Here is a 71940-nt window from a genome sequence, read left to right as displayed (position 1 = left end):
TCGGAGGGCGCAAGGAAAGATGGTGGCGAAGCAGCTGTGAAAACGAAGGGGCTAGTGGCGAAGAGCATGGAGAATCCGCTAACCTTACAATAATAAAGTGTTCTGAAGTCAGCCTTATTAATATGGGTGCCAAATTTTGTTTTCAATTAATTAGTTCGTTAGGTTGTGGAGAACCTTAGTTATGTAGAGGGTGTTAACGTGATGTTTTTTAGGGTCTTGAGGTGATTTTAAAGGAGGATTCTGGAGGGTTCTTGAGGATTTCGTTAGTGCTATTATCCTTGGGTGCTTTCTCTCTCTGTCTCTTTGTCTCCGTCAATGCTTTGTGTCTTGCTCTCATTGAAGACTCACAATGTCTAGACCCATGGTTTGTGGAGGTAGCTCCATACTTTGAAGGAGATCATTGAAACAACAAGGACTAACCACATAGCTAGCTATGGTTGATAAAAATCATGGATATGTTTTATGGGCAATCAACGGTTCACTGTCTATGGCCTCAAAAGATGGGATTCCTCGTTAGCATTATAGCAACTATGACACAAGAGGATATGGCCAAAACCTGCTAGTGCTTCACAATTTTTTCTAACATTTCCTTGGTGATGTTACAAATTGTATATGCCTTTTTTCTTACATCTCCTAGGTGATGTTACGAATTGTACATGTATTGTATTTTTGTAGTTGCATGTTCCATTGTGGCCTTTTAAGACATAGATACTCTCTCTCTCTCTCTCTCTCTCTCTCTCTCTCTCTCTCTCTCTCATACACACACACACACACACACACACATTTTTGGATTACCTTTCATCACATGAGTCTAATGGTAGAAGTAAAACTTTGATAATGAGTCCGACAATGCATTCAAGATAGTAGGCACCAATTAATTGTCATATAGTTCAACAACATTGGCCAACTACTCCTTAAAATCCTTGATTTTGGTAAGAAAACTCTGTATGGAGTCTCCCTCATTCATATGCTCTAACTCTAATTGCTTGCGTAGATAAGCAACATATGCTTCATTATATACGTGGTACATGATGCAAGTGCATTCCAAGCATGTTTAGCAGTCCTGCATGACCGAATGTGAGGAATGATACTCCTCTTGAATGACAAAGAAAGTAACGCATATGTCTTCCTGTCTCTTCCATCCCACTTTGTTTGTTCCTGCATAGGAGGTATGCTATCCTATGGTAACATGTAAAATTGGGTCCATGTGTGCAGATGTGTCTTCTGCATCATGTTCATCATAGAAAGCGAGATGTTTCTTCTCAATACAAACCATAATATTCCATAGCCCCTTGGCTACCAATACTACATGTCACATCAATTAGGACCATAACAATTAGTTAGTCCCATCAAGCATATCCTCAGAAGATAACATCCGAAATACATTACAGTTTACCATTTCTAATAATACCCAAGCAAGTAATTACGGAACCTCTAAAAGTGCTCAGTGATCGTTTGATGCAACCAAGGTGGTTGCTAGTAAGGCCACTGACAGTGGGAGACTTGCAAGGTGTATAAAAGAGTTCATAGTAAAGTGAGTACAAATTTTACTCATAAGATGTAGAGATTGATATCGCTGAAGTGTTAATAAGATCCGATGTGGTGAGAGTATCTGATGATGCTTTCAAGTGTATCTACACACTCGTTTGTAGTAGATATGATAATACTACTCAAGAATCTACTAAACAGTAGTGCAAATCTGGTCACCAAAGTTGTCTACACAAAAAAAAACAAAAACTGCACAAAGGGCCCCCAAAACGCGCTTGGAATGAAAATTTGACCGCAATACTATAGTACAAATTACTGCACACTTCAAGGTCCTCTTTCTTCTCCTAGAAGGGCATGTTAATCCAATTCAAGAAGATAGGTGACTCGGAGTGAAGGATAGGCAACAATAGGGTGGAGGAGCGTATGCTTTGATACCAAATGTTAGAAATGAATGCATGTGCACGCACACACATAACAGTGGAGAAGCTCAAGGGAGCACATAATGAGATGGTAGATAGATAATGAATGTATGATGTATAAAGGTGATAAGTATACCCCAAGATGGGTGTATACTAACTAACACGAGAGAAAAAACCTCCTAAAGAGGAAAAAAGTGCCCTGGCTGGTGCTAGTGGTTCACACACATCACTACCAAATATGACTACAATAAAGAACCATGAGATCAACTCAAAAATTTGAGAGTTTTAACTTTTCAAATTGAAAGTTATCGATAAATCATCATGGGAATCTTCAAAGTATGTTGGATAAGGGACAATAATTTTTAGATACACTATAATTATCAAGTGTCCGCCGATGCAAGGCTGGTGCAAGATCCATAAATATATGTATGAGTGAAGTAATGGCCACACAGAAAAGATGGCCAGAAGAATTGTTAGAATCACACGGCTGTGTGATATGAACCAACAAGAAAACGCCACTTGTGCCCACAACATAGATAGAAATACAAAGGCACTTTCATTGTTATTTCTATCTATGAGTAATTTTAATTATGTATGTTTTCTCCCCATATATGTAAGCTCGGTGTTACAAGCTCTTGTATGCTCTTTGACATCGTTATTTTTGTCAAGCTATCAAGTCTTTTTTTGACTACTATTGTGCAATCATGGTGTTAGTTAATCATCTACATGCACTTGCAAGCCAATGGTAGTAGGAAGATAATGGTGGCCAGATTCTACTCGATTTGGTTCATCTCAACTTCTACAATGGTTTCCACCTTAACTATACATTATTATGAGGAGGCATGGATAACTATGACTGTGAAAAGCACTACACGCTTATAGTAAGACACAAGGTGGAACTATTGTCACATAATAGTTTGGAACTATATTGTTATATAATATTTTGGAACTATCATGATAGAATATTTAAGACTCTCTCTATATATAGGATGAGAAATCAAGATAGGACACATATTATAGTCTACTAGGGACGAGGTGTTGTGTAAGAGTAGTAAAAAAGCCTTGCTCCAAGGAATCAACGTTAACAATATGGAAAATCAAGGAGAGGCATCTTTTTATAGATTCACGTCCAAGATACTTCCCAAAAAAGGAATTACTACTATGTCGGCCAAAGTTTCGAAGAAAGTGATGAGATTAAAGCTCTAATACAGAGTGAATTTCGTAGGGATGTTATTTGAGAATTTGTATGCATGGCTATTACAGACGTACATGTCTAGTATTTTGATAGTGGTGCTAGTAAACACATTATTTCTCATTGTAGTTTGTTCGTACATGTGTAGTATTTTGACAGTGGTACTAGTAAGCACATTACTTCTCATCGTAGTTTGTTCTCATCACTTGAAACTGCTCCATAGGGAAACACTATTACATGTGCAAACAACTCGTCATACCATGTAAAAGGAGTTGGTAAAATTGCTCTCATCACTGCCCCAAATGGTGGAACAATCACGCTTTCAGATGTATTATATATTTCAGGGATCAACAAGAACTTATTATCTATCTCTGCCATGGCAAGCTTGCAGACAACGAAGGCGACAAGCGAAAGAAAAAGGGAAAATGCAACTATTGCAGGGAACCTGGTCACTACATTAATGAGTGTGTAGGAGGCGGCTGGAGAAGGAGAAAAAGAAAGACTCAGGTATGGCGCTAATGCATCAACATCTAATGCAAAAAGCAACAAATTTAAAAACTATGCACATGATCATTGGGCTTTCATTGTGCAATACAGTTTTGACCCTTGACATAAGGATGTATGCATGGCTATTACAAATCTACATGTCTAGTATTTTGATAGTGGTGCTAGTAAGCACATTACTTCTCATCACAGTTTATTCTCATCACTTGAATCTGCTCCACAGAGGGAAACACTAGAACATGTGCAAAAACAACTCCGTATATCATGTAAAAGTAGTTGGTAAAATTATTCTCACTACTGCAAATGGTGGAACAATCATGCTTTCATATGTATTATATGTACTAGGGATCAAGAAGAACTTGTTATCTATATCTGCCATTACTAAGTCTAGCTTAGTGGTTCAATTTATGGATGACAGATATATTGTTCATGATCATAGTGATGTCAATACAATTGTTGCTTTTGGTACTTTGCCTCATGGCCTTTATAGGCTAGATGCAAATGAAAGACAAGGGCATGTTGTGTGTATAGTTTCTCCCACAAAGGCAATGGGTGACACTAAGCTGTGGCATGCACACTTTGCTTACTTAAACTTTGGCAATTTGCTACGCTTACATATGCATGACATGGTGTCTGAGCTGCCACATCTTGAAGCTCCTATCAAACATGTTTGTGAGGGTTGTATTCTCGAAAAAATGCAGCAGGCATCATTTCCCAAAGATGGTTTAGTTAGAGCTGTATGAAAATTGTGGTCCTATGAGGACACCATCTATTGGGGGCTACCTCTATTTTTTCACATTCATTGATGACATACCTAGGTATATCTATTCAGAAATAAGAGGTTTTTATGTGCTTTAAGCACTTTGTTTCTACGATTAAAAATGTTTCTACATGTAAGGTTGGTACCATGTAGATAAAACACTAATGTGTTGTGCCCTATACACCTCAGCAAAATGGTGTAGTTGAATGTGAAAATAGGTCTCTCATGGAGATAGCATGTTGTATGATCAAAAGCTAAGAGTTACCTCATGGTTTCTAGCTAGAAGCAATCATCTGTGCAACATATGTTTTGAAAAGGTGTCCTACAAAGGCTTTGCATATAATTATGTCTTTTGAAGCTTGGAATGGTAGAAAGCCCTTTATGGCTCACTTACACATTTTTTATTGTCTTGCTTATGTACTTGTGTGCTTGAGAAAATTTGCAGCAAGCTTAATGATAAGGCTGTTAAATGTATTTTTGTGGAGTATAGCTCGAAAAGTAAAGGTTATCGTCTCTATCATCATGCTACCAAGCTTATTCTTGCTGGAGTAGAGATGTTATATTTGTGGAAGATACAATCCAACCCTTGCTTTCATGTAAAAAACAACAAAATATATGTTCATAGGACATATTTGACACTCTTTTCATTGTTCAATATACAGGACACATTGATGTAGAGCATTTGGGTACTCATAGGAATGCTAAAAATCAGCCCACACATGTTAAAAATCAACATGTTTTTTAGCCCATAGATCAGCCTATCAATGAGGCAAATGTGGATGATGCAATTAATGAGGAAAGAAGGGAGCTTGAGGAGTCAAAAAGTATGCCAAAATGGCTGGTGAAAACACTACTACGTGATAGCAAATTGGCCACTCCTTTGCCTAGCAAAACACATGCAGATTCTCATCACACATCTCATGTTGACATAGGTCTTGCTTTTATTATTGCTAGTTTATGTAATGAAGAGGAACCTATCTCCTTTTATGAAGCAAAGAAATCAAAACAATGGATAAGTGCTATGCAATCTGAATATGATGCTTTACACAAAAATGATACTTGGGAGTTGTTCGATTTACCTTATGGTGGCAAGAAGGCCATTGGCATGAAATGGGTTTATAAGCTTAAACATAAAGTGATGGTAGTGTCAGAGCTATACAAAGAAAGCCTTGTTACAAAGGGTTATGCACAAGAAAAAGGCATTGACTATGGTAAGGCATTTGCACCCATATGTCGTATGACTACCATGCAGAGTATCATTGCATAAGCAGCACAACATCTCAAACTCAGGATCAAAAATTCCAAAGGAGCTATAGCTTCAAGATCATAAACACACCTAAAGGGATTTAGTATACACATGATGTACGGTATATGGTTCTGACTAGGCTATCTTAAGGTTTGGCTTCTTGGGTCCCAACCTAGATTGGTATAATACTACTAAATCTCCCTTTTTAAATTCTCGGTCCTTAATGTTCTTATCATGCCATTCTTTTCTCCAATTTTGTGTCACCTGTGCTGAGACCATCTGATGGATTCTTGTTTCATTGAGCTTGGTGAGCTGGTCTAGTGCACGGAGATTGGCTAGATTGTCTAATTGTGCTCGACACATCTAATCTTAAACTTGAGATAAAAAATTCCAAAGTAACTATAGCTTCACTAACCTAAAGGGTGTGTGGCATGTTATAACTTTGTAGGTTGTTCTATAGGCCAAAGTGAAGTTTACTAACCTTCTATCCCAACTATGTAGTTGTTTCTACACTATTTTAGTTAGAATCCCTTTAAGTGTAATGTCTTATTTGTGCTTTCTACTTGCCCATTACACCTTAGGTAATATATGATCGACTTTCTATGCACTATCATAAATTCCTCTACCAACTCTTCAATGGCTTTGTTTAAGAAGTGAGTACCTTGATTAGTGAGAATCTCGATAGGGCAACCAAATCTTGTTGTTAGTGACTCGTAGATGAACTAGGTTGTATTTTGAGTTGACTTATCAAGAAGAGCTTTTGCTTCTTTTGTCTCTCGGAGTCACTTTCTTGAAAGGTCCCATGAAGTCTAGCCCCCACTCATGAATGGTTCTAATGTTCTATATAGGTTGTAGAGACATCATGTCACTCAACATGGGCCTCCTCGTTCTTTGGCATTAGTCACACTGATGACTATAGTATTTGTGTATGTTAATGTAGATATTACCCCACCCATAGCCAATTTGTAGAATTCTCCGAGTTGTTATCTCGGAACCCATGTTCCCTCCAGATGGTCTCAAGTGTGCCTCTACAACCAAGTGGTTTTGCGAGCTTCTCCAGCACATCTCTGAAGCATAATGTCAACTTCGAGTCAATAAAGTTATCCTTCAATGATGGTAAACTTTGTTGATTTTAATACTATTACCTTGCTTTGATTTAAAGTTAGTTCCTCTGGCATTTCTCCTATGGACAAGTAGTCCATGACCTCTTTACATTCTAGTTTTATTATGGAGATCCGAGAACAATTCTTTATCTGGAAATCGATCCCTTACTTGTCCTTCCTGCTCGAAATAATCTTGAGAGGTAATCATCTACACAATGTGTTTTCCCAAGCTTATGAATGATCTTGAAGCCAAATTCTTGTAAGAGTAACGTCCATCTTAATAGCCTTCCTTAGATCATTGTATACACTTCTTCCTTATTAGACTAGAACGCCTAAACCTCAATGGGGTTATCTTTTTTTAAGGTCTTATCTTTATGCTCTTTTTGACACAACCTTCTCCTTTTCTTAGCCCTTTGGCTCTTGGTCTTCAAAGTTGCCTTTGAAATGGGGTTCTCAAAGATTGTGGTCATCTCAAATATCACCATCACCTTTATTGTAGTATACAATACCATAGGAGCTACTTAAACAAGAATATAAATGCTAATCAAACCTTTTAAAAATACTAATGAAGCTTTCAATGCAAAAGAGCCCAATGAGTAAGCCAAAATGAAGGTTTGTGTCCACTTTTCATTCCATAAGTAGCTTTTATGTTGGTTTCGAGGCTCCTCTCCACACCTAGCCCTTCTAAACCTAACCTTAATTATCACAAACTTCATACTTGGTCACATTCCAATTAGATCCAATTGACCACACCACCTAATTGGTGTAGTCATAGATTAAGCAAAAAACCAAAGGATCCTATATCCTAGAAAGATTTATCTCTATCCAAAACCCAATTGACACTACCCAATTGGGGTAGTAAAAGATTAATAAAAAAATTGAAGGACCCTATGTCCTAGAAAGATCTATCTCTACCCTAAATATCCTTAGAAGATCTCCCTCTACTCTTAGTGTCTCAGGAAGATCTCCCTCTACCCTTAGTGTCCTACGAAGACCTCCCTCTACCCTTAGTGTACCCTTCGAGTGGTTTGATATGGGTATCAACAACTTGCACTGATGCTAAAAATATCTAATCCATCTCACAACCTTTTGGCCACATAAAGCTCATTCCTATCGATATGGATTAGAGTTATCGACTCTGTACCACAATGTGGTCTACCTGTTCCTTGATCTAGTCAACTCGGTCTTTCAACCAGCTCTAGCTTAATCAACTTTCTCCTTATGCACTTAATGTATTTATGATCTTTAGGATTTATTATGTGGCCCCTTGCTATTAGTGTATTACCTTGTCATATGCCTCATAATCTATGTGGCACTCTAGTAGCAATAATCCCTTCTCTCTCTCATAGATGTTCATAGGTTTTGATGTAGAGGGTTGAGCACAATCATGCTTATTGTTGCAATTACCTGATCCTTTTGTGTTGATTATCTTGCTTAAAAATAGATGTTTATGCATGTAGAAATAGAATTAACCAAACCGGTGTTGGTATTACCTTTACTCAATGCACTCCTCCTTAGTCAAGTTGGTGTAGGTGTTCTTGTTAATGCTCTTGCACCCTCTTGTTGTGTGTAATTCCTCTTTAAAATGTTACGTCAAGGAAAACTATTGGGACTTCTCTTTGTTCAAGGAAGTTTGTTCTAAGCTTTTAGCTTTTATTGTTAGGTTGGATCCTACATTGGAGGGTCCTAATAGTAGTTTGGTAGCTCAGTAGGACATAAATATATCCTTTTAGGGGTTTGCTATAAATTCATATCTTGGCATTTCTCTTCTAAGGCATGTCTTCATGAATGTGACAAACCTTAGAAAATTATTAAAATGATAAAAATAACCTTAAATATAATTGATAAATCACCATAAGTAGAGGTTATGTACATGCAAGAAAAAAATGATCTCGACTCATTATAGATTTCTTCTAAACCTTACATAGTATTTAAGGGATGAGAGATAGATTTTCCATGATAAAAAATTATTGCATTAATATTTAATTTAATTAAATTTACTTCTTAAAATCTCTTGACACCCAAAATACGATAATAGTGCGAGCTTATATGGTGATTTACTTTAGTTATACGAATAAATCAATGCCTCCACTAAAGTAATCGATCAAGAATACATATCTAAATATTTCAATTTAGTTAGAAGAGAAGGTGATGGTCTCAAATTTTAAAACTGCATTGATAATAAAACAACGTACATGAACCATTGCTTATATTTGGATCATCTAGTGAGAAACTTATGAAAATAGTGTTTATTATTATATAAAATGACTAGATATTCCACTTAAAGCCTTATGAGATGTTTAAAAATGCATGAAGTAGTCTCTTATTCTATAGTAATAAATATGGTTCAAAATTTGTAAACTTTTATCTAAAACAAAGTGCCTAAAAGGCTCCTAAAAGGATAGGTATACATGTGATTGGCTCTCACAAAATGCACCAGCAAAGCATAACATTATACAGAATACATGTGCAAGATTTGGTCCTAGTCTATGATTGTTTGATTAGCTATAAAAATCCTCAAAGTTAAATTTTTGAGATAGTTAGCTAAATGCCTTAGAATTTTCATTAAAACCTAAATTTTGGAGTTCTAATTTATTTTTAAGCCTAAGATGGATTGTATTACACCATATATATGTTTGGAGTTCTAATTGATTTTTGAGCCTAAGATGAATTGTATTACACCACTGTATATATGTTTGTGAAGCAATGCACATCCAAAAACTTTGGAAAGTAATGAGAAATTGGTTAACTAAAGCCTTTGATCCAAATATAGTCCAAACAGCTCTACATTACGATTGTAATTTGGCCTATGAGCTCTTATGAAATTGAAAAGCCTTGAGGTAACCCATGTGATTCCAAAGAATCCCAATTTTCCTTCACTATGTACCTGATGATATGAAAAAGGAAACCTTTGATTTTCACTATCCATATATTCTAAATAATTCCATAAAGTTGGTCAGTAAAGAGGACATAAATATGGATACTTTTCTATCTCATTACCAAACTAGTGCTACCAAATGATCTGGGTTTTTTGTCCTAAATAGGCTTTTACTCTTTCCTATTTAGATACACCATGAACTCACACACTACACAAACTAAGTTGTTAACTCAACTATGTGTTCTCATTATTGAGACCTATGATTTTTAACACCATAATTGTTGACCTATAATTTTTGCCACCATAATTATTGACCTATGATTTTTACCACCATAATTGTTGACCTATCATTTTTGCCACCATAATTGTTTATGAGATTAAACAATAATATGGATTGTTGCCCTTGCCTTATCAAAGTGCTAAGTTTAATTAGCTATAATGAAAAGGAAGCCATCATGTATAAATGATGTTGAGTACCCTGAACTCGCTCTATTAAGGAAACTTGACATGTACCTTATCATAATCATCAGTGCACGTGCCTCCAACTAATCTGGGGCTTTAAGAATGCATAAAATCTCATGATTTATGTGTCTCTAAAGTACTCTTGAATTAGCCACCCAAATTTGAAAGGTGAACCATGATTTCCAAGCCCTATGTAAAGAGAGAAGCAAGATGGATGATCTTCACAATTATCAATTGATCATAAAACTAGGTATAAGGTAATCTTTTATTCCTTAAAAATGGTATATATTTATTACATCCAACTCGTTTATATAACCACCACTACTCAAAATCAATGCTTCTCAGACATGCCTTAAAGCAAGATGAATGATCTTCACAATTATCAGTCGATCATAAAACTAGGTATAAGGAAATCTTTTAATTCCTTAAAAATGATATATATTTAGTACATCCAACTCATGGTTATATAACCACAACTCAAAATCAATGCTTCTCATAATCAGTGCCTCCCAATCGTGCCTTAAATGTCAAACAAGAAGTGTTCATTTCCAAACATATAAATTTTAAAGAAAGCATGCCAACTCCCTCCCTTTGGAAGTGCAGCGTTGCCTTGATACACAAACCATGCATATCCTCTCTATATTATTATACACTTTATTTTTTATTAATAGATTTGCATTCATGTTGATGTCTCATACTAGATATGTTTCCTTACTAGTATGTGTATGCATTTGGTGACATGGATAACTATGATGGAAAAGAAAAAAGAAGAAGAATGATATTCACAAAATGATGTGCTTTTTGAGTAGCACATATTGCACTAGTAAATATTAAACTTTTATGTTGTAAAATATTATTGTTTACCCATTATTAAATAACTAAATCTGAAATTCTCTTATTAAGAAGATTAGGGGAAATGGTCACATTGACCCTTAAAAGTGTACTCATCAAACAATAAGTGGGTGGTTTCTTTGTTGATCCCTAAAGTAAGAAAATCTCTTGCCAAGCATGAAATAAAATCTAGGTCAATCATGCATGAACTAGAAAAAGCATGGAATCCTAGGCACAAAGAGTTTCCCTTTGCATGTATGCTGACAAAGATTAGAGATTTAAATTGTCTAAAAATAACACACTAGCATGCTATAAGTTAAATGATCGACCTCTCCAATATACTTGTCCACACACACATACTCTTGCTCGTATATCCCTTTGGTTCTACATTCATGCACACTACAATGCCCCTAGTCTCACTGATGATGAGGACTTGCATGCATCCGTGGTGTTATATATGATGATACTTGAGGTGTTGCCACCATGTAAGATCAAGGCATGTTGTACCATCATCTTTCCTTCTGTCCTCACCATCTTGGCATTTAAGTCAAACTAGTTATCCAGATTTCATCCAAAACTCAACACGAGAGATTTTGCTGGATAAAATCATCATGGAACATTTGATCCAAATAGACAATCATCAAGAATGGATTAAAAGATATATGATTATAAAGGTATCATGTAAAGTCTAAAATCCTAAATAGCTGTTACCTCATCATTCTTTTACTATATGTGTGTGTGTGTGTGTGTGTGTATGTGTGTTGTTTTTTCCAATTTTATATCTTTTCTTTGAAGTATTGTATTTCTCTTTGGTCTCATAGACATGGGCCTATAATGGAGCAATGCACTACAAGCCTTTAAGTTGTTGATTTTGCACAAGGTGAGGGGGACTAGACATATCTCACGACCTAGCCTTCCTTTAATACCTTGCCTTAGAGTAGCATCCATAGTTACGACTTGCAAGTGGGTGGCATATAATCTCACATCACCCTATGTGTTGCTATCCTTTGGGGTGCTCGTTCTCAAGTGCTATTGTTTGGGGCGCTCAGCACAAAGGATAGTAACACATCGCCTTATGTGTTGCTATCTTTTGGGCTGCTCATCCTTAAGTGCTATTGTTTTCTCTCTTGGCCTTGATCCACTGATCTTACCCAAAAGATTAATCTATTAACCTCCATTTGCACGGTCCTTGCTCATCTATCAATTTAGGGTCACCCCTTATTTACAATCAGGATTAAGTGCAAGTTTGACCTTTGTCAAAGAAACATTCTTCTAACTAAATATTAGAAAGTTCATTCTTCTAGCTAAATATTCTTGCTTTGATTGGTGCCGCTAAGCAAATATTTAATTCGCTTTCATGCTTCTCACAATAGTGTACCTTAACTTGCACATAGCCTCACACCTCTTGCCTATTATACCAAGGTCTAACCTTTACCCTTTCTAGGTCTTTACCTTTATATAACTACTCCTAGAGACAAATTGCTTAGAGCAAAGGTTAACAATACATTCAAACTAGAATCGTTTCACGTATCAACACAAATACCAAGTCCTAGAGACAAATTGTTTAGAGCAAAGGTTAACAATAAATTCAAACTAGAATTGTTTCACATATCAACACAAACACCTAGTCAACACAAATACCTAGGATCATCTCACGTATCAACACAAATACCTAGTCATGCTTACTTGATTGGTGCTGCTAAGATAACATTTAATTTGCTTTCATGCTTCTCACAACAATGTACCTTAAATTGCACATGGCCTCACATCTCTTGCCTATTTTACCAAGGTCTAACCTTTACCCTCTCTAGGTCTTTACCTTTATATAACTACTCCTAGAGACAAATTGTTTAGAGCAAAGGTTAACAATAAATTTAAACTAGAATTGTTTCACGTATAACCACAAATACCTAGCCAACATAAATCCCTAGCTAACACTATACCTAATCAACACAAATACCTATAATCATCTCATGTATCAACACGAAACCTAGTCATGCTTACTTGATTGATGCCGCTATAAGCAAACATTTAATTCGCTTTCATGCTTCTCACAATAGTGTACCTTAACTTGCACATAACCTCACATCTCTTGCCTATTATACCAAGGTCTAACCTTTACTCTCTCTAGGTTTTTACCTTCATATAACTACTCCTAGTGACAAATTGTTTAGAGCAAAAAACAATAAATTCAAACTAGAATCATTTTTCACGTATCAACACAAATACCTAGTTAACATAAATATCTAGAATCATCTCACGTGTCAACACCAATATCTAGTCATGCTCACTTGACCTTCCAAGGATTTCTCAAGCTTTCGTGCTCTCAAAAACTTCGCGACTTACAAATGCTCGCCTTCTAGGTTACATAAGGATAGTTTGGACATAATCTTCAAAAGTAGCTCACTTGAGCTCTAGGAATATGCCCCTAGCGATCTTTAGTGGTATGGATGACAAGTCAAGATAGAATTGATGCCTCACTCCCTTTATCAATATGAGTTGTGCTAGCACTGGCCAATACATTTTGTACATACAAATATCCAACCTAAAAAGTCACTTAAACGCAAGCTATAATAACCACAAAACACGTCTAACTAATCTGAGAGAGAGAGAGAGAGAGAGAGAGAGAGAGAGTAAGAAAAGAATGTCACACAAGCGTGTTATTGGTTATATTTGTGAACACCATTAACACACACACTAAGAAAACAATGCCCACAAGCTGGGCGCCCTCGTGTGAAACTCCTGGCCGTCCAACTTCCTGTTATAAGGATAAGTAAGCCCTCGTGTGAAATCTGATTATGCTTCGAACACAAAAAGACTCTTCTCTCCATGCAAGTCTCCACGCAAGCTGTATTTATCAAGCGCTCGAGGTGAAAGGTATTTAATCATCTCTTTATTTCGAAATGCGTAAACATATTTAGTTGTTTTTGTCCGAGCTCTTGAACCTTATCCAGCCTTACAATCAATCGGTTGAAAAATGATTACCGATTTAATTTAATTCGATGTGATACTCTATATACTCGAGAGAGATTGTTTTCGAGAAAAAAATTTCCCCTAACAAAATATGAATTGCTGTTTTGTAATTGATTGTGTTATCATGGGTAGTGGTCATGATTCAATTTATTTTATTGAGGCTCAGTTGGAAATGGAGGGGGTGGCTCTTGCCTTGATGGGTTACAAACCATGGTTGTGATGGGGCGTGACGCCCCTTGTCTCCCCCAGATGTTTTTGGTGCTTGCAGCGAAGCTATGGCAAAGTTTTCCAAAAAAAAGATAAATCTTCTTTTTATGCATAAATTCAATAAAGCAAAAAAAAAAAAGAATTCCCATCATATTCTAGGCATACTAGATATTTTTATGCTAAAAGAATAATTTTTTTCATATTTATGGAAAATACTTTTATAGAGTTTATGCATAATTGTTTAAATAGAGAAATGATAAATTTTTGTTATGTTATTTTTACATGCATAAAAATTTAGATGCAAAAAGAGGAATTCCCACAATATTCTAGGCACAAACATTTTTAATATTAAAATAGGAATTTATGGCATATTTTAAAATATGGGTATTTTTATTTATTTAAAAGTTGAATTTTGAGTATTATCATTTCTTAGAAAATATAGGAAAGCTATGGAAAATTTTATATCATTAGAGAATGAATTTATACATAATAAATTTTGAGCTAAGAAGCAAATGTACTTTATTTATCATGTACTTTCTAGAATAGCATAGAGGTCCTATACCACCTTTCTGTTTGGTAGTGCATGCAACATGGATCACCCGGTCTACGCACTGCCTAGGCGGGACGGCTCGATACGGATGAGGCAGTACGGTGGAGGTGCGGTCGTATCCAGTCGACCGTTTTTAAAAAACCCTTTTTTCAAAAGTTTTTTTGACTGTTTTTTTCTGGCTGTTTCTTGGGTGTTTTGGGGACTGTTTTAGGCTTTAGCCTTTGCTTGCATCCTATATAATAGCACCTCCCCCAACCCCATCCTCACAACTTCAAGTGCTCAACCCTCCCCTCTTTAGTGCTCATTGCTCAAGAGTCAATCGATTCAATCCTCTCCCTTGAGCTCTCCTTCAAGCCTCTCTCCCCTCTACGCTCTCTCAGCATCTCCCTCTTCCTCAAGCCGCCCCCTCAAGCCTCTCCCTCCCTCTCCCTTTTCTTATCCCGGGACCCCTCCCACCTCTTTCACCATGAGAGAAAAGCATGAAGCCTTTACTTTGCATGCCATTACCCATGAGAAGAACGAGGGGAAGTCAAGGGCATGGAAGTGGACTTGCAAGTATTGCGGCAAGGTCTACACTAGTAGTGCCACTAGGCTTCTTGCACATCTCCCTAAGATGGGGGGAAAAATTGCACCTTGCAAGATGATCCCTCAAGACATTGCTGATGGCATTGTGAAGAAGTACTCCTTGCTTTGCAAAGCAAGTGATAGTGGAAGAGTCTCCCCCGTTGTTGCCGCGCCCAAGACGAAGTCATCACGCTGGCAAAGGATACATCCTCCTCATCCTTCTCTCCCTTGACCAACTCCAACCCCTCATCAAAGCGACTAAGTGAGGTTGAGGTTCCACACAAGAGACAAGCCACTCTTGGAGGCACCATTGGATTTTATGGTAGGCACTAGGCCGGTTGGAATAGCAGTGGATCATGCTATCTTGTCCTTCACTCTCACATTTCAGTTCAGCACCGCTCCATTGGGACAGGTCTCCACACACACTCGTTATACCTTTACGAGGGAGACGGACACCGTGTACACGGATGAGATATACAGACGCTTATGTGCCGAGGAGCCGGGACGGCCATTAGATGAGCTCACTCAGATATTGATAGAGACGCTTCATGCTGCAGCATCAGAGGCATATCCCCATAGTCAGCCTACACAGAGACGATCTGGGAACATGCCCCAGAACAGTTGGTATGATGAGGAGTGCAGAGAGATGAGGATCAGATTACAGAGAGAGGTGCTCATGGGTGTTACCACTCACAGACAGTCACGGATTACCTTCCGGCACCTAGTGCGACGGAAGAAGAGAGCTTATCTTGCTCAGTTAGAGAGGGATTTGTACCAGTTATTTATGAGTCAGGACTCAGGCGAGGCATGGAGACTATTCCATGAGCATTCACCATCACCAGCCATTACCTCCACAGAGATTTGGGGTGAGTATGCAGCATCCCTGTACACAGCACCAGGACAGCCGCCCCTGCCAGACCCATCGGAGCCATGCCCAGAGACGTGCTTTCTTTACTGCTGAGATGGTAAGGAAAGCTATTGACAGGATGAGGACTGGGAGAGCATATGATCATGATGGTTTGGTAGCAGAGCACTTTATTCATGCCAGAGATATGCTTGCAGAGCTTATTGCTATGATGTTTAACCGAGCCATGTGTGAGGGTTTTCCTGAGACTTGGAATATGTCCACGATTGTGCCTATCTTCAAGTCAGGGGATCCCATGCTTCCTGGGAATTATCGTACCATCATGATTGGTCACACATTGGCTAGATTATATGCATCTGTTCTTGAGCAGGAGTTGAGTAGATGGGCAGAGAGAGAGGGCATACGTGCATCAGGGCAGGTAGGGTTCAGGAGAGGTTTCTCCACAGTTGACCATATCTTGACACTCAGAGCTATTATTGAGGAGGGCAGATTATATGGCAGGAGGATTTATTGTTGCTTTGTGGATTTCCGCAAAGCTTTTGACACAGTACCGAGAGCCAGGCTGATGCGCAGACTACAGGAGATGGGAGTGCCCACAGAGCTGATTTGGGGAATCATGGCTTTATACAGGACAGTTGTGGGGCAGGTACGTACTACCCAGGGTATATCTGAGATGGTTCACTCCACTATTGGGGTGAAACAGGGCTGCCCCCTTTCCCCCACCTTATTTGGGATGTATGTGGATGAGGTTTCGGACTATGTAGAGCGGGAGGGTGACAGAGGAGCACAGCTAGCAGGGACATGGATTCCGCTGTTATTGTATGCTGATGATATTGTGCTGATCTCAGATTCTCCAGAGGGGATGCAGCGTCATTTGGATGCATTGCACATGTTTGCAGAGGACAGTGGATTGTCTGTTAACCTTGGTAAAACCAAGGTGATGGTGTTTAACACCACAGCACAGTGGGTTAGGAGGTCAATGCCCACCTTTACATATGGTCAGGAGACAGTGGAGTATACAGATGCATATACTTACCTTGGTGTGGTTTTTAGTGGCCCACTATTTTCCTTGAGGAGAGCAGCGGAGACCAGATTGACCAGAGCTTATGCAGCATTGGGGAGACTAGAGAGGATGTGTTCGCAGGTTCAGTTTCAGGAACCTCGAACAAAGCTCTGGCTCTTTGACACTTTGGTCACTTCAGCCATGCTGTATGGAGTGGAGATATGGGGACCCTTAGTGGATCACCACAGCCGAGCTGGTAGCACTGATGGATGGAGACGTATGGAGAGGCCCTTGGTTTCTATGATTTCCCGGATGATTAGGGCCAAGGCCTCCGTACCACATGATATTATCCGTGCAGAGATGGCTGCCCCCCCATTGGTAGTAGAGGCACTCACTCGATCAGTCTCCTTTATACATAGCACTTGGGCTCTCCGTAGAGACAGATATGCTCACTTAGCCCTGGAGTCTTCACGACAGTTGGCATCACAGGGAGACGGATCATGTTGGTATGCACAGATGACAGATTGGTTCCAACTGCATGGCTTTAGTATGGACAGGCTACCTCCATTTCAGTACTCCCTGGATGCACCCTCCCTCTCTCTCACACTGACAGAGATTACCAGGCTTATCAGGCAGGACTTGACTCAGCTGGACACTAGGAGGACATGGATACAACCGACACACGAGCTTGGTACGAAGATGGCTTTCTATAGAGATCATCTTCTCCAGCTCACGGAGGATGGGTTTGTGATTAGACCCAGCTACATGGATACTCATCTTTCTCATGGGGTACGGTGTGCTATTGGTCAGATGCGCACATCCTCACACCAGCTAGAGATTGAGACTGGCAGATTCAGAGGAGTACCAGCTGAGGCCAGGATTTGTCAGCTGTGCCAGATGGAGCCGGAAGAGTTACATTACATATGTCACTGTCCAGTATATTATGAGATACGAGGCCGTTTCCACTGCCTGTTCAGAGAGGGCTTTGGACCACTTTCTAGAGTCATGAGATACCAGGATCAGAGATGCCTTGGATTGTACTTGCTGGAGCTGCGTAGACATAGAGAGGGTCTCCTGAGAGGGAGGGGATCAGAGAGGGAGAGACACCTACAGAGGCAGATTACAGACTTCTTTCGACCAGAGATTGAGCAGTCAGGTCAGCAGGCATTGCAGCTAGCCCCAGAGTACAGCCGCACCAGAGGTACACTGATTGATCGGGCTATAGAGCTGGGGCAGTCCAGGCGCCCCAAGATGAGAGGCCCATCTCGACACCGGCGGAGACTACAACAGAGGATCAGGACCATACTAGCACGGCATGGGAGACGTCCAGTCAGAGTACTCACCATGGAGGATATTGAGGAGATCCGCCAGCGTCCGATGCGGCACATATTATGAGATGGAGGCACCTCCATAGTGTACCCCTCCGTCCCACATGATATTGTATCCCCTCACTATATTCCACTCACCTCCATAGCGTACCCCCCCCCTCACTATATTCACACCCTATAAGGGTTTCTGTTTACCTTCCATTTCCAGTTTCATTTTCTAGGTGCCTATAATATCATCTTTATTTTTCATTTTTTGGGTTTTTTTTATCCAGACATTGTATCAGATCCACCATGATGTAACTTTTGGTCTCATAGGTCATTATGGCCTTTTGAAGACGTTAATATAACATTTCATTTCTTGGGTCCGAGCAAAGCAGCAAGAGGCAAATGTGGAGATTGCATGCACGGTCATTGAGTGCAATCTCGCATTTTGTGTCCTTAAAAGTTGTCAATATCAAAGGATGGTGAGGGCCATTGCCGAAGTAGGACCATGCCATATGGCCCTTGGCATGGTATCACCTACAACGACATACGCACGAAGGCACTTGATGAAGAAAAGGAGAGAATCAACTAGACCCTTGATCTCGTCCGAGCAGGATGGGTGAAGTATGGGTGTTTCATCCTCTCTGGCGGATGGACCGATAGAAAGAAGAGGGTCATCCTCAACATTCTAGTGTCTTGTGCTCTTGGCACTTACTTCTTGCGAGCTGAGGATGTCGGAAAGGCATGGAAGAAAACCTCGGATGATTTCATCTATCGCCACATTCAACAAGTCATAATCGAGGTGAGATACAATTTTGAGTTTGAAGCTTTAGCCTTTGCCTTTTATTCAAGTTTTAACTTTCAAGTCTCATTTATTTTCCATATTCTCATTCAAATTTCATGCATCCATTATCCTTGTAGGTTGGCCCCGAAAATGTGATTCAAGTGGTTATGGACAATGCGTCCAATTGCCGCAAGATGGGCCGTTTGCTCGAGGGAGTTCAAGTCCATAGTGTGGACTCCTTGTGTCTCTCATTGCCTTGACTTGCTTATGGAGGACATAGGCAAGTTAGAGTGGGTGAAGATTGTGGTGACACAAGCCAATCATATTGTCACTTTTTTTCAGTAAGAAGGTCAAGGCCCTTGCTATCCTTCGCCATCACAGCGAATTGGAGATGAAGAAGCCCTCCTTGACGTGCTTTGCCTACATGTGGCTTCTTCTAGAGTGCCTTTATAATGTGATGCGTAAGCTCTAGGTAACAGTGGTTTCGCCGGAGTGGCAGGAATGGATACAAAGTGAGATACCTTCGCGTGTCGATGAGGCAAGAGCCATTCGACGGCTATGCGTGAGCGAGGAGTTCTGGCGCCAGGTCTGCGCCATAGTCATTGCGATTACTCCCTTGTATAGGATTTTACACTTGACAGACATGGAGGGAGCTACTATGGGACTCCTCACTCACTTTATCAGAGAGGCCATTGCCGAGAGTCCTAGATAAGACGGATCCAGAGTGTATGCTAAGAAGGTAAATAAGAATAATTTAATATACTAAAATAGAATGATGAATCTAAATACTTATTCTTTCTTTTTTCTCATATAATATATTCTTTCTTTATTTCAAAATTCAGTGATCCCCTTTAGGCTACTCCTTGACGTGATGCTATCTTGGCACTCGTGAAAGAGATGGAAGTGGATGAAGAGGCCTATCCATGGCCTTGCTGCTTTGCTACATCCTGCCTACAAAACACTCTCACTTTTATAGATTAGGAGTTGCTTTCAGCTAGGGATACTTTCTTACCGAAAGCATTACCCAATGATGAGAATGGACAATTTCTATTCTTACAGGAACTCATCAACTATAACGATCAGAGGGGTCTTGCATTCGCTAATGCAGTATGTAGGAGGAGGGATTCTATGGTGAAGCCTCTCTTTTAGTGGGAGTCATTTGCTTACCAACATTCTTACCTACAAAGAGTCGCTTTGAGGATTCTAGCACAGGTAACCACTAATCACTATAACTCTTAAGACTTAAGCTAAAAATTATAATTATGTGTAGATACTAGAATCCTAAACATTGTTTATTTTTATTGTGGATTAGGATTGCTCTTCGAGTGCATGTGAGAGGAACTGGAGTTCTTACTCACTTATACACACAAAGTTACGCAATCAGTTGATTACGAGACAATTAGAGAAGCTGGTCTATTGCCACGCTAACTTGTGGATGGTGCGTGCAATGCACGACATGGCTTAAGCTAGACAGGTATATTGTTACGTTAGACCTACATAACTTTCAATATTTTATTATTTACAATTGAAATATGTTATAACTTGTGGATTTACTAATAAGCTCAGGGTCACTAATCAATTACAAACTTGTAGATAAATGTCGACGAATTCAAGATGATGGTGTGTTAGCACATTCATCCCCAGTTTCTGCCCATTTCTGGTGTCCTTTTGGTCCCTTTAGCATGGCCCTTGATTGTGGGTTGGCCACCCCTTTTTTTTCCATATTTTTCTGGGATTTTTCCCAGTTGTTTTGGTATTTTACCTATACTTCAATCGGCCAGCATATGCATTCCCAGTCGGCCAGCATACCTCACCTACAAATAGGTGGTGCTGGCCTCTCACTATTCATTAAGTCTTGTACATATTTTGCTCCCTCCCTTATGAGACTATCCGTGTCTCTTGCTTGGGACTGTTTTGCTTCAGTATATTCAGCATAGTTTACTCCATATCTCTCTCTCTCTTGCACTCTCTATTTAGCACACTCTAGTGACCCTTTGCTTCTGCTCTGTGCACTCTTTCGTGGTATCATCGGTTCCGGTTTAGCGACTCCTCTGCTGCCCCAGATTCAGCCCTATTTTCAGCACCCTCTCCTCTGCGTTTTTCTCAGATTTGAAGCCTCTTTGTTGCTGCGTTTTCTGGACAGCATCTGCTGGTTGGTTCTTCTTCAGTTTGGCTTCATCACTTGCACCCAGAAGGTAACTTTTCATCAGCGTTTTACTTCTACTTGGAGTTTGAATCTAGGCGGCCTGTTTTTTCAGGACAGCAGCCCTTTTCTGGCTGCGTTTTCCTCTCCAGTGGTCATTCCCTTTTGTGGTGTTTGTGGTGTTTCGGGCTTTGGTGGCACTCTTGGTACGTGTGGAGGACACTTCTTCTTTTGAGATTATGTGTTTTTTTGAGGAGAGCCCAAGCTACTGTCCTTGTTGTTGTCTTTCCCTCTTGCACCCTCTTACAACATATTCCCAAGCCCTGTGTGGCTACCGTTTCTCTCTATATCAAATCTGCATTTTTTTGCTTCCCTCTTCTGATGGCCTCAAGGTTGGAGGTATAGTCGACAGAAGCTTTTGCGTTTTTTGCTATAGGAGGATTTTCGGGTGCTGTTCAGGCTCTTCGGGCTTTGTTTTGGTGGGAGAAAGGGACCTACATCAGCGTTTTTTGATTTGGACAGTTTTATCTTATGAGGGTTGGTTCTATTGATTGGATCAATGATGACAACTTCAGATTTGGCTCTCGTACCACTCTCTTGTTATTTCCTAGATGAGGCAGACAAGTTGGATGGTGGTAACTTTCAGTCATGGAAGTTGCAGGTTACTTCTATTCTCAGGGAGTATGGTTTGATGGAGTTTCTCTCGTACAAGAATCGGTGCTTGCCGGACCTTGCCTCTACGGAGGATGTGTCGGTGGAGGAAGACGGATGGACAGATCTATGGCTTTCTCCTCCTGAATTGTCAGGATTCAGTTCTTCGACACTTCATCTATGCTCCTGATGATGCTTCCACTTTCTGTGTGGCAGTTGCTTTGTGACCTGTATGGTGATGCCAGCGATCGACAGATGGTTTCTACTTCTGGGTGCTATGCAGTCAGTGATCTTGTGGATACTTCTTTTGGAGATGTTTATGTGGCGAAGGATAGTGGACTAGTTTTGCTCATTGCATCTGAGGAGTTTGTTTCTCCTGTTGCCTTGCCTTCAGTTTCTGTGGATACTTCTCCTTGCTAGGATGATATATGTGGTAATGTTTTTGAGGAAGACAGTGGGCTATCTTTGCTCACAGCTTCTGAGGGGGATTTGTCTCCTATTGCTTCGCCTCTGACTCTTTCTTCGTCAACCAGTAACCAGGATGTGTTGCTGGTCTCTTTGCCTTCTACGGAGGAGCCTGCTTCTACGCTGTGTGATGCTATTGAGGAGGCTACTACTACTTCAGTTACCACTACTGTGAATGTTCCTCTTTCCCTTACTCTGTGTGAGGATTCTGGATTGTGGTCAGGTATGTCCGTGACCGTGCGTGGGGCACAGTGGTACTTCCAGGGATTGAAGGATTGGGATTTGGATTTGGTTGGGCCTGTGGAGTCCCGACATCAGTTTTCAGAGGGGGCAGTGGAGTTTTTACATCTGGCGATGCCGACCTTCGAGGTGGATGCTATTGTACAGCATTTGGCTACTCTTGGTACAGAGTTGGAGCAGATGGACTCTTTCTTTTGAGGGTATTATCTTCGTGGAGCTACAGGCTTCTAGGGATTTCTGTGGCACTGTGTTAACATTTGGGTTTGGCACCGATATTTGGAGCAGTACGACACAGCCTACATGGTTGTTTTCTTCTAGAGGAGCAGTGTACTTGGCAGCTTGTTTTGTTGCTTTTGTAGCTGAGTTGTTGTGGAGATTGCTTGTGGAGCTTTCCTGGTACCTGTTGTTGCCGCATTCTTTTGTCTTTGACAGAGGACGACTTCTTTGGCTTCTCGGAGTTTGTTCATCATTTGGTGCTGAGAGCGTGTGTTAGCACATTCATCCACAGTTTCTGCCCATTTCTGGTGTCCTTTTGGTCCCTTTTGCATGGCCCTTGATTGTGGGCTGGCCACCCCTTTTTTTCCATATTTTTCTGGGATTTTTCCCAGCTGTTTTGGTATTTTACCAGTCGGCCAGTATATATGCTCCAGTCGGCCAGCATACCTCACCTATAAATTTGTGGTGCTGGCCTCTCACTATTCATTCAGTCTTGTACATATTTTGCTCCCTCACTTATGAGACTATCCGTGTCTCTTGCTTGGGACTTTTTTGCGTTAGTATATTTACCATAGTTTGCTCCATATCTCTCTCTCTCTCTCTTGCACTCTCTATTTAGCACACTCTAGTGCCCCTTTGGTTCCACTCTATGCACTCTTTCACGGTGGACTCTTAAAAGTGTCCACAAGGAGCGTAATGCAGAGGAGGAGGCCATATATGTGAAGCTCTACAAAGCATAGTTACAGGGGACGGAGGGGACGGAGGGCCGGGACGCGGAAACGTCGTCCCGAATCGGCGAAGTGTTCCGACACGGGCTGGGGACGGAGGGGACGCCTCGGGCAGCTGTGTCACAAGGGGATGCCGTCTCGGGAACGGCGGAACAGGCAACACATGTCGGGGACGGAACTGGAACGGGATGGCGAGTCGCGCACCTTTTTTTTTTCGCTTGTTTTTTTTTGCCATTTTTTCACTTTTTTTCGTCGTTTTTTCTCCGCTTCTGCCCGTTGCTTTCCTCCCGTTGGTGGCTGGCAGTTGCCCGTTGCTTTCCTCACGTTGGCACTGTGCAGTGTGGCTGCCATCACTCGTGACCTGCAAGGCTGTACCACCATGAGCCTGTAAGGCTTGAGCTCTCCTCTCTCTCTCTCTCCCACTCTCTCACTCTTGGCCAGCCGCCCCACTCCCTCTCCCCACTCTTGAGCTTAAGGCTTAAGCAACAAGCGCTCTCTCTTTCTCCATGCATATAGCTTTGCATTCTCCTAGTAGTAGAGCTCCATCACCTCCCCCACTCATTGTACTTATTGCACACCCAGATTCAGCTTTTTAGTTCAGTACTTTTTCATTTTGTTGGGATGACAGAGGATACCCCACACAAGTTGTAACTTGGTTGAACACAATGCTAATCAATACACTTAAATACACTAAGATTTGAAGGACACTTGCTCAAATACAAGAAGTAAATTGCTGAATTGACAAGAGGCACACAATGAGCCGGAACGGCCGACCCCTCCCTTGAGTAAATTGTATTACTATTGGAGAAATTCAATACATAGCTTCACGGACATCCATTGCCAAATCCTCCATGCCAATGCATATGAAATTCAGCATTTAGAAAACAATGGTATGTCGATGTAGATCACCAAGGAGCTGCCTTGATGCCCGGCCCGACTTCAGTGCCCATATTCTCTACCATTGGCTCTATGTTCTACCAAGCAAGGTAGCAACATCTTCAAGAGCACATAGGACAAGAGAAATACTACACAGGGCGGCTAAACAAGGAGTCCTGCCCTTCTACTGAGTAAGTAATGACAACACATTGTCCAATTAGCTTACCAGTCTTCATAGAAGTTGTTGCAAGCGGAAGCCTTCGCGTTGGAAGCTTTAGAAGTGTTGATATCTTCGATTTGCCGCAATCCTTCGCGACAAAAGTCTTCAAGAGGATGAAGGGAACCTTGGGAAAGCTTCCCCTATGGTTCAACTTGAGAAAGGAAGGCTGAAATTAGGGTTTTCAGCAAAAAGACCAGAAATTACAGCAAAAATGAGAGCTGTTTTGCTGAATTTCAGTCATTGGGAGTGAGTAGGAGAGTGATTAGCACTTGGAAACACTCTTGGAAGCTTGGAAAACACCCTAGCAAGTTGGGTATGGCTATGGAGAGCTTGGAAATGGAGAGAAAATGGTGGAAAAACAGAGTTTTCAGCCTCCAAAAATCCTCATGAAGAGAAAACACGAATTTCTCTTAATAAGTAAGTGAATTGGGGTCCAATCAGGTGAGAGGACATGGGGAGATGCCCATTTATGAGTAAAAGGGGAGGATCAGGTCCTGGACATTGAGTCTTGTCCACCTCGGGACTTCAGTGAGTGTGAACTTGGAAGCGGTCATAATTTATAAGTGACTTTTGGGCGCCCAAACTTTAATGAAATGGGAACGCACTCACTTATAAATATTGGCTAAGTCCTAAGGGCTATTTGAGCCTAGATTGGGTAATACTTACCACCTGTTCACATGCCACACAACCATGTCAGCAGACAGTTTCACACGCACGGTTCACGGGCGGGCGTCCTCTTACCCGGAACTACACATAGGTCATGCAGGCATGAAAACAGCATGCAATTTCATTTGCAGGCAAGCACATAAAGATGCTATGCAATGCAGCATTGGCATGAGCGATTTCCGTTCATGAAACCATATAATACCAGGCGTTTCCAGGCAAGTATATGCGATACCAGACCCAGTGGAAAGCCAATCCTCCAGGCGTTTCCGGGCATGTACACAAAGTCACAAGTCCCAGCGGAAAGCCAAGTCCTCCAGGCGTTTCCGGGCATGTACACAAAGGCACAAGTCCCAGCGGAAAGCCAAGTCCTCCAGATATTCCGGGCATGATAACATCAAGTCCCAACGGAATATCATATCCAACTATACAGCATGACACGTGTCAATCACCTGCATAGGCATATTCCATAAGCCATGGACACCAATCCAATATGTACATAGTGTGAAAGCAAGAGTGAACCATTTGGGTGGCCAAATGGTGACACAAGTTCACTGATTTGTCTCATAGGCCGAGTTCGGTCTTTTGGAAGACGTTAGTAAAATCTTTCTTTCTTTCTTTCTTTCTCTCTCTCCCACTCTCACTCTCACTCTCTCTCTCCCACTCCCTCTCCCACGGGCCACTCTCTCTCTCTCTCTCTCTCTCTCTCTCTCTCTCTCTCCCACTCCCTCACTCTCTCACTCTCTCTCTCTCGTCTCAACCTGCAAGCTTTCTCTAGGCTCTGGGCTCTAGCCTCTTAACTTTTAAGTTTTAAGCCTTAAGCCTTAAGAGCTCTCTCTCTCTCTCTCTCTCTCTCTCAACTGTCACCCTCTCTCATGGCATCTTCTTCACAAGCAACCTTCGGCTCCGCACGTTGTGGTGGTGCTAGAAGAACCGATGGTTGGTCATGGTGGGAAGAGGTTAATGCCAACCGCCTTGGAAGTGGAGGAGGTTCACGCCCGTGGTCTTGCAAGCTTTGCCCCTAAAGGCGGATGAGTGGGTCAGACAAAGTGAGAGCCCACCTTATGCATGAGTCTGGGCATGGGGTTCGATTTTGCATGGGAATCACATCGGAGAAAAGAAGGGAGCTTCTTGAGCGCATTGCCGGCGGGCATGAGGCTTTGAGGGCTGCAAGGCCAGCACGTGTGGCTGTGGATCTTGCAGCATTTGTGACACTACCTGAGGGGTATGTTTCAGGGTCAGGGGGTGCATCTACCACATCTACACCACGGCCACATGGTGTAGGTTCCTTTGCGATGCCCACACCCGCGCGACATCAAAGTACACTTTTGAGGGAAGTTGGGATCCTAAGAAGAAGGACGAGATTGATATAGCTGTGGCTTGTTTCTTCTTCCATGACCATATTGCTTTCCATACTGCTAGGTAAGCCTTGACTGTTTCCTCTTGACATGATTTTTCTAAGTTTCATTCTTGAAAGTTCACTTGTTTCTTTTTGTAATCAGATCCGAGTACTTCAAGGCTATGGTGAAGAGGATTGGGGAGTATGGTCCAAACTACACCCCCCATCATCGAAGTCTCTGCGCACTACATTGCTCGACAAGGAGAAGCGCCTTGTCGAGCAAGCTGCAGAGAACACACAGTGGCTATGGGCAAAGAATGCAGTGTCACTCATTGCAGATGGATGGAGTGACATATGAAAGCGGTCCATCCATGGTCTTGTTGCATATTCCCGTGGCGAGATGTACTTTATTGCTTCACATGATGCCTCAGGGATAGGGAAGAGTGCAGACGTGCTTGCAGCAGAGTGGGCAAGTGGCATTGAGCTCATGGGCCCGGAATGTGTGGTGGGTTTTGTTGCAGATGGCGAGGCTGCAAATAGGGCAGCTGGAGCTATTATTGAGGGCATGTATCCACACATGACTGTGTCATATTGTATGGCACATTGTTTGAACAATCTTTTAAAGGATATTGGAAAGATGTCATGGATTGAGCCAATCATTCAGGAGGCCAATCAAATGGTCACATTTGTCTTGAACCACCAGTTCCTCCGCCACAAGTTCTCCAAGAAATCAAGGCTCTCACTTCTCAAATACTCACACCCGATTTGCCTTCAACTTCTTGATGCTGGCTCGCTTGAGGGAGTGCAGTGGTGCATTGTGTTAGAAGTCATCTCCTGTCTTTCTGTAGACACCAGGGCCTTTGTTGTGGGTGTGTCCGCCCTAGTAGGTGTTTTCTCATTTTTCCCCACTCTCCGTATTTTTCTTTTTTCTGTGGCTTGGATGGCAGTCTTGAGCTGGCAGGAGGTTCTATGAGCTGGCCGACTGTACCTTCAGGTCTACGACCTTAGATCTGTACCGGCCGACAGAGTGCTATTGGCCGACTGGTGATCATGGCTGGTCGTGGAGGTTCAGGCCCTGTCGGCTGTCCTACAGCAGGCCGACTGCTGTTTGGGGGCCATATAAAACGGCCACACAGCCATTGCCACATTGTGTATCACTTCGGGATCTTCTTTGTGTATATAGAGCAGAGCTACACGCCTCTATCTCTCTCCCTCTCTTGTGCTGTTTTTCTGCCCAGATTTGGTCACCATCTCTGCTGCGCATTCTGACATGGTATCAGAGTCCTAGGCTCTTGATAGATCTTGGGAGTTTTCTGAGCAAGAGGGGGACTGTTGCGTTGCTGATTGGTGGATTGTTCGGGACTGTTCAGGAAGAGAAGAAGCAAGAGGACAGCGGGCTGAGTTGCTGGACAGCCACTTGCAGGTGTAAGTTTTTTTCCCACCTATCCACCCTTTTTAGTTACTGTCATGACCCTGTGTTTTTCTCTGGACAAGATGCAGATGTGCACGGGGACATGGTGGACAGTGTGAAATGGCATCAGGTGGGAGTGAAGATGGAAGCCCATGTGTGGATAACCCCATGTGTGAAAGGGGGCAAAGGAATTTTAGCTTTGAAGGTTTAAAAACCTTTAAAATCATTTATTAAGCCCTTCATTAAAGAAACGTGGCCCTTATGCTATATTTGGGGCCACGTGTGCTTTTTGGGTAAAAGGAGGGCTAGCAGGCAAAAGAGGCGCCTATCCCTACAGCAGGCGCATGTGCTTTTTCGCTGAGGAGGGCTGATCGCCTGAAGATGCATGCTGGCTGCGCATGGAAGGGCTGGACTGCAGGTACAGTGTACGGCTGCTGTGCAGGTACAGTCCACGTGGCAGGTCAGGCGGCTGTCTGCAGGTACAGTCCATGTTGCAGATTTTGGTTGTGCAGATTCTGGCGCCTACTGTGCAGGTCTTGGGCTGGCGGCTGGAACAGTAACTGCAGGCCTGTACGGACAGCAGGTACAGTCCAGTACGGAGGCTGTACGACAGCTGAATTCAGGTGGCAGCTGCACACTTTTTCATACAGGTGGCTGCAAGTTGAGTACTGTTGTAGGCGATGCATCACCACGATACAGGCAGTGCATAAAAAGCTAGGCCATGTGTGTGCTTTTTGGAGAACGCCGTGTTTTTTACAGAAGGCAAAGATTAGTTTTCCATGAACGTAGACATCATGTCGATGGCGTTCATCTGATGGAACTTTCAGCCTTTCTATGCTTTGATTCGGGACTGTTTTGGGACAATTTATGGGCTGTTTTTGTTTGGTCGCAAATTCAGCTATGTGCTTGGGTTTTTTGGCTGCAAGTACAAGGTCATTTGGTTATGTTTCTTGGCATGGGAGTGAAGCAAGCTCGCATGGCTGCGTGCTCATGGAGCAGATTGCTTTCTCTTGCTAGAAAGGAACAGTGGGACCTACAGTTATGGGCATCTCTATGTTGCCAGATGTTTCATGAGGGAACAGGTAACTAGATGTATGGGAAACAAGACAGAAGTTTCAAAGGGAAACAGGCCTAAGGGTTTCATGTGGGAACAGGTCGTAGGTTTTCTCGAAGAAACATGTTTTTGAGTTTCTCCAGGAGAAAGGTCACATGCAGGCAGAAGGTACAGGAATGGACACATGTTTGGTACAGCCTTGCTACTGATAGGACAGGGGACAGGGAATCCATGACAGAGATGGATAGTACCCTTGGAAGGTAGAGAGGGTTTGTACAGGTGTGTCAACTGTATAGTATGCTGTGCTGTGATGCGAGTTCTCTTCTGAGAGACAGTTTGGGAGTTTGTGTTGTGATGTAGAAGCACTGGATGTGTCAGGGTGTGATGCTGTTCATTGTGTGAGAGGCTATGGATGGTTGTGGCAGCCTTGATCATGGGAGAAAGCTTCTGTATGCAGACTCAATGTGAGAAGAGTCTTTCGATATGAACAATGGCTGGACTTGTTTGTGGATGTCGTGTGGATTAGAAGCCAGATGCAGGTTCTTTGCAGGCTTCAGGGGTTCTACTGTGACGGCTGAATTCCCAGCCTTATATTGTAATCAAAGCTCTTTTATTCAATTAAAGAAATACCGCAAGGGGCGCCACTGTGATTTGGGGCCAATCGGTGTCTGTGTACTATTTGCAGGAGCACTCTAGCTCCCCCTGTTTGTTTTCCTTTTCTAGGTCCTCAATGGTGTTGAAGTGTTTTATGTGCAAATGTTTGTTCCACCGCCCTTTGGTTTATCTGAGGCCGGTTTACAAGGTTCCGTTGCCGGGAACACATCGTCGACTTTCTCAAGGAGGCGAGTCCGTGGTTGCTTTGGTTGGGACAATCGCCAACTTTCCTAAGGGGGCGAGCTCGTGGTTGTCTCATGAGAGTCACATCAAAAGCTTCAACATGAGGAAAGTGAAAAGGAAGTGCAGGACACAGTACAGGATTTTGTGTCTTTGCCTATATGAGGTGAAGAGCAAGAGCTGAAGATGAAGTTCAGGAGAAAAGACACCAAGGACAAGAAGTAGTCGGCCAGGAACAAGATGCAGTTGAAGTGTTATGGTGCAGGAGATGCGTTGAAGGCTATTGCTTTCGACAGTTTGTCACCGGTGGTATCTTCATAGAGGCTTCATGGGTTCGGGAGACAGTTTCTTTCTATGTTAGTGGTGATCTACTATGCTTCATCGAGGACTTGTGCTTATCACTTGGGTGGAGTGCAAGCAGGTTTTGGGTGCCTGAGGATGTATCAGATGAGGCTCAGATGGAAGTGGAGGAACTTGACGAGGTTCTTATTCCTGAGCGTATACTGGCACATTAGGTACAGGGTAAAGTTTCCGTCGCTATCCTGTGAAGTTCAAAAGCTGTTCACTGATGGATACGAAGTGGATGGAGGAGGTTCACTGATGGATGCGAAGTGGATGGAGGAGGGTGACTTAGCAGATTCACCTCAGGAGTTGCAGCTTTATCTTGATGCCTATGAGTTGGAGTCGACTCTTGTTACGGCTCATTCAGGTTCAGCAGAGCATAGGTCTGGAGCATTGCCTGATGCTCAAGAGGGGGGTAGCACCTCCGCTCCCTTGTTACAGACAGGCTCATTTGTTATCTAGGAGTCGCTTGGTGACATCTTTGTATTCACCCGAAGGTACTGAGGCTGACAGTACATCTGCTTATGGGACTTCTATGATATTGTGTACTAGTCACATGAGATGGTAAAGTTGGCAGTCGCGCGCACCTGGAACTCTAACTGCAACTTTGGATAACTCTATGGAGGACATAAGTCTTGCGGGCAGTCCTAGATTTGGTTTGGTTCATGGAAATATGGATCGAACTCTGTTTGTGCATATTGGAGCGAGGAAGGCCACTATTGGAGGCAGTGTCCCAAGCGGAAGACCGAGAAGGGTGAAGATTCCTCAGCAGCAATCATGAAGACTCCGGCTTTTGTGCACCTGGAGGTGATGGACACCGTTTTCATTTTCTTCAGGGACAGGGAGGAGGTTGGAGGACTCTCCGCAGCGGATACTCGGGAGTGGATTCTAGACAGTGGTGCTTCCAGGCACATGACTCCTTCCAGTTCAGATTTACAGGATCTCTGCAGGTATTCTGGTCACATTCTTACTGGGGATACATCCACTATCCCAGTTCACAGTGAGGGCAGGTTGGAGATAGTTCCCGATGGCAGAGGGGGGAAGCATTCCTCCTAGGTGTTGTATGTTCTGTCACTCGGTTTTCATCTGTTGTCAGTGCATCAGGTTTGCAAGACTGGTGTACGGGTGGAGTTCGATGAGCATTTTGTTGCTCTCCGGGACAAAGCAACAGGCTAGGTGGTTTGGGAAGGCGGAGTGGAGAATGGAGTTTACAAGCTTTCAACACTCTCTCTCTCAGGTCCTGAGGTTTGTGATGAGTGGCAGTTTGGTAATGGCCACTTAAGTGTGGATACGCTGCAGGTGCAGGCTTTCCGGGACCAGATGGTGGATAGCTTGCCAGTTGATGGCAGCAGTTGGCAGGAACTTTCCAGTACTGATGTTGGTGGTTCTTGTGTTCGTCAGTCAGAGGAAACTAAACAGGTAACTTATGCTGTGGTGTCTCGTAGTATTCGGGACAAAGAAACTCCTGTAGATGAGGATGTTCTTTCCACGGGGACCTCTCGAAAAGCCAAGCAGGTGGCAGTTGATTACTTGCAGAAGGAGGTTCATTCTCTAGGCTTTGTGGTTCCAGATTCAGAGGGGGTGGTTGACAGGTTTCAGAAGGCCTTGCGTGGTCTTCAGCAGGTTTCCAGGACTTCGCTTTACACCGTAACAGGTGCTGATCCTTGTGAGCAGTGTGATGCCTCTTTGACTCGGAAGCAGAATGGTTCATTGATTTGGTTGATGGACACCAGATTGGAGAGGAGCTTCCTGATGGGGCAGTTGAGCTCATGGTTGCAGATGACTCTTTGGGAGGCAGGATTGCGTATCTTGTGGTTTCTATGGCATGCGAAGGATCATGGACTCTTTTACACAGGAGGGGGATTGATTGATGGAGTCCGACTCCACGGTTGGAGTGACTCAGTTTGGGGAGGAGATCCAGACACGAGGAGATCTACTTCAGACCCAGGAGTAGTTTTATGGAGCAGTAAGAGGCAGTCATCTTTTGCCTTGTCATTGACAGAGTCAGAGTACCGGGCTGCTTGTGATGCTGCTTGTGAGGTGGTGAGGTTGTAGAGGTTGCATTGCAGGATTGGGCTTCCACTGGAGGAACCCATGGTCATCCAGAGGCACTTTGTTCGTGAACAGATCGTTGCTGATGACATCTTGCTAGAGTTATGTTTCTCGACGGAGGACAGTACGGTGGACCTCTTCATCACGAAGTTGCTATCTCAAGATTTGCTCAGGTGGCACCCCAGCTCCCTGTGGTTGGTTTCACAGCCAAGAGTTGAGAGGGGGTGTTAGAAGTCATCTCCTGTTTTTTTTTTTTCCGAGAAAAGATCCTTTCATTAGTTATATAAAAAACGCCCGTATGGCTACAAAAGATCTCGCCTGCTCATAAGAGAGACAGAGCAGTGAATACAGCATGGCAGCCCGGGAGGCTCTCCCTAGGTGCTGCAAAATACAAGCATCAGTACAAAGAACTGAGAGGCTAAATCATACAATAGGGGGGGGGGAAGAGCCAAACAGGTGGCCTGTAGTGCCAACGGGGGGATCCCGTGTGTAAGGTGTAGAAAGGGCCACAACGCCAAGTGGTGTGAAAGGCCCGGCGCCGTAAGATCGCCTCATCTGAGTCTCCCCGGATGCGGTCGTACTGTCCTCGCAGGGTGTGGATCAACTCCTGCCAAATCCCCCGTACAGTCTCTGCTGGTGGCTCCAATCTCCCCTCAAAGGCCGTAAAGCACTGGGCCCACCAGGTGAACCAGATGGTGAGGCTGCTGAGGAGCTCCCATCGTAAATCCCTCTCCTGTGTCCAGCTGGCGGACGAGAAATCCGGTGCCGGAACCAGGCGAGGCTGGCCCCTAATAAATCTGATGGCCTGACTGCCCTGCTCCATCTCATAGCCCAGAGCAGGCCCTGACGAAGTCGACCAAGCAGCGGCACCCCACGTAAACATATCCTCTGGAGAGAGGGGGGCCAGAATACGTAGCATCCGCAGCCAAATTTGCTGTGCCTGACGGCAATCCCAAAGGCAATGTCTCTGTGTCTCCATAGGGTGGCCGCATCGGACGCAGGCCGCCGGAAGACTGCTGTAAACAAGCCAAGTACCAACTGCTGAGCCCCTGTGGGCGACCAGCCACTGAAAAGTCGAGATCCTGCGGGCCTGTCGACTAGCCCAGAGCCGAGCCCAAAAATCCTCCAGGAACTCCTGTGAGAGTCCCTGTAGTCGCCAATGCCCTGCTGCCGCTGGAGAGACCGTCCTCCTCGCCGTCAAAATATGTCGCCCCAGCCGAACAGTATAATGGAAAAAGGTGATCTCTGTGGCCTCAAGGGATGCATAAGGATCATGCCACTCGTACTCCCCGGGGTCCCACTGTAGCCGGGCCAAGGGGCGCGCTGCATATGCCCATATGCGCCAATCCGGGAGCACATCAGCAGGGTCGGGGTCAATATGCCACTTCCAAGAAGCGGCGGCCACTACCCGAATCCTCTGAAAAGTGCACTCTGCAACCAAAGGCGACTCCACCTCCACTCTCTGGAGTCTGCCCTCATCCTGAATCTCATAGTAGAGGCAACTGCCATCCTCAGTGCAAGCTCTGATAGCAATCAGGATCTCCAACTGTGTAAAGGCTCCCATCCACCGTGGGGCCACTGGCTCGAGAGGCGTGAACCACTCCTCTGTGAGTGCCTCCTGAATATCATCCCTCATAATCAACCCCCCTCTGAAGTGACTGAGCCTCTCCACCTGGATCTCCTCTAGTAGACTACAGAAGGCCTGCCAGTCTCCAAAACTACGAGCTGGGCCTGCCGCTAAAGGCCCCCAGGCTAGCCGAGGCCGAGAACCCAGCATATGACCCTGCTCTGTGCGAACCGCTGGGCTCCAGATGAGCGGCTGTCTGGCCTGCTCCTCAACACAAGAAGGAGGTCGCTGAGAGAGGCCCGGTCTCAGCAGCTCCCAAGCTCTAAGGATACTCAAAGCAAATCTGTCCTCCCATCCTCTACTGAGGCCTGTCCTCCTCATCTCTATAAAGATCCAGCGAATCTCTGGTGCCCAAGTGCCCCCTGTTGGGGGCGCCTGAGCCTGCAGCCGCTGCAAGAGGAGCTCTTTCCAAGGCTCAGCGCCTGGAAGCAACCCCCGAACGATAAGTTTCCCCAATAAAGCTCTACTTTGATCGACTGGATCTATAATGCCCAAACCTCCCTGAGCCAGCGGAAGTGTAATAACTGCCCATGCAACCTTTGCCCGAGCTGGCTGACCGTCCCGCCCAGACCACAGAAAGTTCCTGATCAGTCTCTGTACCTGGCTGATGCAAGAGCTCGAGAAGATCCAGCAAGACGTAATGTACCACATGGTCGCTAATAGCACCTGATTTGCCACCACCACCCTCCCAGCCAAGGATAGTCGAGCTGTACTCCAATACAAAAGCTTCTTCCGAATGCTCAGAAGAAGCGGGGCAATCTGTTGCTCAGGTGACAAATCTAGGCCAATCTGGCATCCCAAATACCGCACTGCTGTGCCTGGAGGAATCCATCTAAAACCGGGGCCCGGGCTCCGGGCCGGAGTGGGAGCACTACTCATCCAAAAGGCCACTGTCTTGCGCCAATTGATCAATGCTCCCGAAGCTGCACTAAAAACCTGGAGCGACTGCTCTGCCCGAAGAAGATTGGCCTCTTGGCCATGCAAAAATAAGCCCGTGTCGTCTGCAAACTCAGCATCAAGCAAGTCCTCCCCCCGGACTGGGAGCTGAAGTCCTCTCAAACCGACCTCCTCTGCCGTCAAATACATGCTCATAGCCTCCGCAAAGAAGAGAGAAAGAAAAGCGGCGAGGGGATACCCCGGACGGACTGATCTGGTCAGCTCAAAACTCGGCCCCCGTCCTCTTGCAATCAACACCTGGCTGCGAGCTGTGGAGTACAGAGCCGCCACCCCTCTGATCCATCCTGGCTCAAAGCCCAGGTGAAGCATAGTGCCCCCTAAGAAACCCCAATCAACTCTATCGTATGCCTTCTCAAAATCGAGAAGCATCACGACCAAGTCCTCGCCAAGAAATCTAGCTCGGGCCGTCGCCTCCCAGAAAGTAAAGATGTTGTCAAGGATACTGCGCTCCTTGACAAATCCTGTTTGAGTAGCATGAATCAACTCCCCCAGGAACGGCTGGATCCTCAAACTCAAGGCCTTTGCTAAGACCTTGTAGACAGTATTGAGGATCGTAATAGGCCTCCAATGCCTAATATCATCTGATACTCCCTCCCCCTTGGGGATAAGATAGATCAAGCCCTCTGAAAAGCTCTGCGGCATCACCCCAGTGTCCAAAACATGCTGAAAGCCCCTGCGGAGGCCTGGCCCCAAAAGGTCCCAATAGCGCATAAAAAAGGGCGGCGTCAGTCCGTCCTCCCCTGGGCAACTATGTCGCGGCAGGACCCTCAAGGCCTCGGCAAGCTCAATCTCTGACAGAGGCGCACCTAGAACTGTACGCATACGGTCTGTGACCCTCCTCTGCACATGGGCCCACACAGTCTGTCTGCAAACATCTCGATCCTCAGTGGCAGGCTCCGCTGAAAGCAGGTCTTTATAGAATGCAGTGGCAATGGCTCTGATCTCCCCGAGCTCAGTAGCTACCGATCCATCCGGTCTACCAAGCTGGTGGACTCCTGCTCGCGCATGACGGGGCCCAGTGATCTCAAAAAACTCTCTAGTCACTCTATCGCCAAGCTGCGTCCACTGAGAGGCCTGACGACGATAGTAAAACTCATGTCTCTGCTCCTCTACCTCTCGAACCTCCTGGCGTGCCTGGCTCAGCTGGGACGCCACCCACTCACATGCAGGCTGCTGCTCCTGAAGGCGCTGTAGCGAAGCAAGGCTGCGTCTCAGCCGATGCTCCCACTCGCGAATCTCTCCCAACCGTGTCAAAGCTGCAGCATGCAGAAAAGAGCTAAGATCGATGAGTCCCTGGGCACACTGGCCCGCTGCATCCTGGTCAGAGCGCTGACTATCATGCCAGATCCTCTCAATGTCCTCAGCGAGACTGGGATCTGTAAGTACCCTCTCTGGGATCCTCAACTACAAGCTGGGCTCCCGTGTCCTCTCCTCCAATGTCAAGATAACTGGCGCATGATCTGAAAATGAGGTGCCAGCGAGAATGCCGACGGAGCCCCCTCGCTCCCCTAACCAGTCGCCCACATAAAAGCGATCAATCCGTGATAGATTAGTCCCTCCCTGCCGGCGATCCAACCGGGAGAAACTAAGACTGTCCTGAGACCGGGAGAAAGCCCCATGCTGCCATGCATCAGTGATCCTCAGTGACATGCACAACCGGTCCCAAGCTGCAAGCTCCGTGCCGTGCACTGTAACATGACTGCCTCCCACCCTATCTGCCGGGTCCTCAAGCATGTTGAAGTCTCCCCCGACACACCAATGTGCGGCCTCTGGCAATGCATCCGTAACCTGGGTCCAGAACTCTGCTCTAGCACTAGCATGATTGGGCGCATAGACGTTGAGCACGCCCAATAGCTCATCATGCATCCTCAGAATGACATACTGTGCTCTAATAGGCACAATGATCCCTCGATCCACAATGGCCTGCCGCCATACATCTGCAATGACCATGCATACTCCTCCCTGTCCACCCAAAGGACCAAACCCTGCAGACCAAAAAGTGTCCCATCTACCAGGCATCACCGAACCATATCTCCGGATCCTGCTCTCACCCAAGTGGTGCTCCTGCATCATCAAAATATCAATGCTGCCACCAACCAAGCATCTCTGAAGCTCCTGCCTCAAGCAACCACGATAACGTATAAAATGTGCTTCGCCAAGGCCCTGTACATTCCATGAGATGATCCTCATGGATGCCCTGCTGAGGTGGATGCTGTCTCAGCCGTACGGCGGGCCTTCGCAAGCGGCTTGGATGGAGAGTAGTCCCCATCCGAGCGGCTGCGAATCTGCCCACCCGGTGTGCTGCAAGAATCCCGGATCAGGCGCCAGTGGTTGTGGCCCATGGCGACTGCCTCCCGCTCTGACAAAGCAACCTCGTGTATACACACATATCCAGGGTCGCGTGCTAAGTCTGCCACTATGCGAACGACCAAATGCCGAATCCCTGAGGTATCCACACTCCCGGGATCCAAGAAAAAATGAGCCAACTCCCAAAGTCGGCCTATCACATCTGTTACCTCCAGATCGCTCATGTGATGAGAAAACTCAACTGCCTGAGTCTTCAAAGTGCTGAGAGCGAGCTCTAGAGTCCACTCCCGGTCGCAAGGGCCACATAGAGGGAACGAGAAGGCCACCGCTGAGTCTAGTGCCTCCTCCCCGCGGGCCGGAGGTATCACTACATGAACTCGGATGGGTGTTGCAGGTTACTTCTATTCTCAGGGAGTATGGTTTGATGGAGTTTCTCTCGTACAAGAATCGGTGCTTGCCGGACCTTGCCTCTACGGAGGATGTGTCGGTGGAGGAAGACGGATGGACAGATCTATGGCTTTCTCCTCCTGAATTGTCAGGATTCAGTTCTTCGACACTTCATCTATGCTCCTGATGATGCTTCCACTTTCTGTGTGGCAGTTGCTTTGTGACCTGTATGGTGATGCCAGCGATCGACAGATGGTTTCTACTTCTGGGTGCTATGCAGTCAGTGATCTTGTGGATACTTCTTTTGGAGATGTTTATGTGGCGAAGGATAGTGGACTAGTTTTGCTCATTGCATCTGAGGAGTTTGTTTCTCCTGTTGCCTTGCCTTCAGTTTCTGTGGATACTTCTCCTTGCCAGGATGATATATGTGGTAATGTTTTTGAGGAAGACAGTGGGCTATCTTTGCTCACAGCTTCTGAGGGGGATTTGTCTCCTATTGCTTCGCCTCTGACTCTTTCTTCGTCAACCAGTAACCAGGATGTGTTGCTGGTCTCTTTGCCTTCTACGGAGGAGCCTGCTTCTACGCTGTGTGATGCTATTGAGGAGGCTACTACTACTTCAGTTACCACTACTGTGAATGTTCCTCTTTCCCTTACTCTGTGTGAGGATTCTGGATTGTGGTCAGGTATGTCCGTGACCGTGCGTGGGGCACAGTGGTACTTCCAGGGATTGAAGGATTGGGATTTGGATTTGGTTGGGCCTGTGGAGTCCCGACATCAGTTTTCAGAGGGGGTAGTTGAGTTTTTACATCTGGCGATGCCGACCTTCGAGGTGGATGCTATTGTACAGCATTTGGCTACTCTTGGTACAGAGTTGGAGCAGATGGACTCTTTCTTTTGAGGGTATTATCTTCGTGGAGCTACAGGCTTCTAGGGATTTCTGTGGCACTGTGTTAACATTTGGGTTTTTCACCGATATTTGGAGCAGTACGACACAGCCTACATGGTTGTTTTCTTCTAGAGGAGCAGTGTACTTGGCAGCTTGTTTTGTTGCTTTTGTAGCTGAGTTGTTGTGGAGATTGCTTGTGGAGCTTTCCTGGTACCTGTTGTTGCCGCATTCTTTTGTCTTTGACAGAGGACGACTTCTTTGGCTTCTCGGAGTTTGTTCATCATTTGGTGCTGAGAGCGTGTGTTAGCACATTCATCCACAGTTTCTGCCCATTTCTGGTGTCCTTTTGGTCCCTTTTGCATGGCCCTTGATTGTGGGCTGGCCACCCCTTTTTTTCCATATTTTTCTGGGATTTTTCCCAGCTGTTTTGGTATTTTACCAGTCGGCCAGTATATATGCTCCAGTCGGCCAGCATACCTCACCTATAAATTTGTGGTGCTGGCCTCTCACTATTCATTCAGTCTTGTACATATTTTGCTCCCTCACTTATGAGACTATCCGTGTCTCTTGCTTGGGACTTTTTTGCGTTAGTATATTTACCATAGTTTGCTCCATATCTCTCTCTCTCTCTTGCACTCTCTATTTAGCACACTCTAGTGCCCCTTTGCTTCCACTCTATGCACTCTTTCACGGTGGACTCTTAAAAGTGTCCACAAGGAGCGTAATGCAGAGGAGGAGGCCATATATGTGAAGCTCTACAAAGCATAGTTACAGGGGACGGAGGGGACGGAGGGCCGGGACGCGGAAACATCGTCCCGAATCGGCGAAGTGTTCCGACACGGGCTGGGGACGGAGGGGACGCCTCGGGCAGCTGTGTCACAAGGGGATGCCGTCTCGGGAACGGCAGAACAGGCAACACATGTCGGGGACGGAACTGGAACGGGATGGCGAGTCGCGCACCTTTTTTTTTTCGCTTGTTTTTTTTTGCCATTTTCTCACTTTTTTTCGTTGTTTTTTCTCCGCTTCTGCCCGACATTTTACTCGTCTTTGATTACCAGTGGCGGGCTCAGCACCATCACGTGGGAGGAGCTTGTGCCCATGGTCTTGGACCAGGAGGAACGATTTACGAATCCTCCTCAGGGTGGAGGTTCGGAGGCCTTAACTGGCCAACGGTCGAAAGGGCGTAACGCAGGCAAAGGGAAGACTTCATCGAAGAAGTCTTCTGAGAAGAAGTCCGTCGCTGACGCGAGAAACTAAAGGTAGAGAGGACCTGTAATGATTGTGGCGAGGAAGGCCACTATTGGAGGCAGTGTCCCAAGCGGAAGACCGAGAAGGGTGAAGATTCCTCAGCAGCAATCATGAAGACTCCGACTTTTGTGCACCTGGAGGTGATGGACACCGTTTTCATTTTCTTCAGGGACAGGGAGGAGGTTGGAGGACTCTCCGCAGCGGATACTCGGGAGTGGATTCTAGACAGTGGTGCTTCCAGGCACATGACTCCTTCCAGTTCAGATTTACAGGATCTCTGCAGGTATTCTGGTCACATTCTTACTGGGGATACATCCACTATCCCAGTTCACAGTGAGGGCAGATTGGAGATAGTTCCCGATGGCAGAGGGGGGAAGCATTCCTCCTAGGTGTTGTATGTTCTGTCACTTGGTTTTCATCTGTTGTCAGTGCATCAGGTTTGCAAGACTGGTGTACGGGTGGAGTTCGATGAGCATTTTGTTGCTCTCCGGGACAAAGCAACAGGCTAGGTGGTTTGGGAAGGCGGAGTGGAGAATGGAGTTTACAAGCTTTCAACACTCTCTCTCTCAGGTCCTGAGGTTTGTGATGAGTGGCAGTTTGGTAATAGCCACTTAAGTGTGGATACGCTGCAGGTGCAGGCTTTCCGGGACCAGATGGTGGATAGCTTGCCAGTTGATGGCAGCAGTTGGCAGGAACTTTCCAGTACTGATGTTGGTGGTTCTTGTGTTCGTCAGTCAGAGGAAACTAAACAGGTAACTTATGCTGTGGTGTCTCGTAGTATTCGGGACAAAGAAACTCCTGTAGATGAGGATGTTCTTTCCACGGGGACCTCTCGAAAAGCCAAGCAGGTGGCAGTTGATTACTTGCAGAAGGAGGTTCATTCTCTAGGCTTTGTGGTTCCAGATTCAGAGGGGGTGGTTGACAGGTTTCAGAAGGCCTTGCGTGGTCTTCAGCAGGTTTCCAGGACTTCGCTTTACACCGTAACAAGTGCTGATCCTTGTGAGCAGTGTGATGCCTCTTTGACTCGGAAGCAGAATGGTTCATTGATTTGGTTGATGGACACCAGATTGGAGAGGAGCTTCCTGATGGGGCAGTTGAGCTCATGGTTGCAGATGACTCTTTGGGAGGGAGGATTGCGTATCTTGTGGTTTCTTTGGCATGCGAAGGATCATGGACTCTTTTACACAGGAGGGGGATTGATTGATGGAGTCTGACTCCACGGTTGGAGTGACTCAGTTTGGGGAGGAGATCCAGACACGAGGAGATCTACTTCAGACCCAGGAGCAGTTTTATGGAGCAGTAAGAGGAGTCATCTTTTGCCTTGTCATTGACAGAGTCAGAGTACCGGGTTGCTTGTGATGCTGCTTGTGAGGTGGTGAGGTTGTAGAGGTTGCATTGCAGGATTGGGCTTCCACTGGAGGAACCCATGGTCATCCAGAGGCACTTTGTTCGTGAACAGATCGTTGCTGATGACATCTTGCTAGAGTTATGTTTCTCGACGGAGGACAGTACGATGGACCTCTTCATCACGAAGTTGCTATCTCAGGATTTGCTCAGGTGGCACCCCAGCTCCCTGTGGTTGGTTTCACAGCCAAGAGTTGAGAGGGGGTGTTAGAAGTCATCTCCTGTTTTTTTTTTTTCCGAGAAAAGATCCTTTCATTAGTTATATAAAAAACGCCCGTATGGCTACAAAAGATCTCGCCTGCTCATAAGAGAGACAGAGCAGTGAATACAGCATGGCAGCCCGGGAGGCTCTCCCTAGGTGCTGCAAAATACAAGCATCAGTACAAAGAACTGAGAGGCTAAATCATACAATAGGGGGGGGGGAAGAGCCAAACAGGTGGCCTGTAGTGCCAACGGGGGGATCCCGTGTGTAAGGTGTAGAAAGGGCCACAACGCCAAGTGGTGTGAAAGGCCCGGCGCCGTAAGATCGCCTCATCTGAGTCTCCCCGGATGCGGTCGTACTGTCCTCGCAGGGTGTGGATCAACTCCTGCCAAATCCCCCGTACAGTCTCTGCTGGTGGCTCCAATCTCCCCTCAAAGGCCGTAAAGCACCGGGCCCACCAGGTGAACCAGATGGTGAGGCTGCTGAGGAGCTCCCATCGTAAATCCCTCTCCTGTGTCCAGCTGGCGGACGAGAAATCCGGTGCCGGAACCAGGCGAGGCTGGCCCCTAATAAATCTGATGGCCTGACTGCCCTGCTCCATCTCATAGCCCAGAGCAGGCCCTGACGAAGTCGACCAAGCAGCGGCACCCCACGTAAACATATCCTCTGGAGAGAGGGGGGCCAGAATACGTAGCATCCGCAGCCAAATTTGCTGTGCCTGACGGCAATCCCAAAGGCAATGTCTCTGTGTCTCCATAGGGTGGCCGCATCGGACGCAGGCCGCCGGAAGACTGCTGTAAACAAGCCAAGTACCAACTGCTGAGCCCCTGTGGGCGATCAGCCACTGAAAAGTCGAGATCCTGCGGGCCTGTCGACTAGCCCAGAGCCGAGCCCAAAAATCCTCCAGGAACTCCTGTGAGAGTCCCTGTAGTCGCCAATGCCCTGCTGCCGCTGGAGAGACCGTCCTCCTCGCCGTCAAAATATGTCGCCCCAGCCGAACAGTATAATGGAAAAAGGTGATCTCTGTGGCCTCAAGGGATGCATAAGGATCATGCCACTCGTACTCCCCGGGGTCCCACTGTAGCCGGGCCAAGGGGCGCGCTGCATATGCCCATATGCGCCAATCCGGGAGCACATCAGCAGGGTCGGGGTCAATATGCCACTTCCGAGAAGCGGCGGCCACTACCCGAATCCTCTGAAAAGTGCACTCTGCAACCAAAGGCGACTCCACCTCCACTCTCTGGAGTCTGCCCTCATCCTGAATCTCATAGTAGAGGCAACTGCCATCCTCAGTGCAAGCTCTGATAGCAATCAGGATCTCCAACTGTGTAAAGGCTCCCATCCACCGTGGGGCCACTGGCTCGAGAGGCGTGAACCACTCCTCTGTGAGTGCCTCCTGAATATCATCCCTCATAATCAACCCCCCTCTGAAGTGACTCAGCCTCTCCACCTGGATCTCCTCTGGTAGACTACAGAAGGCCTGTAAGTCTCCAAAACTACGAGCTGGGCCTGCCGCTAAAGGCCCCCAGGCTAGCCGAGGCCGAGAACCCAGCATATGACCCTGCTTTGTGCGAACCGCTGGGCTCCAGATGAGCGGCTGTCTGGCCCGCTCCTCAACACAAGAAGGAGGTCGCTGAGAGAGCCCCGGTCTCAGCAGCTCCCAAGCTCTAAGGATACTCAAAGCAAATCTGTCCTCCCATCCTCTACTGAGGCCTGTCCTCCTCATCTCTATAAAGATCCAGCGAATCTCTGGTGCCCAAGTGCCCCCTGCTGGGGGCGCCCGAGCCTGCAGCCGCTGCAAGAGGAGCTCTTTCCAAGGCTCAGCGCCTGGAAGCAACCCCCGAACGATAAGCTTCCCCAATAAAGCTCTACTCTGATCGACTGGATCTATAATGCCCAAACCTCCCTGAGCCAGCGGAAGTGTAATAACTGCCCATGCAACCTTTGCCCGAGCTGGCTGACCGTCCCGCCTAGACCACAGAAAGTTCCTGATCAGCCTCTGTACCTGGCTGATGCAAGAGCTCGAGAAGATCCAGCAAGACGTAATGTACCACATGGTCGCTAACAGCACCTGATTTGCCACCACCACCCTCCCAGCCAAGGATAGTCGAGCTGTACTCCAATACAAAAGCTTCTTCCGAATGCTCAGAAGAAGCGGGGCAATCTGTTGCTCAGGTGACAAATCTAGGCCAATCTGGCATCCCAAATACCGCACTGCTGTGCCTGGAGGAATCCATCTAAAACCGGGGTCCGGGCTCCGGGCCGGAGTGGGAGCACTAGTCATCCAAAAGGCCATTGTGTTGCGCCAATTGATCAATGCTCCCGAAGCTGCACTAAAAACCTGGAGCGACTGCTCTGCCCGAAGAAGATTGGCCTCTTGGCCATGCAAAAATAAGCCTGTGTCGTCTGCAAACTCAGCATCAAGCAGGTCCTCCCCCCGGACTTGGAGCTGAAGTCCTCTCAAACCGACCTCCTCTGCCGTCAAATACATGCTCATAGCCTCCGCAAAGAAGAGAAAAAGAAAAGCGGCGAGGGGATACCCCTGACGGACTGATCTGGTCAGCTCAAAACTCGGCCCCCGTCCTCTTGCAATCAACACTTGGCTGCGAGCTGTGTAGTACAGAGCCGCCACCCCTCTGATCCATCCTGGCTCAAAGCCCAGGTGAAGCATAGTGCCCTCTAAGAAACCCCAATCAACTCTATCGTATGCCTTCTCAAAATCGAGAAGCATCATGACCAAGTCCTCGCCAAGAAATCTAGCTCGGGCCGTCGCCTCCCAGAAAGTAAAGATGTTGTCAAGGATACTGCGCTCCTTGACAAATCCTGTTTGAGTAGCATGAATCAACTCCCCCAGGCACGGCTGGATCCTCAAACTCAAGGCCTTTGCTAAGACCTTGTAGACAGTATTGAGGATCGTAATAGGCCTCCAATGCCTAATATCATCTGATACTCCCTCCCCCTTGGGGATAAGATAGATCAAGCCCTCTGAAAAGCTCTGCGGCATCACCCCAGTGTCCAAAACATGCTGAAAGCCCCTGCGGAGGCCTGGCCCCAAAAGGTCCCAATAGCGCATAAAAAAGGGCGGCGTCAGTCCGTCCTCCCCTGGGCAACTATGTCGCGGCAGGACCCTCAAGGCCTCGGCAAGCTCAATCTCTGACAGAGGCGCACCTAGAACTGTACGCATACGGTCTGTGACCCTCCTCTGCACATGGGCCCACACAGTCTGTCTGCAAACATCTCGATCCTCAGTGGCAGGCTCCGCTGAAAGCAGGTCTTTATAGAATGCAGTGGCAATGGCTCTGATCTCCCCGAGCTCAGTAGCTACCGATCCATCCGGTCTACCAAGCTGGCGGACTCCTGCTCGCGCATGACGGGGCCCAGTGATCTCAAAAAACTCTCTAGTCACTCTATCGCCAAGCTGCGTCCACTGAGAGGCCTGACGACGATAGTAAAACTCATGTCTCTGCTCCTCTACCTCTCGAACCTCCTGGCGTGCCTGGCTCAGCTGGGACGCCACCCACTCACATGCAGGCTGCTGCTCCTGAAGGCGCTGTAGCGAAGCAAGGCTGCGTCTCAGCCGATGCTCCCGCTCGCGAATCTCTCCCAACCGTGTCAAAGCTGCAGCATGTAGAAAAGAGCTAAGATCGATGAGTCCCTGGGCACAGTGGCCCGCTGCATCCTGGTCAGAGCGCTGACTATCATGCCAGATCCTCTCAATGTCCTCAGCGAGACTGGGATCTGTAAGTACCCTCTCTGGGATCCTCAACTGCAAGCTGGGCTCCCGTGTCCTCTCCTCCAATGTCAAGATAACTGGCGCATGATCTGAAAATGAGGTGCCAGCGAGAATGCCGACGGAGCCCCCTTGCTCCCCTAACCAGTCGCCCACATAAAAGCGATCAATCCGTGATAGATTAGTCCCTCCCTGCCGGCGATCCGACTGGGAGAAACTAAGACTGTCCTGAGACCGGGAGAAAGCCCCATGCTGCCATGCATCAGTGATCCTCAGTGACATGCACAGCCGGTCCCAAGCTGCAAGCTCCGTGCCGTGCACTGTAACATGACTGCCTCCCACCTATCTGCCGGGTCCTCAAGCATGTTGAAGTCTCCCCCGACACACCAATGTGCGGCCTCTGGCAATGCATCCGTAACCTGGGTCCAGAACTTTGCTCTAGCACTAGCATGATTGGGCGCATAGACGTTGAGCACGCCCAATAGCTCATCATGCATCCTCAGAATGACATACTGTGCTCTACCAGGCACAATGATCCCTCGATCCACAATGGCCTGCCGCCATACATCTGCAATGACCATGCATACTCCTCCCTGTCCACCCAAAGGACCAAACCCTGCAGACCAAAAAGTGTCCCATCTACCAGGCATCACCGAACCATATCTCCGGATCCTGCTCTCACCCAAGTGGTGCTCCTGCATCATCAAAATATCAATGCTGCCACCAACCAAGCATCTCTGAAGCTCCTGCCTCAAGCAACCACGATAGCGTATAAAATGTGCTTCGCCAAGGCCCTGTACATTCCATGAGATGATCCTCATGGATGCCCTGCTGAGGTGGATGCTGTCTCAGCCGTACGGCGGGCCTTCGCAAGCGGCTTGGATGGAGAGTAGTCCCCATCCGAGCGGCTGTGAATCTGCCCACCCGGTGTGCTGCAAGAATCCCGGATCAGGCGCCAGTGGTTGTGGCCCATGGCGACTGCCTCCCGCTCTGACAAAGCAACCTCGTGTATACACACATATCCAGGGTCGCGTGCTAAGTCTGCCACTATGCGAACGACCAAATGCCGAATCCCTGAGGTATCCACACTCCCGGGATCCAAGAAAAAATGAGCCAACTCCCAAAGTCGGCCTATCCTATCTGTCACCTCCAGATCGCTCATGTGATGAGAAAACTCAACTTCCTGAGTCTTCAAAGTGCTGAGAGCGAGCTCTAGAGTCCACTCCCGGTCGCAAGGGCCACATAGAGGGAACGAGAAGGCCACCGCTGAGTCTAGTGCCTCCTCCCCGCGGGCCGGAGGTATCACTACATGAACTCGGATGGGTGCTGGCTCATGGGGGCCCTCTGCTCCAAAAAGCCGTGTGAAGGTATAATCAAAAGCCTCCGGTCGCTGTCTAATGCCAAGGCGACTCAGCCGATTGCGGATAGATGAAATCCGTGAAGCCCTAATCGGCATAGGTCTCCTCTGTGATGCTCGAGCGAGGTCAGTGCTCAGCGCTCTCCGGACTGCAGGTGAACGCCAGGGAACTGCCAGGGCCTCCCGGGAAGGTGAGGCGGGCGGAGGGGGAGGAGGGGGAGGCGAGGGGGGTGGAGAGGGAGCCGCTGCCGAAACCGGAGCGGAGGCGGGAGGAGGCGATGGTGGGGGGGGACGGGGGTGGGGGGGGTGAAGGAGGGGGTGCTGGCATCTCCTGGTCCTCAGTCGTCGCCGCGGGGGTCTCCTCCTGGAGGGGAGAAAAGCTGTTCCTCACGGGAACCCAGTGAGGCTGAGACTGTGGCTGCTGCTGCAGCGGTCTCTGGACGTGCTGCTGTGGCTGTCTCCCTCGGTGGCGCCCCTGTCCAGGCTGCCACTCCGAGGCCTCTGTGGCCTGAGCAGGTGTCCCGGAGGCAGCCTGCCGAGCCGAATCTGTGGGCGGGCCATCAGTAGCCTGCTGAGGTGAGGGTCGGGGTCTCCTGCGAGGATAGGCCTTGGCCCAATGGCCGACCTGTCTGCAAATGAAGCACTGATTCGGGAGCCCCGAGAACTCCACTCTCTGATCTATCCATCCCCCCCGTGTCCTAGGTAGCTGAATGACCTTAGGAAGGGAGGAGATGTCAGACATCAACACTCTGACCGAAGGTAGCCCAACTGCTCTGGCCACCACTGAAGCAGCTGAGGGGCCAGTCTCTAGTACCGAGCCCACCAATGCTCCGAGCCTGGGGAGGAGCGGAAGATACTCCCGGCGGAGTCCAGGGAAGCAAACTGTAACATGAAAAAGGCGCTCTCCCTGCTCCGCCGCTGCTGGGTCAAATCCATGCTGCCAAGGTATGAAGAGAGCCCGAGCACCCCTGATGTCAAAGGGACTCATGGCAAGGACCTTGGCAACACTCTGGGCGGCCTCGAACTTGATCTGGTAATGTCCACGGCCCAATAGCTGTACATCCAGGATCTTGCCCACATCTGCAAGAAGGCGGGCCTGAAGAAGATCCCGGATCTCCCCTCTGCTGGGGCGAGTGCCGACTATACGGCAGATGGTGGAATGTGCCTGGAGGCGTTCCACCTCTGCGGCGAGGCTTGCTTCCTCTTCTGGCGAAAGAGAAAGCCTGATGGGGGTATCCTCAGGGGCGGACGAGGGGGCTGCAGAAGAGTCCCTCTGAGGTGGGGCGGGAGGAGCCTCCATCAGAGTCTGAAGCTGTGGCGAAGGCGGAGCGAATGCGATACCTGCAAGAACCGAGCTGCACGCGAAGGGCGGAGAGGGAAGGCGGGAGGATAAAAAAGAAAGAACCCCAGGGGGCGGAAAAAACAACAGCAAGAACGGGGGGGGGTTAAGGCGACGAAGAAACAGGGGGGGGGGGGGGGGGGGGGGCGGGAGCAGCGCGAAAGAAGAGGCGGTGGGGGGGGAGAGGGCTGGCGGAGGGGGGAAGGAGGGGGCGCTGACGAGGGGAGGGGGCGCGAAGGCGAACTGAAGGGGGGGGAGCGAAGGCGAACTGAAGTGGGGGCGCGAAGGCGAACTGAAGGGGGGGGGGGGAGGGGGGCGCTTCAGCGCGAGAGAGGGAGAGAAAGCGAGGAGAAGGGGGGGGCGCGATGGCGAGAAGAGGGGGGGGGGGCGCAAAAGCGCAGGTAGGCGGGGGACAGGGCGCGAGGAAGGGGAGGCGAGGGGCGAGCAGCGCGAGCAGGGGGGTGACGGCGGGAGCTTCAGCGAGCCAAAATCTTGTCCATGGCATATCTCATCATGTCATCTCCTGTTTTTCTGTAGACACCAGGGCCTTTGTTGTGGGTGTGCCCGCCCTAGTAGGTGTTTTCTCATTTTTTCCCACTCTCCGTATTTTTCCCCCATTTTTCCCATTTTTCTGTGGCTTGGATGGTAGTCCTGAGCTGGCAGGAGGCTCTATGAGCTAGCCGACTGTACCTTCAGGTCTACGACCTCAGATTGTACGGGCCGAGAGAGTGCTGCTGGCCGACTGGTGATCATGGCTGGTCGTGGAGGTTCAGGCCTCGTCGGCTGCCCTACAGCAGGCCGACTGCTGCTTGGGGACCATATAAAATGGCCTCACAGCCGTTGCCACATCGTGTATCACTTCGGGATCTTCTTTGTGTATATAGAGCAGAGTTACATGCCTCTCTCTCTCTCCCTCTCTTGTGCTGTTTTTCTGCATTGCATTTGCTCTCGTGTTCCCAGATTTGGTCATCATCTCCGCTGCGCATTCTGACATGTATAGAGCAGAGTTACACGCCTCTATCTCTCCCCCTCTCTTGTGCTGTTTTTCTGCATTGCATTTGCTCTCGTGTTCCCAGATTTGGTCATGATCTCCGCTGCGCATTCTGACATGTCAGAATGCGCAGCGGAAGACTTACGCACGTAGGAGACGCATCACCATCGAGCACCACAAACACCCCCGATGGGCACTGTAGCATCCCTCCATCGGGCTCCCATCTCCCGGTGAGCTGCCCCCCCAAACACCGACCGGAGCAGATGACTATGACAAGGTGCCACTCTAGCCTATATATGGCTCTTCAACTTCCCATGCTTCCACTTATGGGATAATCCAAGGTACCTTCTAGCCATAGATCACATGCTCGAAATCGCCAACCTTCCAACACCCTCCCTTGATTCGAGCTTTGCAAGCCACCGAGGCGTGAGGGGGTCGCCCAGGACCACACGCCTAAGCTGCCCAGGACCACACACGCCCGGGCTCTGATACCATGTCAGAATGTGCAACGGAAGACTAACGCACGTAGGAGACGCATCACCATCGAGCACCACGAACACCCCCAACGGGCACTGCAACATCCCTCCACCGGGCTTCCATCTCCCGGTGAGCTGCCCCCCAAAACACCGACCGGAGCAGATGACTATGACAAGGTGCCACTCTAGCCTATATATGGCTCTTCAACTTCCCATGCTTCCACTTATGGGATAATCCAAGGCACCTTCTAGCCATAGATCACACGCTCGAAATCGCCAACCTTCCAACACCCTCCCTCGATTCGAGCTTCACAGGCCACCGAGGCGCGAGGGGGTTGCCCAGGACCACACACGCCTAAGCCGCCCAAGACCACACACGCCTGGGCTCTGATACCATGTCAGAATGTGCAGCGGAACGCACGTAGGAGACGCATCACCATCGAGCACCACGAACACCCCCAATGGGCACTGCAGCATCCCTCCACCGGGCTCCCATCTCCCGGTGAGCTGCCTCCCAAAACACCGGCCGGAGGAGATGACTATGACAAGGTGCCACTCTAGCCTATATATGGCTCTTCAACTTCCCATGCTTGCACTTATGGGATAATCCAAGGCACCTTCTAGCCATAGATCACACGCTCGAAATTGCCAACCTTCCAACACCCTCCCTCGATTCGAGCTCCGCAAGCCACCGAGGCGCGAGGGGGTCGCCTAGGACCACACGCCCGGGCTCTGATACCATGTCAGAATGCGCAGCGGAAGACTAACGCACGTAGGAGACACATCACCATCGAGCACCACGAACACCCCTAACGGGCGCGTCCCTCCACCGGGCTCCCATCTCCTGGTGAGCTGCCCCCCAAAACACCGGCCGGAGGAGATGACTATGACAAGGTGCCACTCTAGCCTATATATGGCTCTTCAACTTCCCATGCTTCCACTTATGGGATAATCCAAGGCACCTTCTAGCCATAGATCACATGCTTGAAATCGCCAACCTTCCAACACATTGAGGCAGCTCTTCATCAGCGACGAGTTCACCACTTCTGCATTGGCTTCGACAGCCATAGGCATATTATGTGGGGAACACTTCTGCATTGGCTTCGACAGCCATAGGCATATTATGCAGAGAGCACTTTCTTTTGGGAGGATGTGAAATGCATTGATGCTATGGTGAGGCCTATTGTCCACTTGTTGAGGCTTGTAGATGCTATGCAGCCATGCATCAGGAAGGTGTATGAGGCAATGGATAGAATGATAGAGAAGTTGCAAGAGTTAGAGCCCTGATGAGGACAGATACGAGGAGATTCATTCCTTATGTGCGACGAGGTGGAACTCCTATGCCTTTCCTATGCATGCAACTGCATATATGGTGGACCCTGAGTTTCAGGGTAATGGACAGGAGAGTGACAGAGGTGTCAGTGATGGTTGGAGGCGTATCTTGGATCGTCTAGTGCCAGATGGAGCCATTAGGTGCAAAGTCAGAGACCAGCTTGCTGCATACAGGTCCTTTCGTGGTGCTTTTGGTTGTGCTGATGCACAGGAGGATAGGTTGAAGGTTGGGGCTGCTTTGTGGTGGGAAGACTGGTTCAGATGGGTCTGAGCTGCAACACTTGGCTATCCGCATTCTCAGCCAAGCTGTAAGCTCCTCTTGTTTGGAGCAACTTTGGAGTTCTTACAACCATATTGCATCAAAGAAGAGAAACTACCTTGGTGTAGAAAGGCCAATGATCTTGTCTTTGTAAGCGCAAACTTGCGAATGCTTTGCAAGGGTGAGACTGCAAAGGCAGATCCCTTTACTCAGTGGGAGATGGAGCAGGAGGAGGGAAATGAGCAGGTGGAGACACAATAGAGCCCAGAGGATGATGCCACTACCTTTTAGACTGGTCATGTAGGCAGCCATGATCATGACGCCAGTACTTCTCACGTTCCAGCCTCCGATTGAGCATTGCAGGCTCTATGATTTATCATTTAGCTATGTTTCATTGTTTTTACTTTTGAGTCTTGACTCAGCACTTTATGTGCATTGCAGACACTAGTCTTTTGTTATTTGATAGTGATCATCATTCCATGCTTATATATTGGTTTGAACTTTGTCGGTGTACTTAAGTCTAATTAGCGCCTGTTCGGTGTTTGCGCAACGTATTGCACATTTAAAGTGATGCCTTGAATGTTCAAAGTGTAAAAACATAAATGTTATTTTATTTAGTGTGCTTTGTAGTCAATAAATTGCATATTCCATATGCCATCCCTGTCCCCTGCCTTTTGCCGTTCCCCGTCCCCGTCCCCGTTCCCCGTCCCATGTTACTATGCTACAAAGAGCTAGAGGAGATTGATAGATGAGTCTCTTGTACTCTTCATGGCCGCCGAGCTAGAGGTGGTGTACAGGTTCGGTCCATTCTTACTTTTGGCTCCCGAGGCTTTGATCGCCCAGTTGCTACCTATGTTAGATGTGGCTCCACGAGCTGGAGGTCTACCTCCGCAACAGCGGTTAGAGTTGAGGATGCTTCCATTGTGGAGTCTTCTTCGGTAGTTCATGATGATGCTAGGGAGCCCGAATATGATGATGAGGGCAATGTTCTTAGCGATGGGTGTTTTGGTGGGAGCTTTGAGGTGTCCTCCTCTAGTGAGGATATTGAATAGCCTAGTGGCAGCTCTGACATAGATGGTGATATAGGCATTTAGCCTCTATAGTCTAGACTCTACTAGCTACTATCTAGCCATGCCCTTCTCACCTCCAGTACCTAGTAGCTAGGCTTTTAGCCTTTTTGCATTTTTGTACTTGCCCATGCCCACTTTTGCGGCTTTATATATGACTCTTTGACAGTACATTTGTCTGCTTTCATTTTCTATGCAATATTCTATGTTTTGGGTAAGTTGTAACTTCTCAAAGTTTTGTATCTATGTGTATGTGTGTATAACAATATATATTTATATTTTTAAGTATTTTTTAAATGGACCGTACCTCCATCGTATTTTTATTTTCAAAATTTAGTGGTGCGTTCTGGGACTGCGTTTGAACGTACCAGACAAAATCGAACTTTTCGTACTACCTGACAACTATGCTTGCATTCTTACTTCCGTTACATTGTGCAAATCGTCAGGAACCAAGGTGCTAAATATTCGTACCGTACAAAATCGAACTTTTCGTACCTAACAACTAAGCTTACATTCTTACTTCCGCTACATTGTGCAAATCGTCAGGAACCAAGGTGCTAAATATTTGTTATCCGAAGTATAATCTTGTCTGTAAGCTTCTGCATGTTACAATGGTATCAGAGCAAAAATAACAGAAAAAACAGCAAAACAACATTATGAGTTTAGAGGCAATGGATGACGACTTTCTCAAGACTTTATCCAACGAAGAGGTGTGGGAATTTAAGAAGTCAGCTATCCGATTCATCCAGCTTTTAGCAAACGGTGGAGCAAAGCCCGATGATCCTAAATTGGTGCTGGTTGGTTCATGCTAGATGTTGTCGGCCAATAGAACTCTGACAAAATATGCTATTTAGCAACATTAAATGCTGCATTTTTCTCCTTTTCTGCCCCTGAGGCCGACTGTTAGCATACTGGCCGGCCTAATGCTGAAGGGTTTAATGATGGCCGACTGATACTTCCATGCATGTAGTGCTGCCGACTAGCTGCCTATCCCTCCTATGGCTTGGTTATCGCCCTTATGGGCTGGCCTTTGGCTGGCCCATAGACCTATCTACCATGCAACTACATGCTTGCTAATGCGAGTACATGCCCTTTGGCTGGCCCATAGACCTATCTACCATGCAACTACATGCTTGCTAATGCGAGTACATGCTATGGGTAGACTTTTACATGCTCTATCTGATGAATTCTCCAAGTGGGTAAGAGGACTGACACTAGACTTACCTCTATGGCTTGGAGACTGACCTATGCACCTCGTGATTGACTGTCCGTGAAATTGCTTCTTTACAAATGTTGCACTAATGATGATGCCAGTGTGTCACTACTCCAATGAAGGCTGTACGTGACATTCCCTCCTGCTTAGCTTTGGAAACTTTGTGCCTCCATAACTTCCTGCTGGCTTTCTTCTTGATGCGATGTCGTTCCTGACATGGTGGAGGCTTGGGTGTTTTTTCCGGATTGCAATATTACCATCCACCGGATGCTCTCACTTCTTTAGGTAGCCGAGTCGGGTCACCAACCTGATGCTCTCATACCAATGTTGCATGCGCGGAAGCCTTGCTATACTGATCCACAACCCTAAGCTTGATTAAGAACAAGATATTAATTTAAACATAATTAACACAGAGAAGAGAGAAGATAGAGAGAGATTGGTGTCAGGGTTTTCTTGTATTTGATATTGTACAAAAAGGTGGCTGAATGTATGTACATGGCTGAGGCCCTTGGTCAGAGGTTGACCTTTGGCCCTACATGACTCCTATTGATGACTGAGAATGATGGAATGACTGAATTACTGAACTGAATTATGGTTTGATGCTTATATATATGTATGGAGAGCTGGTTGGCCACCTACAGGAGCAGTCGGCCAGGTTTGGACAAGGTACATGTAACTGCAAGCTGTTTCCCTTGGGATATACCAAATCAAGATCCAGGGAGCCCTGGAGATAGTGGAAAATCCGTTTCATTGCTTGCCAATTCTTTGTACATGGGCTGTGCATAAATTTGCTACACTGGGAACCCCAAACTGAATATCCAAGCGTGTGTTGCATAAGTATATGAGGCAGCCAACTGCGTGGCTGTAAACACTCATATCAAAAGGCTCTCCGACATCATACATGCTCAATTTTAGCCCTGGCTCCATTGGAGTAGAGATGGGCTTACAATCTTGAAACCCAAATTTGTGCAGCAGCTTTTGAATGTACTTTGATTGGTGTACATAAATCGCAACGTCCGTTTGCACAAATTGTATGCCCAAATAATAATGCAACAATCCCAAATCTGTCATCTCAAATGACATTTGCAATTCAGCTGTGAATGCTGAAATTTTATCAATGTCATTCCCAGTCAGCAACATGTTATCCACATAAAGAATGAGCATAATCAAAGTGCCATGATCCTCTTTCACATAGAGGGTGCTCTCCGTTGGACTATGGCGAAATCCCTGCATGGTCAAATAAGTATGTATCTTCTCATACCAAGCTCGAGGAGCTTGTTTGAGACCATAAAGTGCTTCTCAAAGCTTGCATACTTTGTTTTCATGACCATGCATCATAAAACCAATGGGCTAATTTACATACACTTCTTCTTGCAAATCCCCATTGAGAAAAGCTGATTTTATGTCCAACTGATGCACTTTCCATCCATGATGGGCAGCCAATGCAACAACACATCTAACTGTGGCCATACGAGAAGTAGGTGTGAAAGTCTCATCATAATCAATGCCTTTTGTTGGGCATATCCTTTGGCCACTAGCTTGGCCGTGTACCTGTCAATGGTACCATTAGACTTTCTTTTCAACTTGTAAACCCACTTTGTGCCAATGGGCTTCTTGCCAGCAGGCAAGTCTACCAAATCCCAAGTGCTGTTTTTATAGATAGAATCCATCTCATTTTTCATGGCTTGCATTCAATGCTCATCCTCATGAGCCTCTTCAAATGAATCTAGCTCATCTGCATCACAAAGTGTACTCATGCAAGTAACATCTGCTTGTTCTCTTGCATTACGTAAACCAGCCCGTGTCCTGCTACCAAGTGGAGCTGAAAGTTTGCTCTCTTGTAAAGTACGGTGTCACAAATCCCTATATTCTAGGGACATGCGGATGCGTGTCAGGCCTAGAAACATGCGGATGCATGTATGTATTATACCTGGGCATGTGTATGGATCATATGAGTGGATGCATATGAGTCCAAGGACATGGCAGGACATTTGTGGACTTTCGGGCGGTGCCCGTGTGGATTCCGGCCATGCACACATGGTGTGTTATGATGGCAGGCGGAATATTTTCAAGTACAAGAATGATGATAGGTGGTTCTCCAAGTTTACATGTGCACAATGCATAAATGATGCATGCCATAACTTTATTTTACTTTGTGTGACATTGTCTTGCTGCCTGGACAACTCTTGTTATTTTGGCTTGTGAAGCCCGAGGGACCGGGGACGCCCGGGCACCTTGTGGACACGTGTGTGCACTCCTGCTTGGGCCTAAAACTGTGGGCTTATGGGTTTTGCAGGTGGCCACACTCAATTTACAGCTTATTTCATTTACTACTAAAGTTTATTGGTTTGCAGGTCCACACTCATTAATAGTGGCCGGACAACTTATAATGCGTTCGCATTTGGTTGGACCAAAATTAATGAAGCCCGGACAGCTTATGGCCATTTCCATTTGGTTGGACCTAAACTTATACAAACAGGACAAATGGAGCACTATGGGCTGGACACCTACCTGGACACCTTATGGGGGACACATGTCAGCCAGTTTGTGCACCCACCAAGCCCCTTAGGTGGCACTGGAGAAAGGCGCCTCCCTCAAGAGGCCTTTTGGGCTGTTTTATTGATAATTCAACACATTGGAGAGCTGATTGAAGCTTTGGGAGTTGCTACAGGGCTGGTTGCTTGCTTCCCGGACTCACACAAGCTTGGATAATGATCCCCACACTCTTCTAAAGGGCTGGTTGGTAAATTTGAGACCTGTATTTTCTGGTTATTGCGAGTTTTGGGCTGGTTACAGGTGTCCAAAGTCAACTTGGACAATACAGGACAGCTCTAGGGACCTCCACAGGGCTGTAGGACCCTTTACAGGTGGATTTCTCGCGATGGAAAGTTGCTGTTTTGGACTGGTTATTGCATAAAACAGGCCGGACAGCAATGGAATATGTGAGCATGGATGTGTCTCAAGGGTTCCTGGTGTAACAGGTGTTTAGGGCAAGCATTGGGAACACTTGCTCGCGGAGAACACAGGTTTCTGGATCAGTTTCTCGCGTGGAAACAGGACCTAAAGATCCATTTACATCCTGTGCAGGGCGGAGTACCTGTGAGGATTGTGATACTCTTGTGCAGGGCGGATGTACCTGTGAAGAGGCTTATGCAGGGATGATGTACCTGTGTGTAGGGCGGATGTACCTACAGATTCTCTTGTTTGAGATGTATTCATACATGATGTATTTGGTAGAATCAGGTGCAGGCTGGTGGTGAATCCCCCGGCACCCGTAAACTTGTACTTGCAGACTCTTTTGGTAATATAACCTAAAGGGGGGGGGTCAGCCTATCATCGGCCCCTTTATGCGGTGTACTGTCATTTTCAGCTTTGTGGTTGTAATGCTCAAGTGTTAAGCGCTCAAAATCTTGTTCACATTTATACGATTCCAATACACGCGTCCGCCTCCCGTTACATTGGTATTTGAGCTCAGTTTTTCCCCTCATTGGAAAACGGTCTGAGGCTTGGAATCATAAGTGGTGACCTGATTTGAGTGTCATGGACAGCCACATTTCTGACAGTGTGGAGAACACACAGGACCGTGAATTTCATGGTACAAGGGATGCAAGAGATGCTGCAGGCAATGATGTCTATGGAGATGCAGGTACTCATGACACTATGCATTCTGATTTGGAATCTTTGAGGCGTCAAGTGCGACGCTATAGGGCTGAAACCGAAGAGCTTAGGTCATTGAAAAATGACCCGGATGTACAAAGGGTGTTGGCTGCGAAGGCAAAGGCTTCGGTCCATGAAGTCACTTTTGAGGCAATTGCAAAGGAAATGGATGTTGAGAAACCCCGAGAGCTTGCACTTGCATACCTAATGGTTAAGGGTGATGTATACACTGAAGCAGATGGTAGTTTGGCTTTCAAGAAGCCACCCCTCATGGCTGCCCATGGTAATGCACATGATGCACAACAAGCAGAAAGAGCACAGCAAGTGCCAAATGCTGAAAGGACAAGAGTCCCTGGTGCTAGGCTTGATGCAGGTCAAGAGAAGAGTAAGGATGAGGGATCCTCTACTCATTCCCGCTTTGCTCCAAGAAGACATGTCCATTCTCGTGTTGAGCTTTCCACTCATTTGGAGAGTGTGGCTCAAGAGAGAACGAAGAGGGATCGTGAATCTTCATCGCGGCATCATCATCATGCAGATGAACAGGATGTACATAGGGATGCATATAGAAGGAAGAAGCCTCGAGAGTTCAAGTCCGGTGACAAGGATGTAAAGTTTGAAAACTTTCAGGGACGGATGGACTCTACCAAAGCACTTGCTTTCATTAGACAGTTTGAGATAGCTTTTTGCAATGAAGACTTTTCGGAAAAGCCTATGCTTAGGCATGTGGGAATGCATCTCAAGGATACGGCAAGTGATTGGTGGCTTGCAAAAATACTTGATGGAAGTGCTGCCCCAACTTGTTCTTCTTTCAAAATTCAGTTTTATGATCAATTCTTACCACCAAACTTTGCAAAGGATGTACGCAAGGAGTGGGACTGGCTGTCCCAAGATGAGGGAGAGTCCGTTGCTTCATACATAGCAAAGTTTTGGAAAGTCCTCCTCAAGGTTACTCCCTTCATGAAGATTGGAGAGGACGAGAAGAAGAGAAAGTTTGAATCGGGGCTCCATCACATCATCCAACAAAGCTTGGGAGTGTACCCAAATAAGACCATACAAGAGCTTATACACTCAGCCATGATTGCGGAGAACTTGCACATAAAAGCACCCACAAATAAGCCATTTGCAGGTCAAAACAAGAGCAAATTCAGGGCTGGTTATGACCAGAAAAAGGGTGGACAGCCACCTAAGAATGCTCCCAAAGATGGCCGAGATGCAAAGGATGACTCCGAAAAGAAGCCGGGGGGTAAACGCCACAATTTTGGGCTCTCAAAACAGCAATTGGAAGAGTACAGGAAGGCTGGAAAATGCTTTAAGTGTGGCAGTAAAGATCATATATATCCTAAATGCCCACAGAATCCTAAGAATGCTGAGCCTAATGTGCAAAAGCCTCTTGTGAATGTTGTACCCGATGTGCAGGGTAATACAGGGCATGAGCCCAAGAGTAGAGTCATATGCAAGGCTTGGGGCAAATTGAAGGATCAGCCCGCTTTGTTTCTTTTTGATGATGCTTCCACAGATAACTTTATATCCGTACAGATGGCTGCCGCCATAGGTCTCAATGTGGAAGACATGGGAATGCAAATGAATGCAGATGCCGCCTTTGAGGGCAAACAGGTTGATGTAACTCCGGTCATTGGTAAGCTCCGTGTACATATACAGGACTACCTCGACTATGAGAGCTTTTTAGTGGCTCCTCTTACAGGTTGTGATGTTTTGTTGGGGATTCCCTGGCATCACCGTTTAGAGCCTATTAAGGCTTACAAAGAGAAGAAAATCAGCTTTGTATATAGAGGCCGTGAGCACTCTATAGATGCTGGTACTACTGGAAGTACCATACCTCTTGTAAGCCATGTACAAATTAATAAGGCAATAAAGAAATCAGCTTGTTCTTACTTGGTTTTTGTACGTGATACCATTGAACATTCTAATGTTGATGTTAGTACATTAGATCAAGACAAGCTTAACTTTTTGAATGAGTTCAAAGATTGTTTTGCGAATGCTTTGCCAGCAAGGTTGCCACCAGAGAGGCCGGAAGATCATTGCATAGATCTAATTCCCGGTAGCTCTCCACCTAATAGGCCACCATACAGGGTGAGTGCTAGTCAACAAGAAGAGATTATGGCACAGGTGAATGAACTTTTGGAAAAGGGTTTGATTCGGCCTAGTTCCTCGCCATATTGCTCGCCGGTACTTCTTGTTCAAAAGAAAGATGGTACTTACAGGATGTGTGTTGATTACCGTGCCCTTAATAAGATAACCATCAAGAATCGGTTTCCGATTCCGCGCATTGATGACATCTTGGACAAGCTTGAAGGTTCGGCATGTTTCAGCCGAATAGACCTCAAGAGTGGGTATCATCAAGTGAGAGTGGCACCTCAAGATGTACACAAGACTGCATTCAGGACAGCCTTTGGTCTTTATGAGTTTTTGGTGGTGCCTTTTGGCCTTACAAATGCACCCGCTACCTTCAACAGGATGATGGACAGGGTGTTCAGAAAGCATAGAAAGTTCACAGGTATATTCTTTGATGATATTATTGTATTCTCAAAGAATGAAGCCCAACATCGTGAGCACCTGGCTATTGTATTTAAAGAGCTTAAGGAAAATCAGCTCTACATAAATGCAAAAAAGAGTGAATTCTTCCTCCCAGAGATTCACTATCTTGGTCACATTGTATCAAAGGATGGTGTGCGCATGGATCCCGCAAAGATACAAACCATGCAAGAATGGCCAGAGCTGAAATCAGTCCATGAAGTGAGGAGCTTCCTTGGTTTATGTGCTTACTACAGGAGGTTTGTCAAGCATTTTGCTTTTATTGCCGCTCCGTTACATGACTTAACGAAGAAGAAAGCAATCTTTAAATGGACACAAGAAGAGAGACATGCCTTTCAAAAGTTGAAGAGTGCAATCATCTCGGGACCGGTACTCATTATTCCGGATTTGCACAAACCTTTTGTTGTGGAATGTGATGCAAGTGGGGACTGCATAGGGGCTGTTTTGAACCAAGAAGGACATGCCATTGCCTATGAGAGCAGACGCTTGCAACATGCAGAGCTTCACTTACAGGTTTATGAGAAGGAGTTGTTGGCTGTAATTCATGCCCTTACTATTTGGAAACACTATCTTTTAGGGGCTGATTTTATGGTTAAAACTGATCATCAAAGTTTGAGATACTTTTTGACTCAAAGTAAGCTCTCAGAGAAGCATATGAGATGGGCAAATTTCCTCTCAATGTTTCATTTTCAGATTTTACACACTCCAGGGAAAAAGAATGTGGTGGCGGATGCCTTATCTAGACGACCACAGGTTCATGCTATTACAGTTGCATACCATGAGGACTTATCGGATATGCGTAATACTTATCATTTGGATGAGGATTTTGCACATGTATGGGCTGATTTGCAAGAGGGTATTGCTGTCCCGTCTTATGTCATAAGAGATGGATATCTCATGATGCAAAATCGTATGTGTGTGGTAAAGAACCTTCGCCATAAGGTTATGGATGAGTGCCATGCTCCTCCATATGCAGGTCATAGAGGCATTTTGGCCACAGCACAAGCTTTGGAGAGGTATTTCTTTTGGCCACATATTCGCAAGGATATTGAAGCATATGTACGTGAATGCATGGTATGTCAAAAGGTCAAATTTGACAGACATAAAGCACCTGGATTGCTTCAACCTTTGCCTATACCAAATGAACCATGGGAAAGCATTGCTATGGATTTCATTATGGATTTGCCAAGGACGCCACAGGGAAATGATGCTATTTGGACCATTATTGACAGGTTTAGCAAGCAGGCACATTTCATTCCCGTGCGCAAGACAATAAAGCCAGATCATATGGCTAGGATGTTTTTGACACAGATATTCAAACACCATGGCATGCCTAAATCTATTGTGGGGGATAGAGATCCTAGAACCACAAGCTTATTTTGGCGCGCATTGTTTGACAATATGGGTACAAAGCTGAACGTCTCATCAGCTTACCATCCACAGACAGATGGGCAAAGTGAAATAGCAAATTCAGCCGTCCTCGACTTGCTGAAATCTTATGTATCCGACCACAAATCGGATTGGGAGAAGTATTTACCACTTGTGGAATTTGCCTACAACAACACGGTACATACTTCTACGGGCAAGGCGCCCTTTGAGATTATCTATGGCAAGGTGGTACTACCACCCATCCTTCGTACAAAGGATGAGATTTTTGCAGCAGATGAGTATGTCAGAGACTTGGATACTGCATTTGCACAGGTACGGACAGCCATAGAGAGGTCTCAAACCAAGAATAAAAAGGCAGCTGATAAGCATAGAAGGGATGTACAATTCAAACAAGGTGATTGGGTCTTGCTGAAATTTGAAAAGGCACGCCTTCGGAAGAGGCCAGGAAAAGAGGGAAAGTATCCTAAACTTTTCAACAGGTACTATGGACCTTTTCAGATCTTGGAGAAGATCAATGATGTTGCATTTCGGCTTGTACTCCCAGATCATTGGAACATGCATAATGCTTTTCATGTGAGCCTATTGAGGCCTTATGTGGGACCGACACCGTTTGAGCCGGTTTTGGAAGACCCACCCGAGGTGGATGAGCTGGAAGAGATTCTTCAACCTGAACAGATTGTTTTTCACAAGGAACGAAAGCTTGCGGGAGGCAAACTTGTTCGTAGGTACCTTGTGAAGTTCAAGAATTATTCAGCTTTGGATGCGAAATGGATGGATGAGGCCTACTTCGAGGATTACCCAGATCTTTTGAAGGCCTATCTGGAGGCTTTTCAGTTGCGGTCAACTGATTAGAAGCCGGGGGGATGTCACAAATCCCTATATTCTAGGGACATGCGGATGCGTGTCAGGCCTAGAAACATGCGGATGCATGTATGTATTATACCTGGGCATGTGTATGGATCATATGAGTGGATGCATATGAGTCCAAGGACATGGCAGGACATTTGTGGACTTTCGGGCGGTGCCCGTGTGGATTCCGGCCATGCACACATGGTGTGTTATGATGGCAGGCGGAATATTTTCAAGTACAAGAATGATGATAGGTGGTTCTCCAAGTTTACATGTGCACAATGCATAAATGATGCATGCCATAACTTTATTTTACTTTGTGTGACATTGTCTTGCTGCCTGGACAATGCTTGTTATTTTGGCTTGTGAAGCCCGAGGGACCAGGGACGCCCGGGCACCTTGTGGACATGTGTGTGCACTCCTGCTTGGGCCTAAAACTGTGGGCTTATGGGTTTTGCAGGTGGTAAGTGCGTCCACACTCAATTTACAGCTTATTTCATTTACTACTAAAGTTTATTGGTTTGCAGGTCCACTCTCATTAATAGTGGCCGGACAACTTATAATGCGTTCGCATTTGGTTGGACCAAAATTAATGAAGCCCGGACAGCTTATGGCCATTTCCCATTTGGTTGGACCTAAACTTATACAAACAGGACAAATGGAGCACTATGGACTGGACACCTACCTGGACACCTTATGGGGGACACATGTCAGCCAGTTTGTGCACCCACCAAGCCCCTTAGGTGGCACTGGAGAAAGGCGCCTCCCTCAAGAGGCCTTTTGGGCTGTTTTATTGATAATTCAACACATTGGAGAGCTGATTGAAGCTTTGGGAGTTGCTACAGGGCTGGTTGCTTGCTTCCCGGACTCACACAAGCTTGGATAATGATCCCCACACTCTTCTAAAGGGCTGGTTGGTAAATTTGAGACCTGTATTTTCTGGTTATTGCGAGTTTTGGGCTGGTTACAGGTGTCCAAAGTCAACTTGGACAATACAGGACAGCTCTAGGGACCTCCACAGGGCTGTAGGACCCTTTACAGGTGGATTTCTCGCGATGGAAAGTTGCTGTTTTGGACTGGTTATTGCATAAAACAGGCCGGACAGCAATGGAATATGTGAGCATGGATGTGTCTCAAGGGTTCCTGGTGTAACAGGTGTTTAGGGCAAGCATTGGGAACACTTGCTCGCGGAGAACACAGGTTTCTGGATCAGTTTCTCGCGTGGAAACAGGACCTAAAGATCCATTTACATCCTGTGCAGGGCGGAGTACCTGTGAGGATTGTGATACTCTTGTGCAGGGCGGATGTACTTGTGAAGAGGCTTATGCAGGGCGGATGTACCTGTGTGTAGGGCGGATGTACCTACAGATTCTCTTGTTTGAGATGTATTCATACATGATGTATTTGGTAGAATCAGGTGTAGGCTGGTGGTGAATCCCCAGGCACCCGTAAACTTGTACTTGCAGACTCTTTTGGTAATATAACCTAAAGGGGGGGGGTCAGCCTATCATCGGCCCCTTTATGCGGTGTACTGTCATTTTCAGCTTTGTGGTTGTAATGCTCAAGTGTTAAGCGCTCAAAATCTTGTTCACATTTATACGATTCCAATACACGCGTCCGCCTCCCGTTACATACGGAGCAGCCAACGAGGCACAACTCTAGCCTCTTCCTTTGCTGTCCGCTATTGCTGTACTGCTTCGTCTACATTTTGAGGTGTAATGAGCTCATTCATGGGCTGATTTTGAGTACCCAAATGCTGTCCATTAGGCAAAGTTGATGGCTGATCTGTTGAGCCATCAATTCCCAATGGGAGAAGTCCTTCAAACATGTTATGTGGGCCTGAAGGTGGCTGTCCAAGAAATTCAGCCAATGGTTGGTCTGAATTTTCAGTAAATACCACCTCTCTTCTGTCTAAAATCCTTTGTGTGGAAGGATTAAAGAGATGGTAGCCTTTACTGCTACTGCTATAACCCACAAATATGCACTTCGCTACTTTGTCATCAAGCTTGCCTCTCAACTGCTGAGGTACATGTGCATATGCTATAGATCCAAAAACTCTAAAGTGATCAAATTTAGGTTTCCTTTCGTACAAGGCCTCATATGGTGTTATGGTTTTCAACGCTTTGGTAGGGCATCTATTCAACACGTGTAGCACACATTATTGCCTCCATCCAAAATTTGTTAGGCAAGCCTTTGCCTTTAACCATGCATCTAGCCATTTCCATCAAAGACTTGTTCTTTCTCTTAGCAACACCATTTTGCTGAGGAGAATATGGCATCATGCATTGATGCTCTATGCCTTTTTCTGCCATAAATTTGAAAGCAATGGACATGTATTCCCCCTCTCAATGTGTATGGAGGGTCTGCGCTTTGCAACCTGTTTGATTTTCAGCTTGTGACAAAATGCTGAAAACATGCAAATACATCAGATTTTGCCTTCAAGGGATACACCCAAGCAAATCTGGAGTAGCCATTGATAAAGGTTACAAAGTATAGGTGCTTTCCAATAGATGGTGTCCGCATAGGACCACACACATCATTGTGTACGAGCTGTAATTTTCGGACAGCCCTTGTTGATCCATCTTTTGGGAATGCATTTCTGTGCATCTTACCCAATATGCACCCTTCACATACATGTTTTGGTGGTAGTTCTACATGAGGCATATCCTGTACCATTTTATGTCTTTGCAATAGCATCAAACTGTCATAATTCACATGCCCAAACTTGGCATGCAACAATTCTACCTCGTGCATGGTAGGTGTAAGAGTGGTAACCACATGAGCATCATGCTCTCTCCTGTCAAACTTGTCAAGCTAATATAACCCATGTACAATGTGCCGGAAGTGACCAATGCATAGCCACCTTCATGGTCTTTCATTGTGCATCTATCGTCCTCAAAGTTCACTGCATATCCACTTTTAGCAAAAGAGGAGACCGACAACAAGTTCTTCTTAATCCTTGGCACATACAATACATCTGGAAGACATAATTGTGCACCATCTGCTGTTGTGAGGATCACCTCACCAACACCCTGAATTGGATAAGAAGAATTGTTTGCACATGTTACCCGTTTGCCTTCAGGGATAGCCATAAGCTTCTTAAATAAATCCCTCCGTGAGATAATGTGTTTAGAAGCACCACTATCAAAGTACCTGGTGTCGTGTCTTTCACTGACACTGAGAGACATATGCTCCAATGATGCATTATAACTGCAAGTAAGGAAAGTCCACGCATCTTGCACAAGATTTACTGATGCATCATCTTCCCCTGCAGGCGACGAAGAAGAATCTACAGTCATGTTGCTTTTCTTTTTCTTCTCTTTTGCAAGACTCTTTCTGCACTCATTCAAGTAATGACTTGGCTTCTTGTAGTCGTGACATTTGCCCTTTTTCTTGGGCATGCCTGCATCATTTTTAGCCTTTTGTGAAGGCTGTCTCCTGAATCAGTCTTTGGCTGAAAACTGTGTTTGGCTTTTCCCTTGCCCTTGTCTTGGGCAGCAAAAGCCCCATCACTGCCACGCATGCTGGAAGATTTGTTCTTCCAATTTTGCTCCTCCTGTGGTAACAAACCAACTAACTCTTCAAACAAGATTGGTTCCGAGTTTCCCCGCATAGAGATGTGTTGAAGTTCAAGTAGGTTTCTGGCAAAGATGATGGTGTCCTGGAAACCAGCTCCTTATCGGAAATGACCTCATCAATATTGAGCAGTTGCTCTTGAAGATCGTGGATCTTTGTAAGATGATGAGCCCTACTATCACCTTCATTCATGTCCAAGTTCACAAGCACTTTCTTGAGAAATGCAAGCCTGGCCTCATTCTTTGCCTAATACATGGTTTCAAGTACATCCCAAGCTCGCCGTGAGGTCTTGCAAGACCGAATATGCGGTATGATTGATCGCTTTACTGACAAAGCAATTAAAGCCATCGCTTGGGCATCACGAGTATCCTATCTCTTCTGCTCCTGTGAGGGAGGAGTAGGTATTGTAGCTTGTTGAGCACCATGGCCAGGCGTGTTAGGTGCTATGTTAACAGGGCGTACATCTTCACCTGACACATAATCCCATAATCCTTTGGCCACAAGTAGATTTCGGACCATGAAACTCCATAAGGGAGTAATTACTGCCATCCAATTTGTCCTCTTGGGACAAAACCCTGAATATATCGGTCGTATTTCTAGCCATGTGCTAAAATCTCTTGCAAGAGAGATGCAAACACGTGCAACCAAATATGCTATAAAAAGCATGTGTAGGCAAAATCCCAAACGCACCGGAGTGCAATGCTAGGCAACCACAAAGTCTTGTGCAAATATTTTGCCCCGAATACAAGGCTGCAGATAAGCAATGCTGAAAATCCCCAAATTTCTGAGCTCCAATGGGCCGATTTATGTGTCAATTGCACATAATTTACAAAAGGCCCCCCCCCGCCCCCCCCCCCCCCTCCCCCCCCCCAAAAAAAAAAATCTGTGTACCAATGAGCTTTAATTGTGCAATTAAGCTCTAATTTTAAAAAAGCCCCAAAAAATTGTCCCCTGTAATTGCAATTGTGCAATTAAGCTCAAATTTTGACAAATTCCCAAATTTTCTCTGTGTCCTGCACCCCAATGCTGCCTTGCATTGCTGCTTGTACTTGATTTTTGCAATGAAGCAATAAATTCACAAAATCCCCATGAACTGGAGCAAAAATCGATTACCTATGTAGTTGGAACCCTAAATTTACGGGAAGGGCATTGTACAAGCTAATATGCACTTAGTTGCAAGCGGTGGATTGAAGAAGGGCAGCTGCAGACGGTGACCTTGGTGGCGGACGCCTTGGACATGGGCTTGCGCGCCCGTGTTGCCAATAGGAGGCGGTTCTGATGGCGAGCAGGCATTGTTGCAGACGGCGATGGGACAGTGGAAGGCGAAGGCACATGTGATGGCAACGGGACGGTTGGGAAGCGCAGGTGACGTGCAAATGGCACCGGAGAGTGCGTTGACGGACAGTTGGTACTGGACGGCGGTGATAGGGCGCAACGGATCTGGAGCATGGGTCCCGGATGGCGTTGTCGATGGAGTTGGAGAGCTGGCCCAAAAATCTCCACAATTTTGTCAATTGCCACGTAATTCGTAAGTGCGGCCGAGCGCCACCCGTGGGCGGGGCGGTGGTGGAGCCCTCCCCACTAGTGCCACCCAAACTGGTGGCGGAAATGGGCGGACGGAGCACAGGAGGTAGGTGACGACAGACAGAAATCCATAGGCGGTGGATAGAAAACAGTAGTTGACAGACGCAAAACCTGCAGTCGACAGAAGCGTTGCGGGCGACGGAACTCCACGAGCAGGTAGCAGAAGGGGGAACTCTGCTCTGATACTATTGTTAGGTTAGGGTTTCATAGAAAACAGGGACACACACAGAGAAGTACACAGCAACAAGCACTCTCAAGAGAGTGAGAGATAGTGATTGATGCTCAAAGAAGATAGAATATAAAAGTGTGGAGCTTGGGGGTTGACTCTACAATATCAAAATGCAATAAATGAGTGGTGTCCTTTCACACCTAATATCCAAGGGGAAAAACCCAAAGGGAGAAAAGTGCCCTTGGTTAGCCCATGTTCATGTGGCACTACTCATAGCATATATGCCAATAATGCGGTTATACTACTACGAATCTCCCATCTCTGGCAAGAACCTGGGGTCCAACGACCAGTAGGCGGAGCTAGAATCGGCACAGTGGAGATACGAAGGTGAGAGACTTGAAGGGTAGTCCCCCACCTTCCTCCTCATACGACATGATGATCATGGCCTCAGTGACCCAAGCAACAATGCCCACGTAACAATACGGGTGGGAGCCCGATCCATAGGAGGCTATTCACAGAGCTCATCCTAAAGGGCAACAAGATAAAGAGTTAGGCTAGAACTGGATCACGAGCACGGGTTGCTGTTTTTGGCAAGGGAATTACTAGTGGTGGACAAGGGGTGCTGTCGGCCAACGCATGATTGAGAAGAGGACCTGTCAGCTGCAGCAAGAACACATGGTTTTGTCCAGGGCCTGGCTGACTAGCAGTCGACCAGTCCACTAGTTTGTTCCAAGGGCAAAGATGCTCATCGTTTTTATTCATTCAATCCTTCTTGGATTGGATCACTAGACTAGGACTTAGATTAGGTATTTTACTACCTTTTCAAGGCAGCCCTTGAAGGGCTGCAAGATTGTAAATCCTTTTTGGACCATATGAATATACTGAATACTCAGCTATCTCTCTCTCTCTCTTCTCTATCTTCTGCTTGCGTTTTGTATCAGCATGTTCCAAGATGGTATTTAGGGCTGAAAGAAGACTCCCAGAGCTTCCGCATGTGACTAAAAATGCGTAGGATCCTCTGCTAGACTTGTTGGGCCTTTGGGCAATCCCAAAGACAGTGACTCTGAGACTCTTGGGGATGGCCACACCTCTGACATAATGTTGGTCTGTCCCCAATGGCCAACCAAGTGCCAACTGCTAAGCTCCTATGTGCCAGCTGGGTGTGGAGAGCTTTCTACTACTAATCGGCAGCTTTTCAGCGTTTATTGTCCAAAGGACCTGGCCGACCAAGACACTTCATGTACCATGGCCTATAAAAAGGCAAGGCTTAGGTCAGTCCATTCATCTCCCCCCTAGTGGAGATTGGTCATAGGTTAGGCTTTTTGTTATCCTTTTGGGAAGGCCAAAGGGCACAGATAATATACCTTTTCGTACTATATGAATATACTGAATATACAGCCCTCTCTCTCTCTCTCTCTCTCTCTCTCTCTCTCTCTCTATGTTGATTGTTCTTACACATCAAGAGTTCATATGCAGTGCTGAGGGCTCAAAGAAGACTACCTAGGGCTTCCACATGTCACACAATGGGTGTCTATAGGCTGCCCACAGCCTTGCCAATGCTTCCATTAAACTTTTATGGCGATGCTAGTGGCTTTGGATGGAAAAAGGATTTTGCATAGGTAGACTCTAAAATTCCTAAACGATCTGACTGGTATTCCAGGTACGAGACCATGGGTCCAATAAGTGCCTACTACCTAGAACCCTGTACAACATTATAGCTTGCAAGTGGGTTTCATATGACTCAGGACTTGCATGTGACTCAGCTGGATCCTAGACCTAGATGGTGCCTAGCGGACTGTCCCTGGACAAGGGCTCACAACATGCGCAGTGCCCATCAAAATGGCGTCCTAAGTGTATTGGCAAAGCAGAATGTGCACATGGCACCATAGTACAGCAGGTGTGCACATGACAGAAACAATCGTAGACTGCCAGAGGGCCTGCTTTTTAGGTAATTCCCAGCAGGGCTGTCTTAGAGTTGACATCTCCGATGTCACACATATGCCTTCCCATGCCTCTGCTGCCATATAATTGTAAAAGCATAATTTTTGGTTCCTTTTTGCATCTGCAACGTGGCATCATCTTTGCCTCAATGGGCATTTGCTTGGCAACACATCAACTGTGTTAAATGTTTATTTTACCTTGTTACATTGCATTGATGGTTTTATGGCTAACACGTCTATCTTTTCCTAGGCAATAGAATAATGGCTGGATAGTTGAAGCCGGTGTTTTAGGTACGTTTCTATGTGGTGCATATTAAGCAGTTAACATGCCCATAGTTATCACTCAGCTTGAATGAAGTGCAAGTTGTCAAAGATTTCACAGTTGAGGCCAAAGCATGTCAAGGCCTTTGGCTCTATGCTTGGTGCTTTTGGTCTTGATACTCACATCACAATCTGAATGGAAGCAACAACCTAAGAATGAGGTGGAGCTCACAACTGCAGTCACCAAGCAACATGAAGTATCTACTAAGCGAGAACTCGTCAAGGAGCAAGTATGTATCACCCATCTCTAAGCCACACCTTTACATTAGCTAAGATTGGATGTGACATTATGATTTTGCTCTCGTGTTGCATTAGCTTTATTTGATGACTAAAGGTTTTAAGTGGACCTGCAACCTTTGGCATTCTCTATGTGATTTATCTATCTTATTTTCAGATAATTTTGTCTCAAGAGAAGAGAATCTATGTTTTGAGTGAGTTGGTGAAAAATCTGCAGCAGCAGCTAGCGCAGTGCCAAGAGAGCAATGCTGAAAATACAACAGAAATAGCAGCTGATCCGAACATTGAAGTCGTGAAACTAGGGGAAGAGGTCTAGAACTCATAATATATATAAATGTTGAGGCATGCACACAAGCGCACTAGAACTCATAATATATATAAATGTTGAGGCACGCACACAAGCTTTGAATCATAAGGTTGCTTTTATCTTTGGCTACTTGTAAAGCAGACTTTCGTGTCGGTTGTTTCGTTCTGAAAAGATGGGCCTTGAAGGGCGGACTGGGGACGGAATTATGTGAAATGAACCTCTGTAGAGAGGGACATTTCTGGAGTGCCACAATGGCTAGCTGATATTCCGGGTCGAAGATCTATACATGGTGCTTTTCCAATGAACGGAATGAGATTCTGCACTCCTATGGAGTGAATGGATGTATACCTGGAGTATTACAAGTGGCTAGCCAATATATGCCTGATTTATCAGGCTAAATGCACAGGTTTGGTGAAACGCATTTTTGTATGGCGATTTGGAGTTCAGTAAATAAAAGGATGAGTTGTTAACTCACATAGTCTAGGTTGTTCTCATGTAGTCTGGGAGTGCGTCTTGTTTTTCTTGTCATCCTCATGCATACGATGTCAATGCTTTTGAAACAATTGTGAATCTTCAAATTCCTTATTTCTCCAAATACTCAGTGGCCTAGCTTTGTGGCAGTGTTCTCTTTCCTAGTACAGCTTATGATCATATTTTGAAGTAATAGATCCACTAATTCTTAAGCTAGAGCTACTAAAAGGTGTTTTTGCCATTGAGCATGAGGTCTCACTTCCAAAGAGATGGGCAGGTGTAGTACTTGTCATTGAGGACGAGGTCTCACTTTTGATGAAATGATGGGTAGTCATTTAAACTAGAGGCACATCATAAGACCTGTTCAGGAATGTTTCCTTCAGATATAATGTGACAAGTTGAAGGTCCTTTTTTTGTGTCCTTACAATCTACTCTACGATCATGAACAGTGTTGCTATACATTTTTCTATTCATATTACATCAGAAAAAAAAATGCAGGCGATTCTCTAGAAAATGCCTTAGGAAGGGGTTCAATGTTACAGGTTCAAATGTTTTGAATAATCAACATAGGAAATCCAAATCATGTCCCCAAAAATATCAACTCTTGCTTATTGATACATGCACACCTAACTTATATCCACATAAACACAAAAATGTATAATATATCGCATACTAGGAAAACTATTCTCAAAGATTTGTACAAGGATTAGCATTGTAAATAAATATTGTTTTTTCCTTGTGTGATTCCAAGTTATGTTGGTACACTAGGGAGTGGGGCTTGCCTTGTAGGGAAATTAACTAGGGTTTGCCGTTTTTTCTTATTTTAGGAACCCGTGTTCCTTTTTGTAGAAACATATATTTGCTATGGTTTCTCCTTGTTGTTAGGCCTTTCCTTTATGTAGTTGCAAAAATGCTAGGATATCAGTGAACCCATGATTTTGTTGCAAAAAGTCATAGGGTTGTATAACACTCCAAAAATCATAGAAAATGTAGTTGAGAGCTACCTATATTAATATCACAAGGCCATACAGGGACTCTATACAGGCCACATGGTGCTTCAAACTAGCAAAAGTGCATCAATTTACAGAGCCAGTGAAAAGCTAGTGGTGATTTATGAAGTAACAAACTAAATAATGAAGTTTTAGATGATTTTTGTGGGTATCCTTTCTAAACATGAGGAAAGATGCTTTGGTGGTGTGACAGATGTCCTCTGACAAGAGCAAACTAGAAAAGAGTTTGACACTTGCATTGCAACCCTTGTGCGAGCATGATCATGATATGAGCAAATAATACTCAATTTGAATGAATTTGGGTGCATGAGGGTGCTTGTGCTATGGTAGCTTGGTCACGTGATAATCAAATATAAATATCACCAGATCTTATAGTATTTAGTTGTTACAACAAAATCTTTTTTAAGTCTTTGTTTTGAATTTACTTACAAGCAAGTAACTTGGCACTCGTTAATACAAAATCATGCAATGGCACAAGTCACAACCCTTGAGAGCAATGATCTCCTATTTAGATAGCTTAGTAAAATTAGGTTTAGAGTGTCAAAAAATACTAGGAAAACTAATCCTTAGAAATTCCTTCAATGTGTTTTGATTGCTATAGTAGTTGGTAGACTTTATTGCTTGTGTGTTAGCTTGGGGGACAATGCTTGCTTATATTTGTTGGATGTAAATTTTGATTTAAAAAAAAAAGAAGCTATTGTTACTTACAGAAACAAGCTA

The 71940-nt window shown here is 46.0% G+C and overlaps 1 protein-coding gene across 3 annotated transcripts; it reads left to right on the top strand.

Annotated features, from left to right (window-relative positions):
- Window positions 1–13648: 13648 nt before the first annotated feature.
- On the top strand, window positions 13649–70213 carry LOC147626956 (uncharacterized). Of its 3 annotated transcripts, none has more exons than XM_086815519.1 (4): window positions 13679–13760; window positions 20452–20613; window positions 69125–69425; window positions 69590–70213. In XM_086815519.1, the coding sequence occupies exons 3-4, from the start codon at window positions 69270–69272 to the stop codon at window positions 69746–69748; spliced, it is 315 nt and encodes a 104-aa protein (XP_086671645.1). In that variant the 5' UTR covers window positions 13679–13760; window positions 20452–20613; window positions 69125–69269; the 3' UTR covers window positions 69749–70213. The 3 variants fall into 3 exon arrangements, with proteins under 3 accessions (XP_086671644.1, XP_086671645.1, XP_086671646.1); XM_086815520.1 differs by lacking the exon at window positions 13679–13760 and adding an exon at window positions 20206–20351; XM_086815518.1 differs by lacking the exon at window positions 20452–20613 and having other exon boundaries at window positions 13649–13760.
- The last annotated feature ends 1727 nt before the right edge of the window (window positions 70214–71940 follow it).

The sequence above is a fragment of the Cibotium barometz genome, chromosome 21 (assembly GCF_041138505.1).
Source record: "Cibotium barometz isolate CiBa-2024 chromosome 21, ASM4113850v1, whole genome shotgun sequence".
In the NCBI taxonomy this organism is placed as follows: Eukaryota; Viridiplantae; Streptophyta; class Polypodiopsida; order Cyatheales; family Cibotiaceae; genus Cibotium; species Cibotium barometz.
Note: the sequence above shows the minus strand (reverse complement) of the source record. Positions and strands in the feature narration are given on the sequence as shown.

Coding starts and splice junctions, on each gene's coding strand:
- LOC147626956 (XM_086815518.1), top strand. CDS start 69,270: ATGTCAAGGCCTTTGGCTCTATGCTTGGTGCTTTTGGTCTTGATACTC. Junction 69,426..69,589: donor GAGAACTCGTCAAGGAGCAA/GTATGTATCACC, acceptor TCTTATTTTCAG/ATAATTTTGTCTCAAGAGAA.